The sequence below is a fragment of the Benincasa hispida genome, chromosome 10 (genome assembly GCF_009727055.1).
Source record: "Benincasa hispida cultivar B227 chromosome 10, ASM972705v1, whole genome shotgun sequence".
Lineage (NCBI taxonomy): Eukaryota > Viridiplantae > Streptophyta > Magnoliopsida > Cucurbitales > Cucurbitaceae > Benincasa > Benincasa hispida.
Window position 1 is genome coordinate 15463573 of NC_052358.1, and position 72089 is coordinate 15535661.

Consider the following 72089-nt stretch of genomic DNA (forward strand, 5'->3'; position numbering starts at 1 on the left):
CCTGGTTGCAATGGAAACACTTTCCCTTGTCAACCCTCATTGGTTGTCTACCCCTTGGAGCATCAACTCCTGGGTTATCAGTAACCTTCCTCTTTTCACCCTTCTTCTTCTTCCACTTTTTGGTGCCGGAGGAAGAAGGCGCAAACTTAGTTCCTGAGGTCGAACCTTTATGGAACTTTTTAGATGATGAAGCAACATTTGCTTCACCTTTCTTCTCCTTGATTTTTAACAAGGATTGGAAAATCTGTAGCTCGTTGAGCAGAGTAGTCATATTATAGTCAATCTTGTTCAGAACAACATTGCTACGAAAGTGCAGGAAACTTTCCGATAAAGATTCCAGAATGATGCTAACCTGACTGGCCTCATTGATGCTTGACCCGTTCATCTCCGCCACGTATGACATACTTTATGCACACATAATAAAACAATATTATACATCACATGCATAATACTTAAACAACATTAAAGTGGATCGATTTTGGCATTAAAAGGAAACAAACAACTAATTTATTACATAATTCAACAAACATCTCCCTCGAACCGGCTTCAAACTCTTTGAATCAACCTGAACCGTCCAAAAACCACTCGAACTGGCTCAGAAATTCCAAAAACCAGGTTGAACCGGTCAAACCGACTCAACCAAGTCATTGGACTGATCCAAACCATCTGGACCGACTAGTCAACGCGCAAAGTGAAGTCAACTATTGGAGCGCACGGGTTGGAAAAAGGTCGCAAAGCGGGTGTGCGGGTCGAAGCTCAGGTGGGTCGGGTGCGCGGACGGCAGGCGCAAGGGGAGTTTCACCGAACCGGGTTGGGTCGAGCGCGCAGACATGTCGGACCGTGGAGTCAGCTGGCGTGCAGGGGGAGGCTCACCAAAACAGGTCAGGTCGTCGGGTTCTCGGATCTGGAAGGCAGAACTCGGGTCTGAGAGTTAAAATCGGGTCTGTACTGATTTTCTTCTTCAAATTGAAGTTGTCCTCTTTATAGAAACCGAACAATTACAGCTTAAGAACAACTCTAATGACTCTAGAAAATTTACAGACCCTGCCACACATTAATGCTCATAAACATGTGAGCAATTATAAACTTCAACAAAAAATTAAAGGAAAACTAATGCCAAAATCGTAAAATATCCACTTTAGTTCACAAAGCTATCAATAAAGGAAAAACACCCACCAAATGCAATAGAACGCTATAAGCATGCTCTGATACCAATTGTTGGAATATAAAGAACAACATGCACAGTGGAAGCAAGGATTGATAATGTTCTAATTATATAAAACTAAGAATAAAAATGCATAAAGGGTTAGAAAATACAACCTTTGTAGAATCCACCACAATCTTCCTCTCCGTGCTCGATCGAAACCACCAACGGTAAATCCTCGCTATTTTCCGATTGAAGAACACAGTTATGGAATTGTTTTGTTAGTGAACTAAAGGGAATTTCACTCTAGTAAAGTGGAGAGTAAAGAGATTTTGGTGGAAGAGTAAAGTCAAAAGTCAAAGAAGCATTAGTTCCTATACATTTCAAAAACCAAACTATGTAAAGACAAAATTACATGCAAAATCCTATCTTACATGTCTTCCACCTCAAACTCTATTAGCATGTAATCTTTAAGTGTCAAGCTTTAGAAATGCCACTTCAAAGTTCACTTAGTTAGTAGGAAAATCCAACAATTGGATTTTTCCACTAACTAATTTAAAAAATAAATAAATCTTTTTTTATGAATTTTTTTTCTTCATAATTTAGATAATATTTTAAAAAATAAATTTAATATCACATATTAAATTGTCTTTGACATCTAATTTTGATTAATCACATTAATCAAGTTTAAAAAACACTTTCATGCTAATGTTCAAGAATACTCTAAAAAATAATTAATAAATAAATAAATTATTTAATTGTAAACTATATCTCATATAAAATACAATTTTTCCTAAAGCTCGAATTTAAACATTTCAAATTCTTACTTCACCTAGTTCTTCAATTTTGTCCGCAGTGAGCTAGCAAGGAGATCCGATAGACCTACAGATCATGAGCTACAACGATCTGAGACTTACTGGTTAAACTCTTTAACTTAGTTAATCAACATTCGTTAACTAACAGGATTGTCTACTGTAACTTGTAGCTGCACTCCCCTCACTGTAGATATATTATGTGTCCATTTGCTATAACCATGATAAGTAAGTAAACCCTTCGCTGGTTGTTCGTAATAACGGTTGGGTCATAATCTATTTTACCCCCGAGATTACATCTTGCTCCTTAAGTCCCACTGATCCTCTAATGAACAATTGGTTTGTGATCCAATCACTAAATCGAGTCCCTTTCGGGCCAATGAGAGGGTGGGCCTCCTTGTTCAAGACCCAGAGTTAGCACTTAAGGGAACAACCTCTTTACTATCCCTAGAAGTGAGTAGAAGTGAATTCTGTCTTGCACCCTATGTCCACAGTTATTTACCCGATTTTAACCCTAAAATGGGAGGTTTATTGAGCCGACGCTGTTGAGCCAACCCTCACCATGCAAATCTAAAGATAATTTCGAATAAACAGGAGTTCATAGTTAGCTCAGAATTAAGGTCAAGTTACCTAGGTCATTGCTTTGAAATAGTTAGTCTTAAACAGTAAACAGTGTTATAAAGTAAGAGTGACTTATTTGTTGGTCTGATCTTTTGCAAACTCATTGCATAGGATGTCCCCACTCCACATGTCAATACATGAACGAATCAGGATCACTTCATTTGCAGCTCTTTACAACAAATTATAACAACTACAGAGTGAGCCGCATCCAATATTGTTACCAGAATAAGGTACCCAGCCTTATTCTTATACTATAAACCATTTTGACAATTTACTGAACTTGATCCACTCTTATGTCTCCATGTAAAGTTCATGTATTCATATGATAGCCATGGATCTTTAGATTATTAGATTTAGTCTTTACAAGTAAGGTTGGCAACGAGGCCGGGCTGAGCCGGGGGGGGGGGGGGGTGTCCCCCGGCCCTGGTCCCGTGGGAGAAATTCACCTCCATCCCCACCATTTGAAGGCAAGGACGGGGGCATTGATTCCCCGTCGGGGAACGGGTTCCCGGGGGGCCCCATTCCCCATTTCCTCGCGGGGATTCCCCTACTAGTTCCGAGAATTCCCTACCATATTCAATTTAAAGGCATTTTTTTTTTAGTTTTTAAGTTTGGGCTTGCTTTTTGTGGCTTAGAGTTAGAAATTGGTATTTAATATTGGGCTTCAATCCAATACTATAATAAACATATATATAAATTAAATTATTTTTATATATTATAAATATATTTTATTAAAAATATAATAATATATCAAATCGGGGTCGGGGTCGGGATAGGGCCCCAAAAATTTTCCCCGGTTTGACCCTATCCCCGGTCAAACCAGGAATTCCCGGCCCTGATCGGGGCGGGTCCCCGCAGGGACCCGACCCATTGCGGGGGAATATTGCCAACTCTATTTACAAGTCCAACTCACAACAACAAGTTTATTGAATAAACGTCAATAATATCTTTATTGATAATAGAATATGTTTAACATTACAAACTGCAAGTTTTAGGACATACAACCCAACAGTTGGATGTCTAATTGTCCAGGCGGTAATGATAGTATCTTGTACCTGAACCGGTGACTCACTTTTTCTAAATAATGGGGAAGAGGATCGAAACATGCCACTGAAAGACTCTACTAAGACAAAGATGGGTTGTCAAGAATGTATAGAAGGTAGGATGGGTAGTTGGTCAGATCTAGTATGGATCATACATGGACGGTAATTGGAGTCGGCGATTCTCTTAGGGTTCCTTCATTTGGGATCCCTGGGGAAGAGGATCAGGTTGGCCCCATAGCTTGATGCACTGTCTCCCTTCAACCATTTGAACGAAATGTGGGAAAAGGAAGGAAAATCCATCGACCGACCCCATCGTCTCCACCTCATAGGAACTACGAGATCACCCCCAAGGACGCCTTCAGTATCCAGAGGTTACGGACCGACCATAGAACCCTGTTCAATAAGTGGGATGCATTAGCTGTCTGCTCTCTGGTTGGGTAGTAAAGGTCAGAGAAGGGCAATCACTCGTTCTTAAAACCAATATTCTTAAGACAAAAGAGGCGGGTAGAAAAGGGGGGAAAGCTCTCCGTTCCTGGTTCTCCTGTAGCTAGATTCTTCGGAACCACAAGAATCCTTAACTAGAATGAGATTCCAACTCAATACCTTTTTAGATTTTGAGAAGAGTTGCTCTTTATAGTATATTTTGAGAACACAATACAATGAAAGTTGGGATTATTGTCTATCATTGGCCTTTATGGTAGAATCAGTTGGGTGCCTAAGAGGCGATGGTTCGATCTATGATTTATCATTCATGGACGTTGATAAGATCCTTCCATTTAGTAGCACCTTAAGATGACATAACCTTAAAGTTAAGGGCGAGGTTCAAATGAAGAAAGGGGTATGGTGGATACCTAGCACCCAGAGACGAGGAAGGGCCTAGTAAGCGACGAAATGCTTCGGGGAGTTGAAAATAAGCGTAGATTCGGAGATTCCTGAATAGGTCAACCTTTTAAACTACTGTTGAATCCATGGGCAGGCAAGAGACAACCTGATAAACCGAAACATCTTAGTAGCCAGAAGAAAAGATAGCAAAAGAGATTCACGTAGTAGCAACGAGCGAAATGGGAGCAACCTAAGCCGTGAAAATGAGATTGTGGAAGATCAATACAAGCGTCGTGCTGCTAGGCGAAGCGGTGGATCTACACCCTAGATGGCGAGAGTCCAGTAGCTAGAAGCATCACTAGCTTATGCTTTGACCCGAGTAGCAGGAGGCACATGATTATAATTTATGAGTTATAACAATCTATGGGTGATAATAATCCGTGTTTGGGATGCAGATTATTTTAAGAGAGGGAGAGGATAGATAAGAAATAGCTAATACTGTAATAAAGAGAAAATCCAAATAGTATTACGGTAGATAATTGTAGGTTATAAATAGTTGTAAATACCACTATTATATTTGAATCCCTAAACATGACGTGGATTATGATAGTCCATTCCACCAACTTCAAGTTATGGGGCAAACTCTCCTTTTTAGAGATAATATCACAACTATTGAAAATACAGAATTATTGTTTTTAAATAAATGACTAAGTTAAAGTGTATTTCTTATACTTTAGTCTTTAAAAAATAGAAGCGGAAAATTTCTTGAGGGGCAAGCATGGGAAGAGCATAAGAAGAATGAGTAAAGGTCTAAGTTTTGAAGAATCAAAGCAGCAGACACGGATTACGATGACACTCCAAATGGTCCAAACAAAGATCTTCCAATTATATCACAACACATATGACTTTTAAACATTAAAAATTGACCTTTTTCCATATCACATATCAAAAAAGCAAATGGATTCAATGTATTTCATTTCATGCTGATTTTTTTTTTATAACCAACAACTTTTGACCTTTATTCTTTATCTTTTTTGTCTTGTCAATTCAATTATTTTGGTATATTTAAGCTTTATTAATTAGTCTTTATACTTTACATGGCTAGTTATGATTATTAAATCAATATAAACAATGAATTCTAATCAAATACGTCTCTAACTTAATTTTTCATATCCAATTTATTCCATCTTAAATTATTCAAAAACTTTTCCACTTTGGTCGTGTTCTCTTCAGCGTAGGCAAGTATTGAAGTTCGTAGCTAATCAAGTCTACAAAGTTTATAACATATTTAATAGGTCTCTAAACATTTTATTTTATATCCAATATATCAATAACAAATTCAAATTTTTTTATAAATTAATTGATCGACAATATATAATAATTTAAAATTTATGTAATAGAATGTTAAATTTTGAATTTTGTATATAGTAGATCCTTAAAATTTAGGTCCCATTTGATGACCATTTCGTTTTTAATTTTTTATTTTTAAAAATTAAATATATTTTGTCCTCATTTTTACAATGATTTGCATCTTTTTAAGTATAAGAGTTAAATACTTAGTCAAATTTCAAGAACAAAAGTAAAATTTTAAAAGTTACTTTTTTTAGTTTTTAAATTTTGGCTTTATTTTTAAACAATTGGTAAAAAATAGATATCAAATGAAGAAATTTGGAGGTGGAATTAGTATATATATAAGCTTAATTTAAAACAAAAAAAACAAAAAAACAAAAAACTAAATGATTACCTTAACTTTTGAATTTTTAAGAGCATTTTGAACCAAACAAATTTTATACTACTAATGCAAGTTAAACATCTTATGAATTAAGGGCAATATCAAACATCTAATGCAAGTTAACCACCACATTTGCAATTATAGCATGTATTTCAAAATTAATTGATACTTAGCAGATCAAATTGCAGCATGAAAAAACTACCAATAAACTAAAGCCAGTGCGACGGCATATGATTGAAAGAACCAGAAGTATATTTTAACTTATAACGTTCAAGCTATGAGAAAAATTATGCACCAAGATCATGATTACTAATTTGTAATAAAAATTGGCATAATCATAAGGAGATTCCATTGATAGACCAATCGTAATGTGCCGGAATTGCTAACATAATTAGATTACTTTTGATCATAATTACTTAGAATTATGAATCTATCACATTTATATTGTTACCATTACAGTTTTACTCTAGGGAAAATTGGAAAGGTCGAAATCAACTCTTCCATAAAAATAAGAAGATAAGATAAGGAGTGACAGATTCATACTTCTCATACCTATAGTGTTCTAATGGTAACAATAGTGGTAATAATAATGTAATTTCAAAATGCAAACAGATTGATCACACTATCTGTTTGTCAATCAGTATGCATTTTTTTATTACAAATTGAGTAGTGGGTCCCATGTATCAATGTAAGTACAGAACACAAGATAAACAATAATAAACGTAGTTTATTGAAGCCCACTTTTCAGATTACCATTCATTTATTACTTTCCTTCCTATTGCAAACATGACCCAAGTTCAATGGAACAATTACTAAGTGTTGGGCTGGATTGAGAACCCAAGAAACCTAAATAAAGTCTCTAACTCAACCCCACCCAACCCTTAAAATTCGGGTCAACCGGATTTTTATCTAGCCAATCCGAGACCTAATCCAATCCAGCAAAAATAAAAAAAGTTCAACCAAACCCAACCCAACCAAAAAAAAAAAAAAAAAAAAAAAAACTTACCTAACTCAACCCTTATAGTTTGGGTTGAGTAGTACAGGTTATTCGGATTGTCGAGTTTTTTGAACTCCTCTGATAGTTAGGTAGATAAAAGTGGAAAAAACTTATTGCAAAAAAAGATAAGAGTGGAAAAAATATACTCGAATATTAAAATATAGATCTAAATCCTACTTTGATTCCTATACAAATTGTACTTTTGGCTTTGGTTCATTTTTATTAATGTATTTTTAAAATATTCATTTTACTTTCAATTTTGATTCATGTATTTTAAAAATGTTTATTTTGGTATTGATACTTTTAACTTTGATAGAATTTGATCAATAAATTTTTAAGAAAGTGAAAAATGAACAAACAAAATGATCACATTTTAAAAATATAAAGACTAAAATCAAACATACAAGAGACCAAACGAGTATTCAAACATAAAATATAAAGCAGAATAAATGGAGGTGTGTTTCTTTATTTTAGTAAATTTCTATCCTTCCTGTTTCTTTTGGACAACAGAGACAGAGAGAAAGAAAGCGCCAAAATCCAATCGATGAATCTACGGCAAGGAAAAGGGAAAGACAATAAAGAACCTTGACCAATACCTTATCGCTTCGTCTCTCAGTCACTCTCAATCAGCCATTTCCAGGAAACAACTGAAGAAGACGATTATTTCAACTTTATAAACCTAAAAAACTCACTGCCTCATCAATTACCGCTCCTCCCCTTTCGTTTTACCTTCTTCTTCTTCTTCCCTCTTTTCAGCTCCTTCTCCATCGCTTGCTTTTCCCCTGTTTCTTAGCTTTTCTTACACCTGATCATTCTAATCTTGTGAATCTGTTGGTTGGTTGACCTTCTGTTTTTTCTCGCTTCAACTTCTCATTGCTTCTGTTCCTGGCTCGTCTTCCTCCTACTAATTTGATTTTGTTCAATTCTGTTTCAATTTGTAGGCGTAGATGACAATGGATCCAAACCTTAACGGTTTCCCACATCCTAGTGTTGATTATCAAACCCCTTTAACCCAATTCCATGATCAAACTTCTTTACCCACTTCATATCTATACCCAGAACTCGAAAACACTTTTGTATTCAACCACCCATCTCCAGATCTTGTTCCTATTTTCCCCAACGAACCAAACCCTAAAAATTTATCAGCGGCGGTGGAGTTGAAATTATCTGAAATTGGGCGAAGCCCAGGTGGCGATTCTTCCTCAGACGAGAGTGATTTCAAGGAAAGTGTTCTCAAGTACATAAGTCAAATGCTTATGGAAGAGAATTTGGAGGAGAAGCCTTGTATGTTTTATGATCCATTGGGGCTTGAAGTTACAGAGAAATCATTCTATGATGCTCTTGGTAAGAACTACCCTCCTTCACCTAATCAACCTCCTTTATTGGATTGTGACAGTGATCTTGGTAGTACTAATGTTAGTGTTGGCAATAGCAATTCCCCTGACCCACAATGGGTTGTTGATCCTGGTGAACATAAATCCTCTGTACTTCCAAGGCCTGTTCTTAGTAACTCGTATCAAAACAGTCATGAGCTGGTTAATGAGTTGCTGGCTCACAATATCTTTAGTGATAGCTCATCTATATTGCAATATCAAAAGGGGTTGGAGGAAGCAAGTAAGTTTCTTCCAGTTGGTACTCAGTTGAATATTGATCTTGGCACTGGGATGATGTCGGGAGTAGTTTCTAAGCTAATGGATACAACAGAGAAGGATAAAAGGGAGAATTCGCCGAATGGATCAAAGAGAAGGAAGAGTTATGAACTTGAAGATGTAGACCTGGATTCAGAAGAAGGGAGGAGAAACAAGCAACATGCTACCAATAATGTAGATGAGGAAGAATTATCTGATATGTTCGATAAGGTTTTACTTCATGATTGTGGAAATGAGACTGTTGCAAATGGCGGGTGTGAAAAATTTAATAGATCTATTACTCCGAAAGCTCGAGAAAAGAAACAGGAGAAGAGAAAAGACTCTGTGGATTTGAGAAACCTTTTGATATTATGTGCACAAGCTGTGTCTTCTGATGATCGTCGGATTGTGTATGAACTACTTAAGCAGATTAGGCAGCATTCTACAATCATTGGGGATGGTTCTCAAAGAATGGCTCATTTCTTTGCCAACGCTCTTGAGGCTCGCATGGTTGGGACTGGCACAGGAAGTAGAATCTACTATGAATCATTAGCTCAAAGCAAAATTTCAGCCGCTGATATGTTGAAAGCTTACCAAGCTCACTTATCATCCTGCCCTTTTAAGAAGCTCTCACTCTTTTTCATGATTAAAATGATTTTGAAGGTTGCTGAGAATGCAAAAAGTCTTCATGTTATTGATTTTGGCATTTGTTATGGTTTCTTGTGGCCAATGTTAATTCAGTTTCTTGCACAACTACCTGATGGTCCGCCTAAGCTACGCATTACTGGTATAGATCATCCTCTACCAGGATTTCGTCCAGCAGAAAAGATTGACGAGTCAGGCCGTCGTTTGGAAAAATACTGCGAGCGGTTTAAAGTTCCTTTTCAATATCAAGCCATAGCATCAAATAACTGGGAAACTATCCGAGTTGAAGACTTAAAGCTTGATAGCAATGACGTGCTCGTTGTGAACTGTTTCTACAGGTTTAACAACCTACTTGATGAAACAGTCGAAGAAAGTAGTCCACGGGATGCTGTTCTGCATTTAATAAGGAAGATAAATCCGAACATCTTTGTCCATTCTGTGGTTAATGGATCCTACCATGCGCCCTTCTTCATAACACGATTCAGGGAAGCACTCTTTCACTTCTCTGCATTATATGATGCTTTAGACGTTAATTTACCTCGCGACAGCGAAGAGAGGATGATGCTAGAGAGAGAGTTTATGGGTCGGCAAATTATGAACGTTGTCGCATGTGAGGGTGCTCAGAGGGTTGAGAGGCCGGAGACCTATAAGCAGTGGCAGGTTAGATGTATGAGGGCAGGTTTCAGGCAGCTTCCTTTAGACAAGGAGATCATGAACAAGTTTAGGATCAAATTAACATCCTATTACCACAAAGATTTTGTACTAGATGAAGATGAGGGCTGGATGCTTCAAGGATGGAAAGGTAGGATTGTCTATGCTTCTTGTTGCTGGGTGCCGGCATAGATGTATTGCTTGCCGTAACTTGGGACCGGAAAATGGGACTCAACATTGTCAAGAGATGCATTCAATTCCCTTGCCGCTGATAATGATCAAGGCAGACCTAGTTTGTGATATCTGTATTTCTCTCTACTGTGAGAAGTTTTGAAGGTAATGGAAGGATACAAGAAGGCCAAGTTCTGAAAAAAGAGGCTGTCCTTGTCTTAGTTTATTTCACTTGTTAGATCAGTGCAAAGCATTACCTTATAAGCTTAATAGGTACTAAGAGACCAGTGTACCTTTGCTTTGTATATAAAAACGGTAGATGATCAGTAGTTTGAGTCTATTCCTTATCAAAGAAAGGTCACGCAGGGCATCTCAAGAATTTTGTTTTCTGATGACCATAGGGTTGATGGGTATAGTACCTGGGAGAATCTTTTGATATGAATGTCAGATTCAAATTCTGTTGCCCATGAAATAATTAGAGATTTTTGTCAAAGATGGATAACATTCCATCTCGAATTCAAAATCTTTCACAGTTGTTGATGGATGTACTTGATGGACTTTATGATGATTAACTTTTCTTTTTTCTTACTATCGTTTCTATTCTATTATGTAGAACTTTTCAATGCTTCATAACTACAAAGAAGTGCTTGTGACATACCCTACACAATATTAAGTGTACCATCTACACAAACAAAAAGGCAAAAGTAAACACCCAAAATGGGCAAAAGAAAAGAATTAAGTTTTCTAAAAATATTATTTAGCTTATAATATATCATATTATATATTTTTAAATATTTAAAAAAAAAAAGTCTAAAACATAAAACTTGAAGTTTTTATCCATTTTCAATTTGCAATACAACAGAATCCTTCCAGAAATCTAGTTTCTTACAAAATCAGACAATATTTCAAATATTGAGCTTCATTCTTGATCAGAGTACAACAACGTATGAATTAAGGAACTCGAATGAAGTGGTATGTGTAACATAGGAGCCGTAAAATGACATGATACTTCCCATTAACTGATATCCTATATAACTACAGAATATGGGAGGAAAACAATACAAATTTCCCAAACTGGATTCTTCACCCATCTAATGACTCTCCTAGACAAGATTACCCACTCTTATTGGGAGCCTTAGGAGGGCCTAAGAACATTCCAGTCCAGCTTTTCACCCTTTGGTTTCTTGAAAGGTCCTCTTCTACCATTACTAGATGATGACGGCTGGTTGTCCCGACCACTTCTTGAAAACTTAGTTGGATGTTGTCCTTCAGACACTACTTCAGATTGTTTCCTCTTAAGGTCCCCGTTAGCCTCACAATTTTTTTCATCAATGTTTGAGCACATTGCTTCATTTCGTGAAGATCCATCTTCTCTAGAAAACAGAAATGTCTGATGATGAAAGGGTAAAAGAAAATAGAGACAGAGACAGAAGTACTTTGAAGTGAATTTCTTCGAGAATGAATGTTTTATTTCAAGAAAAAGGGAGGAACTGGAACACACAACATGAAAGTCTCATCTCATTACATTCTTTTCTCGATGAAAGTTCGATTTTTTTTTTTTAAAAAAAATAGTTCCATTACAGGGTTTAAGGCGACAGTTTTGTTAATGTTAATAATATTTTTTGTTCTCTAGTTGTTGGCAAAGCCTTTTTTTTTTTAAAAAAAAAAAATAAATAATATATACAAAGATTCACGCAGACATTACTCCCCTAACACATACCTAAATGTAGATACTACAACTAGCAATCACTATATTGTTACAGGACAGAGACCCAGAAAGCTAGCTCCATTTCGAAAAAATGATGCTTACGAAGAACGATAGTTTGATAGAACTCCTTAAAAGGCAAGCAATAATTTTCCCAGTGGAGGAGGAAAGAGATGTGAAAGTATAACCACTAACCTGTTTCCACTGTGATTACCAGATGAAGAGCCTCGAATTTCATGCTGCCCTAAGCTAGCTACTTCTTCCTTGAGTTTCTATCATGGCAAAGCTTTGATGTGAGACGAAAGCCAAAGTGAAACACAAACATTTAGGGCACTGAAAACATATACTCACGTCAATTGAAGGATTAAAGCTCTGAAATGACATTCTGCCTCCAAGAGCCCCTGGATGAGGATCACCTTCAACTAAAACCACACTACACCATAAGAAAAATAAATCAGTTTCTTGAAAAACGATTGAGAAGAGCTAAGTTGATATAAAGCCACTATGATGAGCATAAAGCAGAGATTGGTTTGACTTTTGAGACGCAAAAATGTCACACTAAAGGCAGATACAAAAGGTTCTCCTTCGATTCTAGACTTTCTGTAAGCAAGACAGGTACGAATGTGCAAATTACTTCCATCGGAACCATATATATTTCAATCTATCACATTCAGAGACCAAAATTCTAGCACTAATCATAAAGAAAAACAAAGAAATCCAAAAACACGTAATCCATCAAAATTATCCATAAAAATTTTCAAATGTATAGTCTGTTTTCAGGAAATAAATTGCTTCTGAAAAACAATGCGTTAGAACTGTGTACGTTTGTTACATTAAACTCATGTGCGAAAAAAAATCATAAACAACCAGTGAAGGTAGTGAAAAAAACATAAATCAGAAGTAACAAACAAACAATTGAAAATATAGATAGCCTACCACTTTCTGATTTTAGTACTCGAAGGAAAGAAATTCTCATCAGGTTTTACTTCTTCCTCTTTCTTAGGTTGTTCCTCTCTCTGAACCGCCCTTTGCATGAACTAATAACATTAAAAAACAAAAAGTATTAGTAACTCGCATAACAATTTAAATCGGTTCTTCATAAGTACAAAGCAAGAACAGAATCAAAATAACGAAATCTCGAACATCATTTGGCAGTTCCTGGCCAATTAACCGATAAACAGAAAGTTCAAGCCTAATTAAGCATGAGAAGGCAGTAAATCTGAAATATACACACACACACATATATACATATAACTGAAGCTTAGCTTACCTTCAAGTTTCTTAATGTATTGGAAATCTCGCGCTTCGCCATAATGGTTAGGATAAAAGAAAGCTCAAACAACGAACTTCTCACTCTAATCTATTTTCCGTCTCCTTCCCTTTTGCTTTCCGGAGTGCATGCACTTGAAACCCTTCCTGTGATCTGCACCTGCAAGCGTGGAAGAAGGGTTTCACTGAATAATTACCCAATATAACCTCGAAACACAGTAAATTGCACATATGCCATAGCTTGTTTTCAAGTGGCCGTCAGTGTGATGTGTACTTTTATTTAACAAAATTAACTAAAAACATACAGAATACTTTTAGTCGATTCTTAATCACATAATACATGTTTTCTAATAGGAAAACATTGAAAACATCCGAAACAATTTCAATCGGTTCAAAACATACTTTAAACCATGTATCAAATCGCAACAGTCGAAATATATTTTTATCAAAAACAAATTATATTGTGGAAGAAATGTGGAAACTACTCATCTCAATCGACATTTCTATAAATCTTAATCTGAAAATCTGCTTCCTTGAACAAACATCAACTTTTAGAAGCCTAAACAATTAAGTGTTAGAACTTAATTACGACAACCTCGACAACCTTAACCAACGCCAAGAGATTTTTCAACCAAAATATTCTTATCAAAATACACCATAACCCTTACTTAACCACTCTGGATTAACCCAAAACTACAATTGACACGTTAATCGAGTCCGAACTAGTCCGAAATATTTTCAACATTGCTTAACCTTTCCAACACTTAGACATTAATCTAAAACGAGTTCAGAATAACATTTGAACACCTAAATCAATTTCGAAAAGGAAAATGAAGCAATAATCCTTGCCAAGTCTTATTGAAAAGGCTCCAACCCTTCCTGGTTAGTAAACTGATTTGAGGCCAATCGAGCTATGAGTAACAACAGAAAGCTTACCCCCAAAGTAAAAAACGCTGTTGCAAGACACCCAGTCGTCGGAAGTGTGATGCACAACTTGTTGTTCACGTTGGAATCTGAAATGGAGAAGAAACGATGCTTCGAAAGCATAGGCGAAGCCGTTCGTACACGTGCTCACAATGCAAGTCAGATTCGCGAGTCAACGTAGACCATCGTCGTCTACAGAGCCGGGCGTTCGCGTGGGCGTGGGCTCCAGTCGTCGCTACCTTACGCCTGAAGCTGCTGGAGGGAATGGCCGCCGCCGGAGAAGAAGATTGAGCAGAAGGAGGGCGGTGGTCGGCGACTGCAAGGAGAAGAGGAAGAAGATGGAGAGACTAGGGCTTAGGGCTTAGGGCTTCGTTCTTTTCTTCCCTTTTTCCTTTTTTCTCTCTCTTTTTCCAATCCCTTCTTTTATGACCTCGTAAATAAGTTCATTTTATTTATTTTCTTTCTCCCACTAAATCTTTAATTCAAGAATCACAAATATAGAAATCTGATGAATTTTGGGTTTTTCAAACACATCTCAACTTGAAAATATATTTAAATTCTCAAAATTTATGAATTTGAATTTTGAAACTTCATTAAAATTTCTAATCCACAAAAATTAAAATTAAATATTTAGTTTATTTTAAATCTAATTTATCCAAATGAGATTGGAACAACTCTTCTGATAATTAACTCTAATTAAAATGTGAAACCTTCCGATTAATGTAAAAATAGCAGTAAATATGACATACATATTTTTTAGATCTAACTGGATTAAACACACATCCGATTAATGTAAAAATAGCAGTAAATATGACATACATATTTTTTAGATCTAACTGGATTAAACATCCTACGCTTGTCAATCAATATACAATTTTTTATTATATATTTGGAAGTAGGAACAGTACAAAATGTGGACAGATGAGATACTTAATTTTTCAAGTAATCATTGATTTACAACGATAGACTAATCGTAGTATCCCTTGCTTGTAAATTAATATTCTAATTGTAATTCCAAAGAAGGAATAATTAGGTAAGCAGGATTAGCCCAATCCAACTGAATATCAACTTTTCAAATATTTTGCCAGTAAACATTATAAAATGCTAAATCTATCAATTTTCAAAGTGAAGAACAAAAAGTAAAAAATAACTACAACTGCCAAAGTTTATGTAGGTACAACTTGTGGTTCTAAAGGTGTAGAACCATCATCCTCAGCTGCGTCAACTGGGGGGGTTTCCACACTTTTCTCATCTGCCTCTACAAAACCTTGCTTGAATCTATCATAGTTTGTTACTTCGCTCGGTTTAAATGGTCGTTCGCCCAATACCCGAACCAAGTCTTCTTGGTGAAGAACTTCCTTTTCAAGCAACAATTCTGCAATTTGAGCCACTTGTTCCTTGTGTTCCTCTATCAGCTTGACTGTCCGCTCATATGCCTTCCCGACCCATTCTCGCACTTCGCTGTCGATTATTGCAGCAGTCTTGCTACTGTAAGGTTTGGACATTTCAAAAGTGTCATCTCTTGGAGGAAAAGAAAGTAGCCCCACTTTATCGCTAAAACCGTAAACCGCTACTTGAGCATAGGTCATCTTTGTGACTTTCTCCAAGTCATTTTGAGCACCAGTTGAGATTTTGCCTATTAAGACCTGTATAAAAAAATATATATATCCTTCCTCAACAACACAGCCAAGCAGCGACAGATGAAACAAACACAAAGTTTGCCATTTATTATATTGAACCCAGTTTTGGAACTTCCTGTGGGGGTTGAGTCAACATTGGAGAGGGAAAAACAAAATTTAAAAGGAATTGCTAACTGTAAGAACACCCTTTAACTAAAGATTATTGGACATTCTTGCATTCCATTAACAAAGAGTAACAAAATCCCATGTGATAAATTATTCTTTATAGATCAAAATGAGCCACAACTAGCATAGTTCTTATACTATCAGCCTTGAAATTAAAGGTTCAATTCCCCCACCCCACATTGTCGAAAAGAAAAAAAAATTATTCTTTGTAGATGAAAAATGAGGTTCTCATTAAGGTGACCTTCGGTTTTCCTGATCTTTCCCCTTTTGTTTTTTTATCCCTTTTTGAATGACAATTAAGCAGTAAAACCAAACAAATTGTTAGTTTTCAACACCATTCAAACGCTTTCCAGCTCTCTCACATTAGTCAACCCAAACCATACACTTTCACAGGAACTTATTATACGCATCACTTTCAAACAAGTATTGTGTCGGGGACTTAAGTGTATATACACACACACATATATATTTTAACATCTGTGAGTGTCCGGGTCAGCTTACGCGCACCTCAACTATTCTCACAGGACACCTGCCCAATTCTAAAATTGAATGTCAAGGAAACTCATAGGAAATTAGTTCCTACGTAGGTGGCCACCATGAATTAAACACTCGATCTCTTAGCCATTTATTGAGACTATGTCTCCTTTTTACCATTTAACCGGCCCACAATGGTTATTAAGTAAAGATATCAGTAAACCTAAACTTAACTATAAGGGCTATATATAACTCTACCTGTTCGGCAGCACGGCCACCAAGGGTCATGCAAGTCATATCGAAAAGTTGCTCCTTGGTCATGAGAAGATTTTCATTGGGAACATACTGTGCAAACCCTAAAGCTGCCGTACCACGAGGCACAATTGTTACTTTCAACAAAGGTTCAGCATGCTCCAAGAACCAGCCAGAAACAGCATGACCTGATTCATGATAGGCAACAGTTCTGCGCTCCAGCTTGCTTATCACCTGCTAACAGAAACGTTTCACATATTACAAAGCAAACGTAATTCATATAGGCCACACACATTTGACTCCGTTATCCAGGAATATGCTAGAGCTTAATATCATCCCACTCATAATTTGATAGTAAAGAAAATGTCTCCAATCACAATATCACTCCTATGGGGTTTCCTAAGTCTAAAGCAACTTAATAGCAGATGGACGACCCGGATAGATGCTAGTTAAGAATACTTGTTCTAAAACCAGATATCTATTCTCTATAATGTCAAAAAGGTTTAAATCAGATGTCAGATAAGGTGTTTCTGACGTAGGGAGTTCAAATAAGCAACCACCCCCCCCCCCCCCAAAAACAAAAAAAAAAATTGTCAATTAGTTACTTTTCCCCCCCTACAACTCTATCAATAGCTGTTTAGGAAATCTTCCATCTTAAGCTGCATGACCTCACTTCTTGCAGCACCCACCTTTTCCCTCTAACTAATCTATCTAGCATTGACAAATCAAAACGAGATAAATTGTGTAGCAACGGATGTTACCTTGTTCTTCTTTTCCAAACCACCGATTACTCTATCAATAGCTGCTTCAAAATCTGCCATCTTCACCTGTGTGCCTTCACTCCTTGCAGCAATCAAGGCAGCTTCATTACAGACATTTGCAATGTCTGCTCCAGCAAATCCAGGAGTTAATGCTGCCAGCCTTTGAGAATAATATGATGGCTCATGGTCAAGTTTGATCTTTTTTAAGTAGATCTGAAAAATTTGCTCTCGGCCTTTGATATCAGGTTTGTCAATTGTAATTTGACGATCAAATCGACCAGGTCTCAATAATGCTTTGTCTAAAATATCAGGTCTGTTAGTTCCAGCAAGTACAACAACACCAGAAGTGGTCCCGAAGCCATCCATCTCAACCAACAACTGATTCAGAGTACTTTCACGCTCATCATTAGAACCAGAGAAACCTCCACGTCCTCTTGCTCGACCAATTGCATCAATCTCGTCAATAAAAATTATACTAGGAGCACACTGCCTGGCTTCGTGAAACAAATTTCTAACCCTTGATGGTCCAACGCCAACAAACATCTCCATGAAATCTGAACCAGATATAGACAGGAAAGGCACACCTGATTCACCAGCAGTTGCTTTTGCCAGTAAGGTCTTTCCAGTACCAGGAGGTCCAACCAAAAGTGCACCCTTTGGAATTTTAGCCCCCAATTCCTCATATTTTCTAGGATTCTTCAGGAAGTGTACGAACTCCATGATTTCTTGTTTTGCCTCATCACAACCAGCAACATCTTTGAAGTAGATCTGTAAGAGCGAGGGAAAAAATGGACAATGACATTATGATACAAAAGAGATATCAAGGAGGGAACCTATGTCGATCCCCAAATTATTTAAAGACAAATATTGAAGATTGATGTAAATGTATATACCTTATTCTTAGCATTTTTATCCACTTTTGTGATATGAGCTTTTCCTATATTGAATATTCCTCGACCACTCCTTCCACCACCTCCACCCCCAACACCTAGTCCTCCTTGCATTCGGCGGCCCATATAAAAGAGGGACCCTAAAAGCAAGAGTGTTGGGGCAAATCTAAGCAATTCTTGATACCAGACCATCTCAGAGACATATGTAACAGGAACAAAATCATGAGGGTCGATATTCAATGCCTCTTGAGCTTCCTCCAACTTCTCCTCAAATGACTCAATACTTCCAATATTGAAGAAGCATTTATATTGGCCCCTGTGTCCCTTAGTGGCAGCACCACTTGAAGAACCTTGGACAGCATCGCTTGTTTGATTGCTAGGAGAACTTCTCACAAATACTTTTGCAACAGATTTATTAGAAACAATGATATGGTCTACAAGACCCGGTTCCAGATACTTGTTTTTGAACTCCTGGAAACTTATCTGCAGAGACAAAAATTCCAAATACTCAAGGGATCATGAATCAAGTTTTCATTTTCAAAGATAAAAATGGGCGAAACAGCGCAAGGGAAGGAAGGGAAAGGAATTAATCAGTACATTACATTCCAATAAGGGAATTTGGAAGGAGGGGGACATGGGAACAAAAAGAGAAATAAATAACATTTCCCTAGCATTGAAAAGCCTTATAACATGTAAGCATTCATAAACCTTACACCATGCAAGAAACTTGTATTCATCTTTCATACACACATGTAAAATGATATATATTCATGCTTCATTTTTACCTAAAAAACAACACCATGACAATTATATCAGTAAGAGTTATAGTGGAAACTACCATCCAGAAAAAGTAATACCTGTTGTTGTTCACGAGGGCCAAAAGAAGAGGAAAACAGAAGACCCAAAACTACTAGAGGGGTGACTAAGTTCTGAAACTGCTTTATGAAGGCTTCCTGAAAACTCCCTTGATCTTCCGTATTTGAGTCGCCTGAGAAAAAGAAGAAAAAAATAAAATTGCGGAAAATTTCTGAACCAAACATTAAATGAATGGCAGTAAGTGACACATTCAGATCTGCCCCATTGGTAGTCTGACCTATTATAAATGTCCTAAGCTTATTGTGAGTGCTGCATGCGAGTGATCCTGACAATGTTTCCACTTTTTTGGAATTGTCCATCAAGAAAAGGAATAAAGAATAGTAAAGTTCTTATTCAAATTATTAATTGATAAACCAAAATACACGGTACAAAAGTAAACTAGCAAGCTGGGTTTCTCAATCCAAAATATGCTGAGGCAATGTGCCAGGGAAGCAATTCCCTGACAATCAGACAATCAGCTCGGGACAGTTTGTGTTTGAAGCAAATACCACTTACCAAAAACCATTTATACCAATATGAATATTCATCCTCATCTCAGCACCAGTTGCCCGATCAAACAAAAATGAAAATATGTGCACAAACTGAAACTGAGAAAAGAACGGCGTTCTGACAAACAAAATAAAACATAGAACCAATAACTAACAAAGAGAAACTAGTAAGACGGATGCAGGGGTAAAAAGAGTCCCCAAAATAAGACATGCTTAAGTACAAATATAACTTCTCCAATTGCTGCTTACATGGCCACATCCAAGTTCTACATCACAAGATTATGATCCAGAACATCGTAAAGATACCAACGCAGGTGGAAAAACAAGAAAATCAACCAGAATCTTAAACTTAAGATATCTCCAAACTAATCCATGGGAGGTAGACAAAATGGTCCAATTTGATTCATCGTACTCTAGCTAGCACTACTTGGATCTCGCGAAACCCAGGTTCCAGTCTAGAATCAATAAAAGAAGAAGGAATGCAAAGCATAGCTTTGATTGCAGCTAAAACAAGAAAAAAAAAAAAAAAATTAACCTTTAGACTCGGATTTTTGCCCATTCCCTTTTGGAATTTCTTTCTTTTCTTTGGGATAGAAGTTCTGGTAATCTGCAAAAACGTAGCAACAAATTTCACATTAAACCTAGAATTCACACCACGATCGAAAAATGCATGTACAATGAGGCCATTACAACAGCCGTGCAAATGATCGCAAAGCTTTATCAGAAGAAGGGTCAAAATTCCTTACTCTTCTTCTTCGGGGCTTCGCTCGAGAAGAATCGCCGGAGTTTAGGATTCGCGATGAGAAAATTCAAGTCGGACAAACTTTGTTTAGGGATAAATTTGGTAGGAGCCCCAACAAACCTAAAATAGCTTCTCAAAAACCCTAACATCCCGTTCTCTATCTCCCAGGCAAGAATCAACTCGCGGGACAGCCAAAATCGGTTCATTGATGTTCTTAACCGCCGACCGCCCTCCACCATACAACAAATTCTAAAAAAATCGAAATTTAAAAAAAAAAAAAAAAAAAAAAAAATCACAACTTCCCTCCAAAAACAACATCATCAAAAGGGGAAAAACACAAAAACGAGATTAAAAAAAAAAAAACTTACTGAGGCGCGAGAAGAACGCGGGAGAGAGCGGCTGAGCCTGGAAAATATCATAGTTGGAATGAAACGTAGAGGAAAACTAGTGGAATTTAATAAATAGGTTGATAATTGATGAAACTGGGGAGAAGAAGATGAGGAAATTGAATGAACCCAATGATTCTTGGGATGAATGCGGCAAATGAAGATCGATTAATGGGAAGAAGAGAGTCGAAATTGTGGGATGGTGAAGATAATTAGAGGAATTGATGAAGAAATTTGGGCTTTGTGAGTTGTTTTGGGGTTGAGATATTTTTAGGAGAAAAGTGTTTGGACTTTGGAGGAATTATAATGTCAAAGAGCGTCGGGTGGGTGGAGAGAGGCCAACAGCGTCTTCGCTCCGCTCCGCTCCTTTCGCTTTGCTTGCCAAACAAGACACGAGCCCAAATAATCTCTCTTTTTTTTCTTTTTCTTTTTTTCTTTTTTCCTTTCCTTCCTTTCCTTCCTTTCTTTTCTACTGTTTTTCATCCAAGTAAAAAAAAAATAATAATAAATAAATTATAGATGTTTTATATATTCATCCACCTTTAAATTAAATTCAAGGAAAAAAAACTTTTTTTTTTTTTGTTAAATTCTATCATAAACTTTCATTTTCATTCGGATCAAGTGTACCAATCTGTAATAAAAATTGGTATAATCGTAATATGATTCTATTAATAGATCGATCATAATGGGCATGAATTACAAACGTTATTGGATTGTTTTTTTATTGTTTTTACTTGAAATTACAGATTTGTCACATTATTATTACTGTTATTACTGTTTTGACCCTAACGATAATGATAATGGTAGAAGTAATTGTAATAGTAAATGAGATAGGTTCATAATTTTTATATACAGTAACAATATCTGTAACGGTAGAGGTAGTGGGTCCTGCATAATTTTCAAACACAGTCAGATTAAACACTCCTCGTTCCTGAATCAGATTGCACATTTTGATTATAAATGCGAAGACGGACCTCACAGTTCATTACGATTACATAACACAGGTAAAGGTAAACGACAAAAAACATGATAAATTAGGGCCCACTTTTCATATTAGCATTGTTGGATAAACATTTCATCTCGGGTAAATGTTGCCTAAATTGTAACTTTAACTATAAATAAATATTAGGGGTGTTTGGCCCACCAACTTCATAAGCCGGTGTTCACTATTAATATATGCGCATTTATTGTGGAATTTCATCTTCTGCTCTTTCTTTGTTTTGTACATTTATTGAGTAACTCTATCTTCACAACTCTGCACCCTAAACACAAACTTTCTAACTCCAACATATTAACTACAGACTTCATAACTCAATTCAACACCCCAAACACCCCATGTAATATTAATTTTAATATATATATATACACACACACACACACATAGAATCAATTAACAAATTCCAACTTTGAAATTTTCATCAATATAAATTGTATACTAATAATTATATCAATCTACATTCTCCTTCAAATTTAGTTCAAAAAGTATTGTGTGAAACATATCATTATAACTGTTATAAGTGAATTAAGTCAGACCATTTATTAAGATTATATTTGAATATTGTTCATATAATCAATTCTTACACATGTGTAGACTTATTCAAATGTTGGATTAATAAAATGGATGATTATAATTGATGCACATACAATTTTAAAGAGATATTAATCAACAAGAGTTTAAGTTGATTCTATTAGGGGGTATTTGGCTTACGATAAAAGCAGAGAGTTGAGTTGAGTTGAGTTGAGTTGGTAATTATTATCTAGAGAGTTAAATTGTCTGTGTTTGTAGTGTAGAGTTGAGTTGAGATGAGTTGGGAATTATTGTTTGTGTTTGGTGTACAGAGTTGAGTTAAGTTAAGTTGGGGTAGATGCAATTTTTGTAAATGAGATTGATTTTTTCTTCTTCTTACTTTTTTTTGCTTTGTTTGGTTGATTAATTTTCAACTATACACCTATTTTTACAACCCTTACATGACATAAGCTGGAAAAACTTTATTTTTTTTTCAATTTGTAAAACATAACTGATTATTTTCAACGTATTCTTTTCAAAAACTGTAAAAACTCCAATTCTTTTCAAATTATAAAACATGTTGGGATTGGTGTCTTAATTCTCCCGGAGTCTCGTTGTTTTGTAAAGATACACATTGTTTGATGAATAAAATAAGTGCTATTTAATTCTGACATTTACTCATATCCAATAAACAAAGCTCCTTGGTTATCTTATGTGAACTTAAGCATGTATATGTGATATACAAGTGGATCATGCCTTAAGTGATAACCTAAATAGGTCTGTAGTATAAGGATTAAGGTGAGATACCTGATCCTTGTGACACTATGGATACGGCTCCCTTTGTAGAGGTTTGCAAAAGTGTTGTAAACTACTACAGATGGTAGATCTTGACCATTCACGTGGAGATGTGCCAGCGGGGGTGTCCTATACAAAGAGTTTGTATAAGACCTAGACCACGAGATGATTAGACTTTGTATATAACGTCGTTGATACTAGAGATTTTCATCTCACCTAAATGACCATAGGTGACACGACCTCAATCCTGAATGTTTTGGGAACTCATGCCTTTTAGGGCGGTCCTTTGATTAATATGTGTGAGAGTGGTCAGATTGCCAACTCAACATACCTACCTTTTTGGGGACTTGTCTAATTTGGAAGTTGGGAACTCAATCCACAAGATGGAATTCACTCATTTCTTGAAGCAGAGATAAGTAGAGAGATTGCTCCCTTAAGGGCTGATTTCGGGGCTTGAACATAGTGGCCAAGACTCCTCTTTGGAAGAGAGGACTCGATCATAGTAGGACTATGACTTATGTTCATTAGAGGGATTAGTGGTACTTAAAGAGTTAGATGTAACTACAGGGGCATAACGGTTATTGGCCCAGTTGTACTTACAAGCGATCTGTGAAGGGTTATCACACTTCTGATTGGTTAAGATGGACACATAATATATATGTGGTAAGGAGAGTTCAGCTGTTGGTCTTTAGTGGAGTGCCTGATAGTTAACGGATGGTGGATCCCGTGACTAAAGAGTTTAGTTAGTTATTCACATATCATTGGAGCTTCGAGCTACAGGTCTATAAGGTCCCCTTGGTAGCTCAATGGATTCAGTTGAGGATTAGTTATGGTTTTGATTTGAAATGTTCAAATTGACAAGAGGTATTTTGATTATATATGATATAATCGGTATGATATATGAGATACATCTAGTGGAGGATTAATGTAAATGAGATTTACATTAAGTACCATGGAATAGAAAAAAAACTATGATTTATATGTTTCATGAGATGAAATATTAAAACTATAGGTTATAAATATAGTATAATAAGTTGGTTATCATTTATATTTATAATAATATTAATTATTTGATAATTAAATCTTTTTCTCTAATAACCAATTGAGTGAGAGGTTATTGGCGGTTCATGGTAACCATGAGATAAAAGGAAAATTGTTTTCCTAATTTTGGTAAGTATTGAAAAACTTTTGTCAAAAATTGTTTCGAGTTTTCTCTCTCAGAAAAAAGAAACTCACGGAAGCTTGTCAAGTAAATACAAATTTACTAAGTGACATCTTGAGCAAAGTAAACGATCGTGTAGTGTTTTGTAGGCGACAAACATTGAGCTAAACGATCGCTTAGCTTTAGTTAAACAATTGGGCATCGACCTATGCTATAGGTTTCTGTCTTCTTCCACTTGTCTAATCGTGTACATGATTGTTCATTCCTCTTTCTTCTGCCTCATTCCAAGTCCACATAGAGCCCACCTTCTAGATTTTCACACCGAGAATACCAAGGTAACCTTTTTGATGGTGTCATACTCAACTCGACACCATCGAGGTTCTGTGGAGGCCGTTCATGTTGCTGGGATGTTCGTGACTGAGGCGATCGCTGAGGACGAGTGCGAAGTGGCAGTGTTGGGTCGTGTTGTTCAAGCGTTCGGGGTTGTTGTGTTCGAGCGTTTGTGAGCAAGGAGCGTGGATACGAGTCGACAAACGTTTATAGCGTTTATCCTTGTTCATTTGAGTTTTCATGCTGTAATTTTTGTATTGATTGCATAACTATTTGTTTTGTTTACGACTGTAATTTGTAATGTTCATTCATGATTGTAATTTGGAATGATCTATTTTCCGCTGCTTATGAAAATCTCAAGTTCAATTTCCTTCAAAATATTCCACCAAAATACATGTCATATTGAGCTCAATTACTTATGAATTGGTATATTGTATGTATGTATATTGCATCTTGCTAACTTAACATTATTATAACAAAAAAAATAACATGTTGTACACATAAACGTTGAATAACTGGATAACTTAACGGTTTATGTTTATATAATATGCATCGTCTGTGTCGAACTAAAATTGTGCATAGAATAATTACCTTTCATTTCATAGTGATGTTGAGAATGTGATAATATAGTACAATTACATTCTTCTGAACATCACAAAAATAATATCAAACGACCGAACATGTGGTCGTTCCAAAAACAAAATTGACAAAATATATGTTTTTGAATTCAAATATTAGATGGTCAATCTAGTGGTTTCGAGCAAGTAGCCATGTACAATACCATAGCCTTTCTTTTTCGGTACAGTGAGGAAGAGGTCTGTCTTTTGTATGTTTGTGCCAATTATATCAATTAAGTCGCATCTATCATCCTCAGTAAGCCTTTCAATACCAAATATGGCCTGAACTACCTCGACGTCTAAATTCTAGCTCATTGTAAATCCTGAAACCTAATTTCCCTACTTATATATGTTCATTAATGAGATTTGTATGATAAGTTGGATTAATGTTTAATTCTAGGGGAAATGGGTGAAGAATAAGGAGGAAAAAAAAAGGAAGGGGGGGAGGGGGGAATATTTAAGTTATAAGTTTGACTCTCGGGTGATGAAGAGTGATTTTAGCAAAGGAAATTTGGCTAAGTGTTGGTGAAGTGTAACCTATGTGTTAACCTTGGGATGAGGCGATGGAGGTGAGCTTGTATGCGTTGGCCTTACCTTTTGAGGTTAGGTGAGCTCTTGAGGAAGCCAAGTGTGGCCGAGTGAGGGGGAGCTAGGCGTTGGAGTTGTGCACACCAAGGGAGTTATGTTAAGTGTTGGTAAAGTGTAGCCTATGCGTTAACTTTGTGATGGGCGATGGAGGTGAGCTCGTATGCGTTGGCCTTACCTTTTGAGGTTAGGTGAGCTCTTGAGGAAGCCAAGTGTGGCCGAGTGAGGGGGAGCTAGGCGTTGGAGTTGTGCATACCAAGGGAGTTATGTTAAGTGCAAGCAACCCTATGCGTGGACAAGGCATGCGGCAACCAAGAGGCTTGCGAAGTTAGTAGGCATGCGGCAAGTAAGTGTTGGGCGTTGTCAAAAGAAGATGCATGATAGGTTGGTGGCTTTGGCATTGGCGCAAGGCTAGGCGCTAAACTTAGCGCACATGGGTGAGGGAAGCGTTGACAGTGGTTGTGTGTTGAGACGTAGTGCGTGTTGACAAGGCCTTAGAGGTTAGCATGTGGTGGGGGCTGCGATAAGACAAGCCTCGAGCATTAAAGCAAGAAGTGGCTTGGGCGATGGCAGGGTGTGCGATGATCAAGCTTGGCATGTGATGAGTAAGGCTTGCATTGGTCAGGCCTTGCAAAGTTGGAAGGGTTGGAGTTGCAATGATGATTGAAGCCAAGAGGCCAAGGAACAAGTGTTGCTCTAAGCCATGCATTGAAGTTGACATGTGCAAGGGTTGAGATGCGTTGAAGTTAGCTGAAGGCAAGGCTTGCGTTGATAGCAAGGGAAGCTTATTAGAATTAATTATTATTAATGGATGCCATTTTTCCTAATCATGAAGGATAAACATGCTTAAGCTGGAGGTGGCAGCTTGCCAAGCATTGCATGACCGACAGACTTCAGTATAAATTGGGAGGCTCAGTTTCCGAGATCGGTTTTGGCAAACCACTCGAGCAATTAAAGGAATTCTAAGGCTATCTGAAAGCTGAAGGAATCTAATTGATGAAGTAGGGTTGCGGGAAGAAGAATCCACCAAGAACGAGCTAGAAAATTTTTTAAATTGAATAGAGGACTAGCTTTCGCGTGAATCCAGGGCCTTGTTAAATAATTGAGATTTCCAACTAAAACACGAATATTTCTAGGCTGAAATTTTAAGGTAAGCTTCCTAAGATATTTTTGAACAAGTTTGTAGAATAAAGTTTCGTGATTTAAGCTCTAGAAATTGAGTTATTTAGGGAGTAAGTCGAATTTGGAAATTTTTGAATAAGCAGCCAGCTGCTTGGATTGAATAAGCCAGTAGCTTAAATTGGCGCAAGGGCAGAAGCAAGGCTGAGCGTCGGTGTTAAACTCTATGCATTGAAGGAAAAGGCATGCGTTGAGGACTTGGACACATAGGTGGTTGTGTGGGCGATTAGGTGCGGCTTGAAGAAACAATTGGAGCATGCGATGATGCAATGGGGGATGCATTGATCAAGCATGTTGCCTGCATAGTAAGGACCTAAATATCCAAAGAATTTGCTAAGGTTTGAATGCATATTAAGGTATGTGTTGGTCTGATACCACTTAGGGAAAGGCTAAATGTAAGCTTGAATAGAAGAGTTAGTCTCATAAGGAAACCATTTCAAGAAGCTAACGCATGGTATTCTGTTTTTAGGAGTGACACCAATAGGGGAAGCCTATCGACCATAAAAGAGTTACCCAAAAACAGTGAGTGACAATGTGGATTTACCATATTTTAGAAAAGCATGCTTTATTAGAGTTTACTCTCATGCCAAGCTCTTTTAAGTAGTTCCCAAGTAACCTAGTTTTTATGAAAAAGCATGACTAATGCATGGTGAAGTGAAACATGTTTTTCTTATGCAAAGTACTAATGAATAACGCATGCTATTCTTTTAAGCTAGTTTACAACATGTTTTAATTAGCCTACTCCAAGAATAAAGCATGTGATCATGTTATACTTAAAGCAAACATATTGAAATTAAATGCTTTATGATTTAAATGTACATGCTTCAATAAAAAGGTTGGTGCTTGAAATGTGATAAAAGGATACTGAAGGACTTAGAGAAGGTATCCTAATAAAAGTACCTAAGGTATGATGGTACTTGATTATTATAGAAGGATACTAAAAGACTTAGAGAAGGTATCCTGATGAAAGTACCTAAGGTATGATGGTACTTGATTATAACCACGTGCATGTAGGAAGTTTGACGTCGAGAAATCAAGCAAAAGGGGTTCACTCTCAACTAAGGATTAGTTTAACTATGAATTCACATGTGATATGTTACTAATGATTCACCTGTATGGTTGCTTGGAAAGATTTTATGTTTTAGTATGCAGTTTTCTAGTACAGTTTCAAGCATGAGAACTATGTTTTATAACGTCACTCACTGGGCTAGTAGCTCACCCCGTTTTAATTGTTTTTCTTTCCCCAGGTAGCAATTAACTCCCTCGAAAATAACTTTACTTTTGCTCTGCCACGAAAAGACAAGGACTCTAGAAACTGATCAATTAGATGGTTGTCTGAATATTTGTACACATGTTTTCTTGCATATAGGGACTAGGTGAAGAGTTGGGACCCATAAGATCTTGTGTTGTAAATTCTGTACATGTGTTAATGTTATGTATGTAATTGGTTTGGCCATAGCTATTGGTTACTGTATGCTTATTTTCATATTGTAAGAGTATAACAACATGCAGCGGAAGTAACAAGGATCAATAAGCATTCAAATTCACTAATTTTGACCGAAACTAAAGCATGCTCATCTAAATAAGAGGGTTTTAGATCATACCTTTGTAGAACTCTTCAAGGTCTTGATCGATCAGCAATAGTCTTCTTTAAAGATCACCATGAACCACCTCAAGATCTTCCTCCACTATCCTCTTGGAGCTTTAGACCGAGTTATGGGACTCAAGAACAACTTGAAGCAATGTAAAACAGAATGAGAAGCTCACAACACCCAGTTTTAAAGAACTCTTCTTCAGCCGAAATTTTCTCTCAAAATTTTTGTAGAATGCATGCCTTTAAATTCACTCCATTCTCCTTTATTTATTGCAGATGAACATGCAAAATAAGAAATGTGCATGGCTTGCAGTTCATGCTTGGAGTTAATGAAGAAGAGAAAATGGTTTTTGTGTGAGCTGAAGAAGATGATAATGAAAAACCATTTTGTGCATGTTTTCCAATTTTTATCTCAAAATCAAAATTTTGATTTTAAAACCATTTTGATTTTAAAACTGAAAATCAATTTTCTAAAATTAATTTCATAAATTAATTTAAAAAAACATTAATTAATTTAATATCGAATATTAAATTAATTTTTGTACAAAACCCTCTTCATATATTTAAATCATATTTAAATATATATTATCCTATTCTGTTTAATTTTAATTTAAATGCTTCAAATTAATTTCTCAAGCTACTCTAAAGCTTAACCATTTATGAGCTAGTAGGGGGACCTCGCGGACCTACAGATCATGGGCTCCAACGATTCGAGATTAATTGGCTAAACTCATTAGACCGATTTAACCCCCATTCGTAACTAATGGGACACTTCACTATAGCCCATAGTTGAACTGCCCTCATTGTAGATATATTATGTCCACTTTATAACCATAATCAGTAAGTCGATCCTTCACAGGTGTTCGTAATCACAGCTGGATCAAAATAATCGTTTTACCCCTATGAATACATCTTGTTTCTTAAGTTCCCACTGACCCTCTAATGAACAATTTTGATTCATAATCCCTATGAATCAAATCCTTTCTCTATCATGAGAAGGCGGGGCCACGATTGTTCAAGACCTGGAATTAGTACTTAAGAGAACAACCTATCGGCTAATCCTAAATCGAGTAGGAGTAAATTCCATCTTGCAAGGCTATGTCCCCAACTATTCATCTGGTTTTATCCCCAAAATGAGGAGTTTATTGAGCAGTGCCGTTGGACTACTCTCACTGTTTGCAGATTAAAGGATAATCTCGAACAAATAGGAGTTCATAGCTAGCTCATAATTAAGATCGAGTTAACCTAGGTTATTTGATAAAGAAAATAGTCAGTTTTAACAGTAAACGGTTGTTATAAAGAAAAGTGACTATTTTCATGGTCCGGTCTATATGCAAACTCATTGCATATGATGCCCCCATCACATGTCTTAACACGAACGATTTGTGGATCACAACATTTGTAGCACTTTACAACTTCTTGTAACAACTACAGAGTGGGTCGCATCTAAAAGTGTTACCAGGATGAGATACCCAATTTCATCCGTATACTTATTAGACCATTTAAGCTATATACTATTAACTTGATCCCGTTTATGTCACTACATAAAGTTACAGTATTCAGACTATAGCCAAGGATATGTTTATTGGATTTTCATAATAAGATGAAAAATCAACAAGTTATTATTATTGATAAATTGAATGTTTAACACGAACTATGAGTTCGAGGACATTCCCAACACATATATTGCTATCAGGATGTATAAGCAAAATTATCAAGCAATAAGGACCACAAAAGGGTTGGTAACTGCTGCAGCCATACCTTTTTCCTAGGATATAAGAGTAGTTTGGGAAGGGGTGTGTCACTCATATTTCTCCGTTTATCACGCAACGAGTCTTCCCGTGTGCATTGACTGCATATCAGCGGTTGATTGCATGATGTCGATCATTTTGTTTTGGAATGTCAGTCGTTTTGATATGAAAACCCTAGGATTTAAAAATTAGAAACCCCAAATGTTGAACCCCTAATATCAAATTCTAAAACCCCCAATCAATTTTACAACAATCCCAAATGGAATAATTAGATTTGGATTACCTTTTGATCGAAGACCAAGAGGAAAATGCTTTTGAAACAACTAATCTTTTCTTGTGAATTTCAACATCTTAAAACTCATGAAAATTGAGTTACTTGCTTGATGTGCTTGCTTAAAAAAACCAAATTCCACTTCGATTTTCATGCTCCACATCTAGACCCACGGACTTCAAACTCAATTGATTTCAAGTTCAATTTTTTCCTTCTCACAATTTTCAATCTTCTTCTTGTTTTTTCGTCTCTCTTAGTATGACGACTTTCAATTTTTCATTTCAGCCTCAATTAATTTTTTTCAATTCACGATTTTCAATTTCAAATCTACACCAATATCGACCCTACCTTTTTTTTTTTTCTTCCTTTCAATTTGAAATCTGCAGCCACAACTTTTCCCCTTTTTTTCTTTTTCAAATTAACAATACCACGCTAACCCTAATTAGAAAATAAACTCAAAAGAGAAAGTAATAAAATAATACATATGGTCGATCTAGAGCCTATACCAAATGATATGAATACCCTAGGATTTGAAAATTAGGCACCCCAAATGTTGAAGCCCTAATATCAAATTCTTAAACTCTCAATCAATTTGACAATAATCCCAAAGGGAAAGATTAAATTTAGATTACCTTTTGATTGAAGACTAAGAGATAAGGAGAACTAGTTCCTTACTTCAAGTTTGAACACTCCATAAGCAATATGATTAAACTTACCTGAATGTTTTTGGCATGCAACCTTGAATCAAAAATTGCAAAAGTGGTGATGAAACTTTGTCATCTACTAGAGAATTTTCATTCAAAGAAAACCTTTAAAACTCAAACATCCAAAAAAAAACCAACGTATTGTCTTTTTCTCCCCTCCTTTAAACTCGTCTTACTTAACTAAAGGGACTTAAAAAATCCATTATATCCATAACTAAATAGAGCTAAAAACCCAAACAAAACATCTATGGGTCCAATAATGAAAATACCTAGGTGTGTTTTCAAATTAAAATAAATTTACAAAGTTCAATCGGTTTCATCTTGTAGCATCAACTGAAACCAATTATAAAGATTTTGGTCAGATGTTGTTGCTTGAATCCCCTCAATTGAGTTCATCTCTGCTTGAATGTGAGAATTCAATGTTAACTGTAGCTTCTTTGCTCTTGAGTGTGTGATTGGTCCTAAAGGTAACACAAGAGCGTCCTAGTTCATATCACATTTCCTTTTACTCCCTCTGGATGGCTCCGTTGATACACTTGCTCTGCCTGTGGAGTTATATGGTATACCTGCTCCCCAGTGGACATATATACTTGATCTTTTTCCATTGCATCCCTAGGCAATTGGTTTTGTTCATTATCTGGGGTATTTCTTGTTGAGGTTGATGCCCTAAAGTCTAGTGTCATGTATTTTATAAACAGTTTGTACGAACGCTTGTGTTGTATAATATATGATATTTACTTCACATCTTGATTTTGCTCAGTTGTTTGTTTTATTTACTTTACCATAAACCAATAAACATAAAATCCCTGGTTATCTGTATGTAACTTAAGCATATATGTGGTGACATACAAGTGGATTATGTCTTGAATGATAACCAAAATGGTCTGTAACATATGGATATAGGAGGGAAACCTTATCCTGGTAACGCTACAGATGCGACCTGCTTTATGGAATGGTCATAAGTATTGTGACTTGTCATAGATGGTTTGATCCTGATCATTCGTGTAGGGGACATGCAAGTGGGGGCGTCCTATACAAAGAGTTTGTATAAGACCTAACCACAAAGTGTTAACGTCTTGTTATATAACACCATTCATGACGAGACTTCACTTCACTAGGATGACCATAGGTAACATGACCTCAATCCTGAGTGAGTTGGGAACTCCTACCATTTAGGGTGGTTTTTTTATTTGTATGGGTGCGAGTGGCTAGGTCGCCGATTCAAACAAACCTACCATTTTGGGGATTCGTCTGATTTGGGAGTTGGGAACTCAGCTACACAAGATGGAATTCACTTTTTCCCTGAAGCAGGGGCAAGTAGATAGATAACTCCCTTAAAGGCTGATTCTAGGGCTTGAACGATGTGGCATCACACACCTTCTTTTGGCCCGAGAGGTGTTCACTCATAGTTGAATTATGTTGTATTGTTCATTAAAGGAATCCGTGTTACTTAAGAAGTGATATATAACTATAGGGGTAAAATAGTAAATTGGCCTAGCTGTACTGACGAGCATCTGTGAAGGATCATCGTACTCATGATTGGTTATATCCGATGGACACAAAAATATATCTGTGGTAAGAAGAGTTTAGCTGTTGCCCTTTAGTGGAATGTCTGGCAGTTAACGGATGGTGGATCTCATGGCTAAAGAGTTTAGTCAGCTATTCATGTACCATAGGAACTTCAAGTCACAGGTCCATATGGTCCCCTAGGTAGCTTGGATAAAGTCGAGAATCAGTTTTTGGGTTAGTTTGAAATGTTCAAATTGACAAGAGGGAGTTTGATTATATATGATATAATTGAACTGGTTAATTATATATGATATAATTGACTAAATGTTTGAGATACATTATTTTGGAGGAAATTAGATATAAATATGATTTATATCAAGTGGAGGAGAAATTACTATAGTAGATATATGATATCAAACTATAGGTTAAGAATATAATGTGATTATATTCATTTATTAATAAATTGGTTAATTATGAGATAATTGGCCGGAAACTTCTCCTCAATCATGCGTTAGTGGGGAAATATGTATTCAGTTATTGTAACTGATGAATAAAATAAAAATTGGTTTCATTTTGCAAAAAGTTCGAAAAATTCGCAAAAGGTGTGAAAACGTATTGATCACTTAGCTGAAAGCCTATACGATAGCGCATCATCGCTTAAACGATCGCACACATCGCGTCTAAACGATCGCACACAGTCTCTAAACGATCGCTTAGCTTTTCTAAACAATCGCTTAGCGTACCGAGTTTCCTAAACGATCGCTTAGTAAAACCTACGCAATCGTGTAGCTTTTTCTAAATGGTAAGCATCCGCTATACGATAACCATCTCCCACTTGCTTATCATTCTACACAATCAGCCCTTTCCTCTTCCCTTCTACCAAATTCAACAAAGACCACTCTTTGGATTCTCACTCCGAAAATACCAAGGGCTCTAAGTGGTGGTGTTGTCCCCGCTCGTGCTTGTTCGTCTGCTGTCGTTTGTGTAGACGATCGTGTTGCTGGTAGCCATTTGTTTAGTGGGCGATAAAGATCATAGAGGGTTGCTTTCGTTGGGCTGAGTTCATTGTAAAGACAGTCTTCAACTGGTATGTGAACTCAATCTCTTGTTTTATTTGTGAAAGCATGTCGTTAATTAGTGTAAAATTTGCATAGTGTTTGTTAGAATGTGTATATGGTAGTTCGGTCACAATAAAATAGGAAAGATTCGAACACACTCATGGATACTCTTCTTGTAGAGTTCCTTCATTTCTATGATCCTAACAAATCTCGTCTTCCATTTCCCATAATAAATTTGACGCCATCACCACCGGGGGTTTGCAAGATTGCCTAGTTGCCCTATTCTTCCCAAATATGTTTGATAGTTAATCGTAATAGGGGAATGACTTATTTCATAGTCCCTTCGCATTGAGATGACTCTACATTGGTACATAGAAACACTATTAGAATTTATATGAAAATAGGTGTGGTGTACATTGTTATTTTTTTTTTATAAAACTTACTCGAACCCAGACGTCAAAGATTTCCCTGTCCACCTGAATGCACTTGAACTCCTCGTTCCATCTGAACCCTGATTGATTTAACATATTTGTTACTGCCGAGTATTGTTTCTTTAAACTTCTAACCTTGTATTCGACGGTGTTCTAGTTTAGACCACAGTTTAGACCACACCTAGGTAACTTCTCCTCCATCATTTACTCCAAGTGTTGTAGATATTTTGGCCGAAAGGTCCCATTGTCGGACTTCCAACCAGGGTCCACCAAAGAGACTACAACATCCACTAACCCAACGTCCTCAGCTTTTGTCCATATATGTTTCGATATTTTTGAATCACCTGCCATTCTGATGCATGCATGTATACGTGACAAAGACATTATTCAAAATTAAATAGCTTCGTGCCACATTAAAAAAAAAAAAAGAAAAGAAAACCATGGAGTCAAATAGTCAAATTAAACATGTTTATGACGTAAATGATGAAAGGATCGGATAAGTGGTATCCAAATATTGGGAGAGCAAGAGGATAATAGGGTTTTGGAGAGTAGAAAGGCTTAAAGAAAATTCTACACAATAACATTAGGGTGTTATGTATTGTGTTCTATGTGTGTTCCCAAAGGACCATAGGGAGGTTTTTATATAAAGAAAGGACCAAACCATTTTCCTAATATTTTACTTTTCAATAATGAATGAAATAACACTTATTTAATTAATTAGTCTATATAATTAAATAACACTTAATTAATTAATTAGTCTAACTAAATAACACTTACTTAATTTTAATTTTAAATAACTATTTATACATTAAACCCAATTTAATGTGTATATATATATATATATATTTAATTATCATATACATTCCATGTATATGTACAAAGCCTCTCTATTAATTGATTTAAATCTTATTCAAATATTACTTTCCAAGTTAATCATAGATCATATTCACAATTGATATATATTAATCACATTAATATATAATTTCCTCAAATTAATCTGAACAATTCAAATTACCCCTCTTAAGTATCCTTTAGTAAGCTAACAAGGGGACCTATAAATCAGAAGCTCCAACGATATGAGATTAATTATCTAAACTCATTAACCAAACTAATCAATATTCGTTAACTGTGTGTACACTCCATTAAAGACCCACAACTACACTCTTCTTACTACAGATATATTTATGTGTCTACAGATATAGAGCAATACTAGCAAGTCAGTCCTTCACGAGTGTTTTTAACTCTAACTGGATCAAATTACCATTTTACCTTAGGTTACCTCTGACTTCTTAAGTACCAATGCTCCTCTAATGAACAACCTATTTATGGTCTAAACAATAAACAGAAATCCCTCTCGGGCCAATGAGAGGGTAGGGCTCTTTGCTCAAGTCCAGAGACACCACTTAAGGGAACACTCATCTACTTACCCTTAAAACGGGAAGAAGTGAATTTCATCTTGTATTATTAAGTTCTCAGCCCTCCATTCGGTCTTGTCCCCAAAATGGCAAGCTTATTGGGTCGGCGATATGGTCATCCTCAATCATGCAAATTAAAGGACAATCCCTCATGAACAAGAGTTCAAAATATACCTAGGATTAAGAAGTGGTGTAGCGTTGAACCGCTGCTTGCTTGTATAATGAGTGAGCTATCCTAATGAAATATGACCTAACTAGTCAACGGTATTACATCTAGTGGTTACTATTTTGCGGTTCAGTCTTATGCAAACTCATTGCATAGGATACCCCTACTCGTGTGTCACCTACATGAGTGCGTTGGATCATTATGTTTGTATGAAATACAAAGTGAGTTGTATCCATAGTGTTACCAGGATAAGGTACCCAACCTTATCCCTATACTACAGACCCTTTAGGTTGTATCTTGAACATTGATCTATGTATGTCTCCACATACAGTTTAAGACTCATAAGACAACATTGGATGTTAGTTTATTGGATTTAGGATTATTAAGACAAAATAGACAACAAAATACAAGTAATAACATTTATTAAATTAACATCTATAACTTTTTATTGATGACGGTCAATTAATAACATTTACTATGTATGAGTTTTAGGGCATAAAACCAAATAAATGAAGCATGGGGATATTGTTCACCAAGTAGATAAGATATTCAAATATGTTTTTTTTTTTTCAAAAACACAATCATGATCGTTGCCACTGGAAAAACATTCTAGTAGCCAAATCATTTCTAAATTGGGTCCATTTGTCTGATGTTTCAATGAATTCAATATTCTCCCCCTCCGTAATAGAAAATGCAAAATTCTCATTCAACGACTCATCAAGTAAAGCATCTATCCCCATCTCTCTTGTGATTAGGTTGTGAAGTAGGCAGCACACAGTTATCGTTCAACATTGGACTTGTATTGGGTAGAAGGATTTGCCCCTAAGAATTGTCCATTGCCCCTTCAACAGTCTGAATGACCGTTCGATAACATTTCTTGCTGAGAAATGCTTTACGTTGAAAAATTCTCTTGGTGTTGTCAGTAAGTTACCTGCACCACGCCAGTTTGAGAGATGGTAGCATTCCCCTCTATATGGAGCCAAAAATCATTTAGCATTGGGGTAGCCAACATCACACAAGTAGTAGTATCATGTACAAGCTTGAGATTATAATACATGTCTATTAATGCAATAACTCAATCTTGATTATGTACATGATTGAATTTTATACCCTTTGGAATCCTCAGTTTGTGTGGTCACGCAACTGCATCCCTCAGAACCCTAGAGTCGGTGACCGAGCCTTCCCATCCTAGCATAATAAAGATGAACTCTCCGTTTTGATCACAGACTGCAAGAATATTTATGGCAATTTCCCCCTTCCTCGTCCTATATCGTGGTCGATCCACGACACTGACATTTACTTTGACGTACGTCCCGTCTAATGCATCCAGGAAATTCTGTTGAAATTGTTTAATCATGATAATTCAAGACAAAGTCAACACAATTTATTTCAGATGCATTCATAGACTAGTATTGGAACTTTGTTGTACCTTAAACCATTTCCATCGTCCATCGGTAGATGCACTTGTAATCGATTCGAGGTTTTCAACAAGATTGTGTGTAGCTGTATTACTGCTCTGAGAATTACATTAAAGTATCTTGAAACTATCTCACCAAATCTTGAAAAATGTGTGCGTACTACTCGATTCTTCACATCGTGAGCAAGAATGTATAGGAACATTGCCACAATCTCTTTGATACCAACACATCTACATGGTTTCAAACATCTCGTCATCCTAATCATATTACACAAAATCATAAATGTCCTTCTATCCATTCGAGTACTCTCACAACACACCAATCACTTTCGTAAATGAGGCAGAAGAACGTCAACTATTGGATGCAGTGTTTAACATTTATTGGTGGTTATTCTATCCTTCTATTATTGTTAAGCAGCATTGCCAATCCCATGAGCAACTATCTTTGAGACTTTATAATACTTGTTATGATTGTAAATAGCTCCTAAATAGTCTCTATCATACTAGAATAAGGGGAAAGCATGTAGATCCTAAAAGAATGAATTGTACTTAGAATTAATGAACTTCGATTTAGTTACAAAATGACAAGTCTTGACAACTGAGTACATTACTCTTGTCCTACAATCTCAAGCCAAGTAGACATTACGATCATCCCACAAATGAAGCCTGTCATAGTTGCAATAGTTGTACTACATTGTCATTTATTAACTGGTCCGTTAGGGACAACCATAACTAGTACATTACGCTGCCACGATCATCCCACAAATGAAGCCTGTCATACTACATTGTCATGCTCTGCTTCATCAAATGTTTCATACGACTTGTGTAATGCCCCTTGTACTCACCGACTTGACTATGACATTCATGCCAGGATAGGTAGATCCCTAGGTTACGACCAATGAATACCACATAGAATTTGTCTTTTCCCATCTACCTATATTTTCAAAATAAGGTAGTCAATACCAGTGACAAGCGTTAAGGTGAAGGGTTTTTTGGGAGTTAGGATTCAGGAGTTCGAATGGTTATCATTTAAGAGGTTGTTTGAAACCCTTTACTACCTATAAAAAGCTAAATTGTGTAACTAGATATTTTAGTTGACAACATTGAATTTTTCTAAGATTTATTATTATAGTTGAGAACATATTAGCCTATAATTTAAGCATACTCTAAAGTTTCAATAAATGTTAGTTTCGAGACTTACATAATAAAATTAGCTAGAAAAGATGCAGACAACTTTGTGTACTTAATAAAATAAATATCATCTAAAAATGTCATATAAAGAGTTTGGAAAAATATATATATATATATATATATATATATATATATATATATATTAAAAAAAACCTACGTCCGCTATTATAGAAAACAATTTAGACAATGTAGTTTTAGTCAAAATTTGAGGATTAGAATTTTGGAAAAAGTTATAGAGTGAAAAAAGTTATATATGAAAATTTAGAACTAGTCAAAATAAGTTCTAAAAAGACGACCCTTTTTATCTCACACCCAAAAAGGAAAAAGACTATGGACAATTGAGCACAAATGGCAAAGACATTATTATCTAGAGCATATGGAATCATATTTAAAGCTTTAATCTACAAGGTGGTGACATATAAGAATATAATGATTGGAAATTCGCTTCTCGCTAAAAGCAATTCTAGGACTTGTTAAAAGTAATTTTAAGACCCTTTTTCATTTTATTCCTATACCTATGATGTTGAAAAGGTATTAACTTCCATTCCTATGCTTATTTCTATGGTTATGATGTCGAAAAGGTACCAGTTTTCGTTCCTATGCTTATACTTTCTTCGTCGTGGAATTTATGCCATATTAGAGCTATTCTTTGTATAAAGAAAAACATATATTTTTTATTCTATACCCATTTGCAATTTTCTTTATAATTTTACATAAAATTGTAAGACAAAATAAAATGAACTAAAAATTAAACCAATTTAAAATTATAAATGGAATTATAAATTAAAATTTATAAATTGAAAATTAGGGAATATTTTCTTTTTTATTTTCTATATTTACAACTATTTTTGTAAAGATTAATTTTTCATACTTACAACTATTGTTTGTATAAATAAAATATATTTTTTTATTCTATACCCATTTGCAATAATCTTTTTAATTTTACAAAAAATTGTAAGACAACATAAACTTAAAAAATTTAACCAATTTTAAATTATAAATGAAATTATAGATAGAAATTTATAAATATACAAGTCAAAGAATACAAAACCACAACACATTACAAATGTTCACCAAGTCAAGCAACAACAGTAGACTATAACAAAGATTACTCTGAACGTAAAATTACGAATTTCAAACTAGTTACGAAAAGTATGTTCAATTAGCTTAGGCCCTGCACGAAAGAAAAAAAGTATAGTTAGACCAGATGATAGGTCAATATGACTGAAGTAGAAATAAAATACACTAGAACATACCTTTTGATTATGTTCGGAGTGAATGGAGGTCGAGACAGTCCACACGTAATGGGGCATAAAATATATGTTGCCTAACAAAAACATGAAAATGTTAATGCCATATCTTACTTGTAACATAAGGAAGGAATGAAGCATACCTTGTGTAGGACAATCATCCATTTCTTAGCTACCTTATATGAATGGAATAATGTTGAAGTCAAATGTAGGATAATGAAATAAAATATATTACAACAACCAAACCACACATATGAGAATGTAAAACGGTTTAAGAAAAAGTTGAAAAAAAATTATAACACGGACGTACTAATACAGTATATCAGAGGAGGATGTGGAGAAGTCTAAATAAATATGTAGAGGAATTCGAGTATAAAGAAAAGATATATTAAGGATGGTTGATGAAGAGATTTAGGTGCACTTCTCAATAAGTTCACAGTGACTTCATTAAATCCATAATAAAGAGAGTCAACTCAAACATAAATAAAGTAATGGTTAGGTGAATATTAATTGGATGGTTGACCATAAAATAAATCTATTGAAAATGGACATAAATACAACATAATATCTCACACATAAATGGACATAAGAATAAAGATCAAAGGGCCTCAAGATTTGATATAGCTCTTTTATTAGAACAAATCCAACTCCAAACAAACAAAATAAACAGTTGCAAAACTTGTAAAATTGAAGTTCAATTTAAATGTACAAAAATTGAATATAGTTGAATACTGAAAAGGTTTTCAATGGAACAAAAAAAAAAAAAAAAAATCCATTGATAAGATGAAAAACACCAAACAAATTAACTATTTATGGATGAAGAAATTACAAAGTAATCCACGAAACATAAAGAAAAACAGAGATGCTGATATTTTGACTCCAATTATCGAAATGAAGTAAAATCAAATAAAAAATCATATTGAAAATTTAGAGTGCAGAATTTTGGAACGAAACATCATTGGTCTTAGGGGGAAAAAAAGATTTGCAGGTGGATTGGACCCCTCTACCAAGCTCCAATTACATGGTCAATATCTCCAATCAAGAATTTACTCGCCATCCAATTTTTATGAAAAAGCAAGAAAAAAAAGGCAAGAGAAGGACACATGGTTTATTATTGAAATGACAAGAGGAAATCTAGAAAAGAAGTAGGAAAGACAAAGCCGAAACAGAACGGATATCAGTAGGGGAAGAAAGAACAGAGACAAAGAAGTAAATACAATAGAAATGGAAAAAAAAATATAACAAGGACTTGGTTGTATAACATAACAAAAGTAGAAACAAATTATAAGATACAAAGAACAAATTATAAGAATAAACCCTAGTCATAAACATGCAAGCCAAAAAGATGCTCAAAATGAGGGAAGCTAAATCAAAACAAAAATGAATCTGATGAAGCATAGAGCCAACAACAACCGAAAAATCAAACATGTAAGGACGAATTGGTATATGAGGGAATACAAATGAGAGCGTACAAATCTTAAGCCAAAAATCAAATATTTGAAAAGATTTTAGATCTAAAAAAAGTTAGATCTACAAAAAAAATCGTTCATAAATACTAGATTTTAAAAAATAGGCATGCAAAGAAAACTGAAGAAGAAAAACACATAGTTCGGCAAGAAAATGTAAATATAGAATGAAGTCTGAGGAGAATACAACCCATACGAGTCAGAGGGAGAAAGAAGAGACGAGATGAAGGAAGACAAACCGAACGGCGAATGAAAAGAGAAGATGAGAAGAGCTCGGAGAGGTGAGTAATGAAAACTTGTGATGGAAAGAGAGGGAAAAAAGGGGGAGAGTAATTAAAACGCCTAGAAAAATGGGTTTGAAACGGGGAGAGAAACAGAGTAGAGTACAACAGTGAATTTATAACCCACTGTTTTCTTTTAAACGGACAACAAACACCGGGTGGACTTTTTAAACCTACCCAACCCAACTTTGTTGGGCTATCAAATAGTACTTTATAAACAAATTAGGGATTAATTTATAAAATTATAAATGTTTATTGAAAACATGAAATTTACATAGATTAATTATTTTATGTTAATTTAGTGAATTGGCAAAAATTGGATAGAGGGTAAATATTATTTGCATTCATGATCAAAATTGATCTAATGATAAAAAAAAAAAATTTGAATTGACCCCTTCAATTTATCGATAAGATAAAATGATTTAGATGAGACAAGTGTAAATAAATTAGAGATAATAAGTTTATTTGATTCATCAAATTTGTTTGTTAAGATAAAATTGCACGTAAAATTGAATTATTCCACTGATTTTTCTTAAAGAGAGGAATTATTCCTCTAATTCATTTGGTAATACATGATTCAATTGTTAAGTTACAAGATGAAGGTTTTCTTTCTTACAAGATAAAAGCTTTAAAAGTGATTATGGAATAATCTTTTAATAGGCTATCATAGATGAGTTTGACCTACTTTTTGAAACTTTAGTTATATAGTCTCCCCTCCTCCCTTTACTTCATATTTAGAAGTTTTCTCATACGGACCAAAACAAGTAAGAGCAGGGAACTAGAACAAGAACAAAAAGTGAGCAAGAGTAAAAAGTGAACGAAAGGTTACACAAATAGTTTGGATGAATAGACTCTTCATAATCGGGAGTTGGCCTCAACCTTTTTTTTGTGATCTTCGTGAAGGAAAGTTTGATTAACATTTAACTAAGACGAAAGTTGGGTTCGTGCTAATGTAAGTAGGTATGAATCAGGCACAATCGACTAGAACTAGTACATTATTCCTTCGAATCCTTCAGATAAAGCAAAGACCTCCTCTTTCCGTCAGTTCTTCCCAAAGTGCGCGAATTGCACGTAGAGATTCGCAAGAAACATGTTCGACGTATAACCCAATAACGAAGGTTTCGTAAAGAAACTAGAGCACGCTACCATAAAACATACAAAAGATCTTCTTTCTAAAGAGGTTTGATTCGTAACTATTATATGTCAAAGGTTCAATATTGAAAGAATTTCAGAGGTTTCATTGACTTTATATGCGTTGATAAATAATTTGAAATGTCGTAACTTTTTAGAACATGTCCGAGTCAAATAGTAATAATTTATTTACTAGGTTAGAAAAACTTGATTTTAAAAAATCGGGTAAATCTCATTTTCGCCCTTTTTTATTTTTTATTTTATTTTTATTTTTTAGAGAATCCATACGAAGAACTCACAAACGAGCTCAATGTTACTGTTTCTCTATTTCAAATGATCTTGGATGCTAAAGAAAATATGGGCCACGGCGAAATTTCATGGGACTTGGCTTCGATGGGCTTTGGCGATCTATTAGTCTACATTAACTATTTGGGCTTTTGTCCCTTCGGCCCACGAGAAAACTGGCCCATTTAATTTCATCCTTCAAGCGTTCGTCTAATATAATTGATAAATCTAAATTCGACGTAAATATATATTCATTTTTATGAGATTTTGTCGTTTAGGATTTAGGTTTAGTTTATAATGGATTATTAGGTTTCAAAAGGTTAAGCATATAGTCCTTAGATGTCAAATTTCTCTATGAGATGGGATGAAGAATACATTTCTTGTTCTCATCTCTGCTTTGGTTAGCTTCTATTTATTTATTTAATATAATTATTTAATGTTATATTATTATTATCATTATATAAATATTACATTTAAATTTAAAATTCGATTGTTTATTGGTCAAGATAATGAATATGTTTAAATTAAATATTTAAATTTAGATTATATATGTGAATAATTTGATTTATATTTATTTCTTTCTACTAAAAAAGTTGATTAGTTTTTTTAAGCCAAAATTTGAGTAATTGATCTTTAAATTCAAATTGTCATGTACAACTAATCATAATGAAAAATTTAGTGATAAGGTTAATTATTTAATTAAAATTTATTCACATTAGTGATTTAAATTGACTGATTTTTTCAAAAAAAAAAAAGGAAAAAAATTCTCCTTGGGGAATCCAATCCCTGCAATTCCCTATGGGAATCCTCGCCTCATTCCTTTGCGAAGATAGGGAAGAAATAGGGAGTGGGGTGGGGATGGGGAATGACATTCTCGGCCCCGCCCCGTAGACATCTCTAGTCCTTATGATTAGAATTTTATTTTTAATTTAATTCCTAAGTTTCAAACTGTTAAAGTTTTATATTGAAGTTTGAAATTTGTTTTAATTTGGTCATCGAGGTTTCAAAATTTATACTTTTTATCTTGATTTTTTTTTACTAAATATTCCCTTCTAGTCTTTGACATTAATGTCAGTTAATTGATCTTAAAAAAAAAATAGGGAGAGAAGTCTTAAAATTATTTTTAATAATAATTAAAAAAGGAAATTAATTAATTATATTATTTTAAAATTAATTAGTTAGACATTATCAATTGTTGTGCCTGAATTTTAGTTCAAGGGCAAAAGTGACATAACGAAAAAATAACATAGCGGAAGCATCCATGGAAAGATCGAAATTAGCCTAGCTCAAGCCAGCAATGTTGACCTTGGCCTAGCCAAAAACCTAATGGGGCATGCTTTATGCATGCCTTGACCCAAAATAACATTTTAGGCCCTATATATGGCCTAACGGAGAGGCTCGGCTTCGGTCCGAGGTCGAGGCCGAATCCCAGCCAAACACGAAATCGAGCACACCCCTTGATCCGTAGGTTATCTACTTATCCTAAAGCAACTCGGAAACCCTAGATAACACCCTAGGTCAATATTATCTGTAAATGCATCATCATAACTCCGAGGCATCTAAATCTTAAAACTTCTAACTTCTTCTCCATTCTTTAATTTTTTTTTACCAATTTAGGCATCAAAACCGTTTTTCTTGCAGGTAATCTATTCTCCGGATTACAAATTTATTATTGTTGGTATGTGGAAATCAGATGCGTTTTCTGTGGCTAAAATTTTACATCTAACATCAATAAAGACTTAAAAAGAGTATTTAGTGACAAATTAATATTAAAAGTGTAAATCTTGAAACCTATGGATCAAATTGAATAAAAAATCTAAAAGTGTAAATCTTTGAAATTCATAGACCAAATTGAAATAAGGCACAAATTTAAAAGGTAAAATTGTAATATTTTAAAATATAAGAATTAAATTGAAAAAAATTCCTTAACTTAAAAGATTCAAATGTATTTTTTTTCGTTAAAAAAATGGGTCACACGAAATACATAATTTCAATTCAAGTAATGTTTAAGTGACAATAATTGTATCATCAGAACCTATGAATTAATTAATATTAAACGGAAAAGAAGGCTTCATTATTTGTTTCGAATACTATCTAAATGATGAGAAGTTTAGAAGATAATTCAAATAAAATATGTGGCAATGATAATAATGTTCCAAACTATAGCAGTTAACTACAAATTTGTTGGACTCATACATTAGAATGAAATAACAGGAAAAGGTCGGAAGTTTGAGTTCTTCATATATATATTATATATATGACATTTAAAGTTTTTGTATTAGTATTAGTGTCATTATCCATCTATATCATTAATAAAATGTTGAGGGGACATGTTTATTAATCTATTTATATGTTTACTTCATCATACTAACTAAATAAAAAATAATCTAATACGTATCTCAAAACAAACAAGATAAATAATATTAGAACAAAAGACGAATAAGAAAAACGATTAAGAAATAAATAAAATCTTATTTAAAAAAGGCGTCTACTCAAAATTGCAGGTATCAACTAACCATAAAATAATTGCTAAAATTGTATGTGTTAAGCTACTATATGTATTTCAAAAAGAAAAAAAAAAAAGCTACTAACTTCAATTCATAATATGAGAAATTTATATTTTTATTCAATTTACAACATGAAAGGCTATAATCTTTACTTTTAAATCATACATTTAGATGAATAAAACAATAATAATACTAACTTCTATCCTAAAACTTTTACCGTTTCAATATAAATACCAAACTATAATTAAATACAAATAATTAAAAATAAAAAATAAAAATGGGAATTTTTTCCCGCGTGGACCCGATCTCTGAACGGGGATTTTCCAACCCCTACTCCGACTCCCCAAAACGAGGAATGGGGTGAGGACGGAGATGAAAATTTCCAACGAGGTTGGGGATGGGGAATGCATCCCCAGCCGTGCTCTGCCCCTTTACCCTCCCTTTGGTCTCTAAATTTGTACAAAAAAATAATATTTTGTTTCTAAACTTTAGTTAGTAATGATTCATTCTCTATACTTTTCAAATTGGTAGCAATTAAACCCATAAACTTTAAAAAGTAACAATTAATCTCTATAATTTTAAATTTTCAACATTTTAATTCATATCGTGAAAAATTTCATAAAAAACAAATGTCAATTTTTATATTATATAATGACTTATTCTTCATATTTTTATAAATTAAATTGGATTCCTTTAACAACATTTTTCACGTTATAGACTAAATCATTACAAATGGTAGAATATAAGGACCAAAATTGTTTCGGGTAAAAGTTCATATGATTAAATTGTTAAGGACTAAATTATTAGTTTCATGAAAGTTATAGGTCGGCCATAAGTATTTTTAACCAACAAAAAAGGAAAAAGGACTCTTCATACCTTGATAACAATTTTGGTTAAAATGAAAACTTACAAAATTTAGGGAGTAAAATATTAAGGTAACAATCTCATACATCCTCTTTTCTATACATAGTAAGTAAAAAATAATAATAATTAAATTTTAAAATTTGGAAAGTGGTTATTGTCACTCTATACGATTGTCTCACACGACTTCCTAATAAAACAAAAGACAATACTAAAACAACAAGGAGAAAAGATAAACACATCAAGATTGGTAACCTAGTTCGGTGATAAACTACCTAAGGTCTGGGGGCAGTGTGCCTAAGAAAGATATTCCACTAATATTTAAAGTCAAACGATTATAATATTGTACTTATCTGTAACTAACAACGATTATAGCGACACCCCTACAACCCGACTTAACTAATCACCTAGGCTCCCTCTAGATGTGAGACTCATTCTCTCTCGAACTTAGGCCCTGTAAGTATTTGAATATTAGTGTTGAAAGACTTAGACTCCCCCTAAGTGTGTGAGACTCCCTCTCACTTGAGGATATCTTTCCTTCAACTTGCGAACTCCCATCACATGAGAACTTAGGCTCCCTCTAAAGTCTTGAGAACTTCTTCTTAATGAATAACATCTTAGACTCCTCCTAAGGCTTGAGAAATCCTTCTCGATCAACAAAGTCTTAGGCTCCCCTAAAACTGAGCAACATTCATTGTTGCGTTATACTTACAGTAAAAGCAAGTGAAAAACACGCCGCCACGAACACAACACAAAACTTTCTTCTTGAAATCAATGCAATGCAATATGTATCCGATGGAATTCTCACGATGATCTTTCAAATAATATGTGTGGCAACCCTAGCATGAGAACTTATTAGGCATAAATAGCACAATGGAAAGATGAAAAATATTCCCACATAAAATCGTCAGCACACCAAAAAGGAAAACATTCCAAATAAAATAATCTGTGGAATAAATTAAATAAGGAAAGAAATATTCTGCAGATTTGGCAACTGAAAGAACAACATTTGAGACAAGATTCACCAGAAACAACAACAAAGACAACTCTTAAATGCCCAAGGAGATAATGCTAGGAATCTTAAACAAATATATTTAGCCAATATCATATTTCTAATAAACTCCCCCTTGGACTAAGATATATTTGTTTTGAAGACTGGACAAAATCAACACAACCGACCCAATTCAGAAATTAGCAAGCGTGGATATAAAATAATTGAACTATCGAGCCATAGTATAAACAAGGTTCACGTAGAAAGCTCAAGTCTGAAATCCAAAAGAAACAACAAACAACCAAATAACATAACAGTCCAATAACAAACTAAAACACCAATAGAACCAACAACAACCCAAACACCAAACCAAACGTTTGTAGCTATAGACATCCAACCAATACCAACTCCCCCTCTGACTTAAAGGCATGTTGGATTTTATGTCCTAAAACTCGTGGTTTGTAAATTTATAAACATATTCCATTTTATTTTTCGATAAAATTGTTATTGAAATTGTAATCTTGAATCCAATAAACTAAGGACCTGATGCTATTTAATGTAGTCTGAACTTTATGTAGTGACATAAATGTAGATCCAGTTCAAATAGATTCCAGGACTATATGATAGAACACAGAATCAAGTCACAACTCTCTGCACCTAATATGCCTCAACAAAAACGGTGTATCTAAAAGAAGAAACAGAACTTTGTTGGACATGGTTCGCTCAATGATGAGCTTTGTTAAGTTACCTGATTCCTTTTGGGGACATGCATTAGAAACTGCTGTCTATATCTTGAATAACGCCCCCTTTAAAAGTGTTTCAGAAATACCTTATGAGTTATGGAAAGGGTGTAAAGGCAGTTTACGTCACTTTAAGATTTGGGGATGACCGACACATGTGTTGGTGCAAAATCCTAAAAATTGGAACGTCGTTCAAAACTATACCTATTTGTAGGTTATCCAAAAGAAACAAAAGGTGGTCTATTTTACGATCCTCAAGAGAATAAGATATTTGTATCGACAAATGCCACATTCTTAAAGGAAGACCACATAAGAAGTTATCAACCTCGCAGTAGACTAGTATTGAATGAAATTTCCAAAGACGCTACAGATAGAACTAGTTCATCTACTAAAGTAGTAGATAAAACTAGTATATCTGGTTAGTCACATCCTTCTCAAGAGTTGAGAATGCCTCGACGTAGTGGGAAGGTTCATCAGCCTGGCCGTTACTTGGGTTTAACTGAAACACAAGTCGTAATACCTGATGACGACATAAAGGATCTATCGACCTATAAACTGGCGATGAAAGATATGGACCGTGATCAGTGGGTCAAAGCCATGGACCTCGAAATGGAGTCTATGTACTTCAGTTCTGTCTGAGAACTTTTAGATTAACCAAATTATATAAAATCAATTGGTTGTAAGTGGATCTACAAGAGAAAACGAGACCAAACTGGTAAAGTATAAACTTTTAAGGCTCGACTTGTGGCAAAGGGTTATACCTAGAGAGAGGGAGTGGACTATGAAGAAACTTTCTCTCCCGTTGCCATGCTTAAGTCGATTAGAATACTCTTATCCATTGCCACCTTTTATGACTATGAAATTTGGCAAATGGATATCAAGACAGCCTTTCTAAACGGCGATCTTCAGGAGAGTATTTATATGGCTCAACCAGAGGGGTTTATTGCACAGGGTAAAAAACAAAAGATTTGTAAGCTTCAAAAATTCATTTATGGGTTGAAACAAACTTCTAGATCTTGGAATATAAGATTTGATACTGCGAACAAATCTTATGGCTTTGAATAGAATGTTGACAAGACTTGTGTTTACAAAAAGATCGTCAACTCTACTATAGCGTTCTTAGTTTTATATATTGACGATATTCTACTCATTGGGAATGAAGTAGATTACCTAACTGACATCAAGAAATGTCTAGCAATGCAGTTCCAAATGAAAGATTTAGGAAATGCGTAGTATATTCTCGTGATTCAGATTATTCGAAACCGCAAGAACAGAACACTAGCCATGTCTCAAGAAACTTATATAGACAAAATGTTGTCTAGGTATAAGATGTAGAATTCCAAAAGAGGTCTGTTACCTTTCAGATGTGGAATTCATTTATCAAAGGATCAATGTCCTAAGACACCTCAAGAGGTTGAGGATATGAGACACATTTCCTATGCTTCCGCAGTAGGGAGCCCGATGTATGCAATGTTATGTACTAGACTTGACATATGCTATGCTGTAGGGATAGTCAGTAAGTATTAGTCCAATCCTGGATATGATCATTGGACTGTCGTTAAAAATAACCTCAAGTATCTTAGGAGAACGAGGAACTACATGCTCGTGTATGGTACTAAGGATTTGATCCTTACTGGATACACTAACTCTGATTTTCAAACCGATAAAGATGTAAGAAAATTTACATCGGGATCAATGTTCATTTTGAATGGAGGAGTAGTAGTGTAGAGAAGTGTGAAGCAAAACTGTATTGCGAACTCCACAATGGAAGCTAAATACGTAGCTGCATGTGAAGTAGCGAAAGAAGCAGTATGGTTGAGGAAATTCTTGACAGATTTGGAAGTCGTTCCAAATATGCATCTGCCTATCACCCTATATTGTGATAATAGTAGTGCAGTTGCAAATTCAAGAGAACCAAGAAGCCACAAGCGCGACAAGAATATTGAGCGCAAATACCATTTGATCCGGGAGATTGTACATCGTAGAGACGTTGTAGTAAGCCAGATATCTTCTGAGCAAAACATTGCTGATCCTTTTACAAAGGCCCTCACGGCTAAAGTGTTTGAAGATCACCTACAGAGTCTAGGTCTACGAAGTTTGTAAACTATGATAAGTGGGAGAACTTTTGGATATATGCCCTAGTTTATTATATTCATATGTTTATTATACTCATATGTTTCTCACTTAAATTCAACATTGTGATACTCCACTAGAAGTTGTAGTCCCAGTGGGAGTTTGTTGGATTTTATGTCCTAAAACTTGTAGTTTGTAAATTAATAAACATATTCTGTTTTGTTTTTCGATAAAATTGTTATTGAAATTGTAATCTTGAATCCAATAAACTAAGGTCCCGAGGCTATTTAATGTAGTTTGAACTTTATGTAGTGACACAAATGTAGATCAAGTTCAAATATATAGCCAAAATGGTCTATAGTATACGAATAAGGTTCAGAGCCTTATTCTGGGGACATTATGGATGCGGCCCATTTTGTAGTTAGTACAAACGATGTGATCCTAAATCGTTCATGTGGAGACATGAAAGTGGAGACATCCTATGTAAAGAGTTTACATAAGACTGAACCATGAAATAGTCACTTTTTACGTTCCAAATGCCGTTTTATGTATAAAACTGACTATTTCGTTAATTAATGACTTAGGTCACTTAATCTTAATCCTGAGCTAACTATGAACTCTTGTTCACTCGGAATTATCCTTAGATCTACATAGGTGAGGGCAGCTCAATATCGCTGGCCCAATAAGCCTCCCATTTCAGGGGTAAGATCAGGTGGATAGCTGGGAACATAGGGTACAAGACGGAGTTCACTCCTACCCATTATAGGGATAGTAGATAGGTTGTTCCCTTTAGTACTGAATCCAGGTCTGGAACAAGGGGTCTCACCCTCTCCTTGGCTCGAGAGGGGTTCGGTTTATAGGTTGGACCTTAAACCAATTGTTTATTAGAGAATCAATGGAACTTAAGGAATAAGATGTAGTCTCGGGGGAAAACAGTTTTTATGACCGAGTCGAGATTACGAACAACCTGTGAAGGATTAACTTACTAATCATGGTTATATCATATGGACACAAGTATATCTATAGTGAGGGGAGTGCAACTACGGGACTATAGTGGAATAACCCGTGAGTTAACGAATGTTGATTAGCTCCATCTAAAGAGTTTAGCCAGTTAATCTCGGATCGTTGGAGCCCATGATCTACAGATCCATTAGGTTCCCCTACTAGCTAATATGGAATAAACTTAGAACAGTATGATAGAATAATTCGAATTGTTCGAATTAGGTGAAGAGAGAGAAACCAACATGTATATGTGATATAATGGTCGGGTTCAGTTTAGAGATACAACTTTAATATTTAAATGTGATTTAAATATCAATAATATGAATACGTTCATATTTGGAAGCTCGAAAATAATGAAAATGGTCAAAGATGTCAAAAGTCAAAGAGTTGACTTTTGACTTTGAAAAGTAAAACTTTGACCGACCTTATATTCAAATGTGATTTGAATTTCGAGAAAATGAATACGGATTCATGCTCAGGAGGTCAAAATTAGTCAACACGGAAAAAATCATAAGTCAACATGTTGACTTTTTGGTCCAAGTTTGACTTTGACAAAATGACTATTTTGCCCTTTGATTAAAGTTAGTGGAAAAATCTAAACTTTTGTTGGATAATTCTATTAACAAAATAGTGGGCTAGGTGTTGGCTTATAGTGGAGACATTAAGCCCACTTAGATAGTGGATTCTAGGTGTTGGGTTTTTATGAATTGATTTCATGCAATTTTTGCATGGCTCTTTTCTATAAATATGGGCTTTGAATTTGGATTAAAAACTTTTGCCATTTTTTCCAAAATTAGTTTTCAAAATTGGGCTGAAAAATTAAAAACCCAACCCAAAAAATCTCCATCTTTTTTCCATCTCTTTCTCTTTCTCGGGTTCTTTATCCATCGGGTCCCACAACCCTGTTCTGAGTCCAGAAGATAGTAGGTCAACTCTAGTGGTGGTTCGAAAGAGTTCGGGTTGAGATTCAACGAGGAAAAGCGTTGTTCGGGAGCTACAAAGGTTGTTTTCTATCCATTTTAATTCACTGTTTTTCCTACTTTTTGCATGTTTTTTCCCTTTAAATTAAAGCAACTAGAGTGTAATTAGGTCCTTTTTCCGCTGCATATGTCTTGTGTTCCATCAAGACAATGTCAAGAAGAAAGTCCAGCAGATCTAGATCATCAACAACCTATCTCATCAAAGTTAGCAACATAGTAATCTCATGCTTCCAATTAGAGGTACGATTAATAACATCATTAAGCATTTTAAGCTCCTCAGAAGGGGCGTGCAGAAGTGGAGGCACAAGGAAGACGTGACAAAGCCAGCACTTGGAGCTTCCTCAATAATACTAAAAGAAGGGGGAACAATGTCTGGAATGTGATGGTCCTGAAAAAGCTTGTAGTTAAAATTCAGTAATCCTTGATTGGTACCAATGGGCTCAACAGCTTAGAGTAAATAAAGCTTCTGAGACAATAGACTTCCACAAACCGGTCGTGGATAAGGAATAGGTAAATGCAAAGTCTAAGAACCAATGTGCCTTTGTAACTGACCAATGAAAAAAGTCTCATAATTGGGGCAACCTTTTCAATTTGAAATAGCAAAGTAGCCAGACAAATGGATAAAGTAGAGTGGTGAGATGAAGGGCACTAATTTGCAATCCCAATGCAAAACAATATAGTATATTTACTACTGAGCTCAACAGAAGCAAGTTGCCCAGTTTTAGACCAAGCATTCTTCAAACCTCTGGTCAATTTATAAACCAATTCTTTCATATAAAGACGTAGGCCCATGAGCATTAGGGGGAACAATCCTATCAAGAAACTTATTAATAACACCAGTAGTAAACACAAAGCTGTGACCTTTGACATGAACTTTGCGAAAGCCAAGAGAATTGACATCAATAAAAGCAGGCAAGAGATTCACAAAAAATTATCTTACATGCTTAGGATAATAAGGACCAAGGTTTAATATAGTCTTTATCAAATCGGCTTTGACTATCAGTTTCATGATGTCAAGGAATTTTTTAGCCCTTTCGGACAACTCATTCTCAATAAAAAATTTCCTCTTGATCACAAACTTTCAAAAGAAGACACTTTCCTGAGAGTGAAAAGAAATACCATCAAGAGGGACAGAAGGAACAAAAGCAGGATTTGATTTTTTCTTTTGGCCTCGAATGGAAGCACGCGTGACAAGCCTTTAGACCTTTATAGACTAATCAGCGCTACTGCTTATCAACCCCCAGTCTCTGAAAGACTCAGACAAATTTTCAACATCCTCTCCATTAGAATTTTCTTTTGAAGACTCTGACCTAGTCTTTACATCCTCTGCAACATCATTCATCTTGGATAACATTTAGTTTAGAGGCATATCATCTTGACTAAAAAAATCTGACTCATGAGGATCAAAAGAGGTTTTTGCATAATTTTTCCCCTTTTCAAAATTAACATGATCAAAATTAACACCATATAGTTCTCCATAACGTCTTTTCCTTTTCCAACGCATAGGTATATGTTGGCCTAATTCTAACACCTCTACTTTAGTACCCCCAAAATTTAGAAATCCACAAGGTTGGTTTTTGAACAATCATTCAAAAGCATGCAAGGTAAACGAACATGAGACAAATTTAAAATTTCAATGTTAAACAAGAATTCAAACAGGAATCAGAAACAAACGCAGGGTATACATAAAGCAAAAAAAAAAAAAAAAAAAAAAAAGTAGGAGAGAGGAAGCGTCCCTGGAATATATGTATGTATACACGCAGGGACACTTCGATGCGAGCTTCAGGCAACCTGCTTAGCTCGAAGGATGTTTTGTTGCGTTCCATATTCCCTTTAAAGTATGGCTTTACCCTCTGCCCATTTACCTTGAAGACGTTAGTGCCATCCTCTCGGGTGAGCTCCACCGCTCTGTGAGGAAAGATTTCTTTGATAGAAAATGTCCCTGACCACCTGTGTTTAAGCTTTCCTGGAAATAGTCACAAACACGAGTTAAATAATAAAACCTTTTAACCAATGAAGAAATCTTTGTTCATTGGATTTAAGCTTTCCTGGAAACAGTTGCTAACGTGAGTTAAATAGTAAGACCTTTTGATCAATGAAGAACTCTTTCTTATGAATGGTTGGTCATGCCAATGCTTGGTATTTTCTTCATAAATATTTGTGTTTTTGTATGCGTTAAGCCACACTCATCTAATTCGTCGAGCTGCAACTTTCGATTTTCCCCCGTGACATCCAAATCTAAGTTCAACTTTTTCATTGCCAACAACACCTTGTGCTCCAACTCCAAGGGTAAGTGGTAGGCTTTTTCAAATACTAAAGCATAAGGAGACATACCTATAGGCATTTTAAATGCACACCTATATGCCCAAAGAGCTTTATCTAGCTTTTGTGCCTAGTCCGTTCTGGATGTGTTGACAACTTTCTCCAAAATCGACTTGATCTCTCTGTTAGAGACTTTTGCTTGCCCGTTCGTCTGTGGGTGGTATGCGGTAGCCACTTTTTGCCTGACATTATATTTAGCAAGTAATTTAGAAATGATGCGGTTAATGAAATGTGTACCTTCGTCACTTATCGACGCTCTTGGTATCCCAAAACGCATGAAAATGTACTTGGTTAGAAATTTGGAAATAGTTTTCGCATCATTTTAGCACAAGCCACTGCCTCGAACTACTTAGACAAATAATCCACTACTACTAAAATGTACTGTTGATCACAAGATGAAGGAAAAGACCCCATGAAGTCAATGCCCAAACATAAAAAAGTTCAACTTCGAAGTTGTTGAGTGACATTGCGTTCCTTGATGAGATGTTGCTCGTATGTTGGCATGGGTCACATTTAAGAACATATTCCCTTGCGTCTTTGAATAAAGTAGGCCAGAAGTACCCACTCTAGAGAACCTTTGCAACTGTCCTTTGCCCTCTTAAATTATCTCTATAAGGAGAGTCATGGCATTCAAATAAGATGCATTGTACTTTGACCTCGGGGACACATCGACGCATAATGGAATCTGGGCCTTGTTTGTAAAGAAACGACTCATCCAAAAAATATAACTTGCAATTATATACAAGTCGTTTCCTTTGCTAGGCATTGAAGTCTTCTAGAAATTGTTTTGTGGTCAGGTAGTTGACAATGTCAATGTACCATGGCTCCTTATCTTCAACATTGAGTAGGCGTTCATCAGAGAATACGTCTCCAATTTCAGCCTGGCTCAACTGCATCTCCTTATTCTCCAATGTCGATAGGTGGTTAGCCATCTAATTTTCACTTTTCTATCTTTAATTTCTAAATCAAATTTTTGTAGTAGTAACACCCAGCGAATGAGCCTGGGTTTCGCATCTTTTTTATCCATTAAGAACTTTATAGCAGATTGATCAGTGTAAATGGTTGCTGACGCACCCACCAAGTAAGCTTTAAAATTCTCAATAGCAAACATTATCGCTAACATTTCTTTTTCAGTAGTTGTGTAATGTTCTTGGGATTCTGTAAGTTTCTTTGACACGTAGGAAATATGATGTATCAGGTTTTCCTTCTTCTGGCCTAACATCGCTCCAACAGCTAGGTCACTTATGTCACACATTAATATGAAAGGTTGCGTCCAGTCCGGAGCTATCAATACTGGTGCTGTTGTTAACACATACCTTAAGGTTTCAACACTTGGTGGCAGTCTTCATCAAATATGTAAGGCCTGTTCAATTCTAGCAATATGCTCAATGGACGCACAATTTAGGAAAAACCTTTCACAAATCTTCTATTGAAACTTGCGTCGCCTAGAAAGTTCCTCAGGACCTTGACGTTCGCAAGCGCGGGCAATTTTGCAATGACATCAATTTTGGCTTGATCCACTTTTAACCCTGCTTTGGAAACTTTGTGCCCAAGAACAACACCTTCTATCACCATGAAGTGATATTTTTTTCCAGTTAAGTACCAAATTCATTTCCTCGCAACTAGCGAGGACGACTTCCAGGTTGTTGAGATAGGCAGGTAGGAATTTCCAAAAACTGAAAAATCATTCATAGAATCTTCAACAAAGTGTTCAAAAAAGTAAAAAAATATAGCCATCATGCATCTCTGAAACATTCAAGGTCTTGTGTTTTATGCCCTAAAACTCATAGAGAGTAAATATTATTAATTGACCGTCATCAATAAAGAATTATAGATGTTAAATCAATAAATGTTATTGTTTGTATTGTTGTCTATTTTGTCTTAATAACCCTAAATCCAATAAACTAACATCGAAGGCTATCTTAAGAGTCTTGAACTGTATGTGGAGACATACATGGATCGATATTCAAGATACAATCGCCAAAATCTTGACTTGATATTCGATGCAAAACTCTAAGAAGGGTTTGTTACCTTTCAGGCACGGGGTTGACTTGTCCAAGGAACAATGTCCTAAGACACCTCAAGAAGTTGAGGATATGAGACGTATTCCCTATGCGTCAATTGTGGGTAGCTCAATGTATGTTATGTTGTGCATTGGGCCAGACATTTATTTTGCAGTAGGAATTGTTAGTAGGTACCACAGGGTTAGACCACTGGACAATGGTTAAGAACATCTTCAAGTATCTTAGAAGAACGAGGGACTACAAGATGGTGTATGGAGCTAAGGATTTGATCCTTACAGGATATATCGACTCCGATTTCCAAGCTAATAAGGATTCTAGGAAATCCACATCAGGATAGTATTTACCCTAAATGGAAGAGCTATAGTATGGTGTAGTATCAAGCAAGAATGCATTGCAGATTCCACTATGGAAGCTGAGTATATAACTGCTTGTGAAACAGCAAAGGAAGCAGTTTAGTTCAGGAAGTTCCTAAGTGATTTGGAAGTGGTTTCAAATATGGATTTGCCCATCACCTTATATTGTGACAACAGTAAGGCAGTAGCCAACTCTAAAGAACCTCACAGTCATAAACAAGGAAAGCATATTGAGAGGAAGTATCACCTGATACGGGAGGCTGTGGAAAGAGGAGATGTGATCGTCACAAAGATTGCCTCAGAGCATAACATTATTGATCCATTTACGAAGGCTCTCTCGGCTAAAGTATTTGAAGGTCATCTAGAGAATCTAGGTCTATGAGACATGTACATTGTATAATTTAGGGCAAGTGGGAGATGTGTAATGGGTATATGGATACCCTAGTTTATTATATTTAGCATTATCTCACCTTTTGGATTGTGTACAACCCCACTGACTAGAGTTTTAGTTCAAGCGGGATTTTATTAGGTTTTATGCCCTAAAACTCGTAGATAGTAAATTTTATTAATTGGTCGTCATCAATAAAGAGTTATAGATGTTAAATCAATAAATGTTATTGTTTGTATTGTTGTCTATTTTGTCTTAATAACCTTAAATCCAATAAACTAACATCCAAGACTGTCTTATCAATCTTGAACTATATGTGGAGACATATAGGATCAATGTTTAAGATACAACCTAAAAGGTCTATAGTATAGGGATAAGGCTAGGTATCTTATCATAGTAACACTAGGGATACGACCCACTTTGTATTTGATACAAACGTAATGATCCAACTAATGGGATAAACATGTATAAAGCAGAAGCAAACAGAATCATTAAGCACTTTAATTACACTTAATTTAAGTTCAAAAGCATGCTTAAAACATATTTAACAGAAAGAGGGTTTCAATGTGTACACCTTTGTTGATTTCCTCTTGATCCTTACTGAATTCCACGAATTTGACCTTCAAATCACTAGTAGACCACCAAAAGTAGCTTCTCTATTATTCTCAGCCTTGGATTGAGTGGTGGAAACTCAGAATTGAAAGGGATAGAGGTTGGGATTGGAGAAGGTTTTAGAGAATTTCACAAATTCTCAAAATTTTCAATTAACTTAGCATGCATCCCCTTCAATTTCTAAAATTGAAATATTTAACAAGTTCTAGCATGCAAGCACTTAGTCTTTCAGCTAATTGACACTTCAATTAGCACTAAGTGGGCAAGGTGTTGAATTGTGGAAAAATCCACTCAAAATCCCATTTTTGGGATAAATCCCCTAATTCAATTTCATTTTTTCAAATTAATTTAATTTAATTTTAAGAATAAATTAAATCTTAATTCAATTTCTATAAAATTGATTTTTTTAAATGAAAAAGATGATTTTATTTTAATTAATTAATTAAAAATTTAATTAATTAATTAATTAATAATTTAATATCAAATATTAAATTAATAAAACACCCANTTTTATTTTAATTAATTAATTAAAAATTTAATTAATTAATTAATTAATAATTTAATATCAAATATTAAATTAATAAAACACCCAATTTAAACATAAATACCTATTCATGTAATCAATATTTAAATCAATATTTAAATATTTTAAACTCTCCAATTACGTTTAATTTTGATAAATTTAAACACTAATTATATCAAATATAATTATCCAAACCCTAAAATTGAAATTGAACATTTCAAATTCCAGACCCTAATTTCAAATTCGCTCAATTTTCTAATCCAAGGTTTAATCTTTTATAAGCTAGTAGAGAGACCTTATGAACTTATAGATCATGAGCTCTAATGATTTGAGATTAATCGGTTAAACTCTTTAACCTGAGTTAATCAATACTCGTTAACCACCGAGACATACCATTATAGCTCAATGGTTGCATTCTTCTAACTATAGATACATTTCTATCCATCTGATTTAACCATAATCAGTATGTCGATCCTTCACAGGTCGTTCGTATTTATAGCTAGGTAAAAATTTCTGTTTTACCCCATAAATACATCTTGTTCCTTAAGCTCCCACTTATCATCTATTGAACAATTAGTTTATAGTCCAATTGATAAACCATGTCCCTCTCGGTCATGAGAGGGCGGGGCCCCTTTGTTCAAGACCAGGAATTAGTACTTAAGGGAATAACCTATCTGCTAACCCTAAAATGAGTAGGAGCGAATTTCATCTTACAGGAATATGACCTCAATTATCTATCCAATCTATCCCCAAAATAGGAGGCTTGTTGAACAAGACTGTTGAACTACTCTCACCTTTGCAGATCAAAGGATAATCCTGAATAAACAAGAGTTCATAGTTAGCTCAGAATTAAGATCGAGTTACCCTAGGTCATCGAATTGAAATAGTCAGTTTTAACAGTAAAAAGTCATTATAAAGAAAAAGTGACTGTTTTGTGGTCTGGTCTTATGCAGAAACTCTTTTGCATGGGATGCCCCCATTCACATGTCTCCATATGAACGATTTCAGAATCACATCTTCTGTATCAGTATACAAAGTAGGTCGCATCCATAGTGTCCCCAGGACGAGATACCCAATCTCATTCATTTACTTATAAATCTTTTTGGCTACATACTATAGCTTGATCCTCTTTTATGTCTCTACATAAAGTTATAGTATTCATACTATAACCATGGATTCGTTTATTGGATTTTATAACATAATGTAATTTCAATTTCAATAACACTTTTATTGAATAAAATCTTTAACAATCTTTTCATTGATAAATAGAATATGTTTCCATGATTACGAATTGCGAGTTTTAGGACAGTCCAAACAATCTCCCACTTGGACTAAAACTCCAGTGGATTACAAATATATACAAATATATAATGTTGAGAAAAGAGAAAATACAATAAACTAGGGCTATACCCTTGACATTCTCTCACTTGCCCTAGATTTATGAAGCTCATAGTCTCAGTTCGACTAGGTAACGCTCAAACACTTTAGTTGTGAGGGCTTTCGTAAATGGATCGACAAGATTATCTTCAGAGGCTATTTTCGTGACTATCACCTTTCCTCTGTGTACGATCTTCTGATGAGATGGTACTTTCTCTCGATGTGTTTTTCGCGTTTGTGGTTCCTAGATTCCTTTGAGTTGGTTACTGCTCCACTGTTATCACAAAACAGGGTGATGGAAAGATGTATATTTGGAGCGATTTTTAAATCCATCAGGAACTTTCTGAGCCATATTGCTTCTTTAACTGCTTCACATGCAGCTACATATTATGCCTCCATCGTGGAATCAACAATACAACCCTGTTTAATGCTTCTCCATACTATTGCTCCTCTGTTGAGAGTGAATACTAATCTTGAGTAGATTTCCTAGAATCTACATAAATCTAAAAATCAGAATCAGTGTATCCCATAAGGATAAAATCCTTAGGATAATATATGAGCATATAGTCCCTCGTTCTTCGAATATACTTGAGAACATTCTTAACAACAGTCTGATGGCTATGTCTAGGGTTGGATCGAAACCTACTGACGATTCCAATTGTAAAGCACATGTCGAGATGTGTACATAACATAATGTACATCAAGCTCCCTGCTGATACATAAGGAATTCTTTTCATTTCCTCAACTTTTTGAGGTGTCTTAGTGCACTATTCCTTAGACAAATGAATTCTATGTCTAAAAATTAGTAAACCCTTTTTGGAATTTTGCATGTTATATCTTGATAACATCTTGTCAACAAAAAATGCTTGAGACAGTGCTATCATTCTGTTCTTGCGATTCCAAATAATTTGGATTCCAAGAACATATTGTGCATCTCCCAAATTTTTCATATGAAATTGCGATGCTAGACATCTCTTTATGTCAGCAAGGAATCCTGTCTCATTCCTAATTAGCAGGATATCATCAACATAAAGGACTAAAAAAGCTACAGTCTTAATGACTATCTTCGTGTAAACACAAGGTTCGTCAACATTCTGTTCATAGCCATAAGATTTGATCGCAGTGTCAAACCTTATATTCCAGGATCAAGATGCCTATTTCAATCCATAAATGGATCTATTAAGCTTGCAAAATTTTTGCTCCTGACCCTATTCAATAAACTGTTCTGGTTGAGACATGTAAATACTTTCGTCAAGATGACCATTCAAAAAGGTTCTCTTGACATTCATTTGCCAAATTTCATAATCAAAGAAAGTAGCAATGGATAAAAGTATTATTATTGATTTAATCATAGCAACATGAGAGAAGGTTTCTTCATAGTCTACCCTCTCTCTTTGAGTAAAACCCTTTGCCACAAGCCTGGCTTTATAGGTTTGCACCTTACCAGTTTGATCTCGTTTTCTCTTGTAGATCCATTTACAACCAATAGGTTTTACCTCATCTGGTTGATCTACAAGTTCCCAGACAGAATTGAAGTACATCAACTCCATTTCTAGGTCCATGGCTTCTATCCATCGATCTCTATTTACATCTTTCATTGCCTGTTTAAAAGTTAATGTATCCTCTAAGCCATCATCAGGTATGATGACATGAGTTTCTGTTAAACCCATATAGTGGTCAGGCTGTTGAACAACCTTCCCACTACATCGAGGCATTCTCATCTCATGAGAAGGATTTGATGGGGCAATAACTCTTGTTGAAGGACCAGCTTGATCAACAACTCTTGTTGATTTATCTGTATATTCTCTAGACATCTCATTTAATACTAGTTTACTATGAGGTTAATGATTTCTTATGTGATCTTCTTCTAAGAATGTCGCATTTGCCGATATAAATACCTTATCTTCTTGAGGATTATAAAATAAACCACCTTTTGTTTCTTTAGGGTATCCTATAAATTGGCATATCTTTGAACGTCGTTCCAACATCTAAGGGTTTTTGCACCAACACGTGTGACGGGCATCCCCAAATTATGAAGTGACGTAAACTACCTTTACGTCCTCTCCATAACTCATACGGTGTTTCTAAAACACTTTTTGAGGAAACTATTTTCAATATGTGTACAACATCTTATATCTCATACGCCCAAAAAGATTGAGGTAATTGGGCATAACTCATCATTAAATGAACTATGTCTAACAAGGTTCAATTTCTCCTTTCTTTTACACCATTTTGCTGTGGTGTACCAGGTGCTGTGAGTTAGGATTGAATTCCATGTTCTACTAAATAGTTCTGGAATTGTGAATCCATATACTCACCACCACGAAATGATCAAAGTGTTTTTATCCTTTTACTTAATAGGTTCTCAACCCCAGTCTTATATTTTTTGAACTTTTCAAGAGTTTCAGACTTATGATGCATTAGATAAACATAGCCATATCTGGAATAATCATCAATGAAACTGACATAATATTCAGATCCTCCTCAACTTTTAACATTCATCGGACCACAAAGTTCTGAATGTATAAGTTCTAGATGTTCTTTGGCTCTAATATCTTTTTTTGAAAAAGATCTTTTAGTCATTTTCCCCTCATATGATTCGCATGGAGATAAAGATTTGTCTTCTAACTGGTTTAAATGACCATTCTTTACCAATCTCTCAATCCTATTGAGATTTATGTGACCAAGTAATAAATGCCAGAGATAGGCGTTAGGAGAAATCTTTCTTTTCTTATTTTGAGTTTTTTTCATTTTAAACATCTCTATATTTAAAATGGCTTTTTCCTCAATTGGTTTTAACACATACAAGTTATTTTCAAGTTTAGCTGTACACATTTGAACACCTTTTGAACTAATGAACACTTCATTTATATCAAAAGTGACTTTACACATATGTTCTAGCAAATAAGATATAGAGATTAAGTTCCTTTTCATTTTAGGAACAAAATATACATTTTCAAGTAAAATGTAAGAATCTCCAAAAAAATAGCTTGATGTCTCCCACTGCTTCTACTGAAATGACTTCATATGTTCCCCATTTTCTGATAACTGCTTTTAGAAACTAGTTTCTTGTAAGAAAGTGCAAATATGATTAGCGGCGCTTGAATCCAATATCCAGGTTAAGTGAGAAATTTCTACTAAACATATTTCTATTACAAGTAAATTCAATTTACCTTGATTTTCCTTTTTAGCTTTCTTTTCCGCAAGATACTTAGGGCAATTGCATTTCCAATGCTCATCAATGTTGCAATAGAAACATTTTCCTTTTGTAACTTCCGTCTTGCTTTTAGTGGCTGGAGACTGTTTCTTCCTTTTTCCCTTTTTCCTCATCTAGATACTCTTATCCTTCGAAGATCTAGACTTCTTTTCAAAGGGTTTTATACTAGTTGAAGAACCCTTCTAAAATTTCCTTTGGGAAACAACATTTGGTTCCCCTTCTTTATTTTTCATTAAAGATTGGTAAGTCTGAAGTTCGTTGAGAAGAATGGTCAAGTTGTAATCAATCTTATTCATTACAGTATTCGTATGAAATGTTAGAAAACTCTTCGGAAGAGATTCCGTTATCATACTCACTTGGTTCTTCTTGTATATGACAGCCTATTTTGCCTCTACTATATTGAAGTGGACTATCATGTCCAGGAAATGTTCTCTAACAGAGGTTCCCTTCTTCATATGCAAATATAAATGTATTTAATTGCATCGTGTTGTACCAATGAGGACGGTTTTCCAAACATCTCCTACAATGACTCCTTGGTCTCTCTTGCAGTGACCATGGTTTCATGCTTTTTGGTAAGCACATCATATATGCTTGCCAAAATATAGGCTCTGACTTTTTCATTAGCTCGGACCCATCTGTCATAGAGATCCTGAACATTCCGGGTTGTGTTAGGATTGGGAAGAGGAGGACGTTCCTCCGTTAAAATGAAACTCAGATCATCAACTACTAGTATTATGTATATGTTTGATTTCCGATTTGAATAACCCTCTCCATTGAATTTATCTGAGGCTAAAAGTTGTATAATCGAGTTTGACATACCTAAACATAAAAAAAAATTCTATGAGTAAATTGCATCTAAATCCAATTTTAGCAAAAGTAATAAAGTACCTGTATTTCTTTATTTATTTGCAACACTACCTTACTGAGTTAGAATAGATGCTACCGAGGGGTAGTCAAATACTCTTTCACTAGAGCAAGACATTCTTGATCAAATACTATATCCAAAATAACTTTTATTCCTATAGTCATTTAGTTACCGTTTTCGATCAAGAACTTACTAACACTTGGTAACTCTTGTAAGTATGACCCTCCATTTTCAGATTTCATAGAACAGTATGAATATTTCCCTAAATAGGAAGGCAATGTTTAAGCCAAAACTAAGAAACCCTATTCATTTTTGAAGTTTGGGTTGTTCCAAATCCTATGTAACTAAATACCGAGGGGATTGTCGTAAAAACGACTAGCTAGTGCTATCTAAAAACAACAACAGATGCAACATAAAAATCTCACGGTTCAAACTAATGGAAGAGAGCGTAGGATATGTTGACACATTTCTTGCACCTACTTACTATGAACTACTTTCCCTATTCATCTTGATATTGACCCATGCAAATACTGTCCGAATGGAGTAGTCACGGTAAAAGCGACACGAAGTGGGATTTCATAGTGTGAACTCTTAGGGATGAAAGAGCTAAAAATAATATATCCCATATATTATTAGTCTCCCACTGAAGTGTTTTAATTATTTAGGTATCTGTTGTACTTAGGTATATTTCGGCTAAAAAACATCCAAAGTCTATATGGTTTATCCAAGTATAACGTTTATATTTGGATTTAACCTACGATGTCTAAGTGATAAAACCATTTCATTACCTCTCACTATTCACGTATCCTCATAAAATTGGTTAACAACACTCAGTAATTCGGCTAAAATCCCAAGGTAGGAGGTGTTACGTAAACAGTCAACTTAAGTACCTCTAGTCTTAGACATGATTATAGAGCGATTAAGTTTGTAACCGTGTTTTATAAGATAACGACTTATTTTAACTATTAAAACAAGTTGTTATTAAACCTAAGTGAGCATGCATCTTATCTTTGTTATAGATTTTAAATGTTTAATTCATTTTATAACTCTTATGAAAAAAAAGACATACTATAACATTCACATAAGCAGTTCATACATGAATATAACAATCATATTAAACTTATGAAACCTTAATCATGCATACTATATATTATAACTAATTTATAACATATGTTTATGTATGAAACATGCTTTCCTATGGTGGGATTTAAAATCTACATGACATACAATATGCACATACATGTTTAATTTAAATATAACATACATCACATGTATAAAATATTTAAACAACACTGATATGGAATAACTTTGGCATCCTAAGCAAGTAAATAAAAAAATCAATACAAAAACAGCTTTAAAGAGCCTCTGAATTGCTTGAACCGACCCGTCTCGACCCGTCCCGCCCGAATCAGCCCTCCAATGCTCCAAAATGGTCTAAACCGGACCAAAATGGGTTGAACTGGACCCAAGGAACCCAAAACTGGTTGAACCGGCCATCTTTCATTAACCGATCCTCGTGTGCATGCATTTCTAGGCTGGGATGAACAGCATTGCGACGCCCTATCTCAGCCTTGCAATTCTTCGGGCTTCAAGAAGAATAGCATTGCAGTGTTGTGTAGGTAGCGTTGCAATACACAACGTTGCAACGCTGCCCGGTAGTGGCTTCTCTTGCATTTTTTGTTTTTGACATTGCTTGTTTGAAGCTTCAATTACAACCTATTTTCGCCTCTATTGACTCCATAAAATTACAGACCCTTAAGCATAGATTAAGGCTCATCAACCAAGAGCCAATTCCAAATTTAACAACTAAATCAAAGAGAATTCTAATGCCAAAGTTCAATTAAAAACCATATCAATCACCAAAAATGCATTGCTAGAATTTCACCCAACAAACTCAAATTAACGTTAATTGAGTGCTTAAATCATGCTCTGATACCAATTGATGGGATAAACATGCATAAATCGAAAGTAAACAAAATTATTAAACACTCTAATTATACTTAATTTGAGTTCAAAAGCATGCTTAAAACATATTTTAATAAATAGAGGGTTTCAATGTGTATACCTTTGTTGATTTCCTCTTGATCCTTGCTGAACTCCACGAATTTGACCCTGAAATCACTAGTAGACCATCAAGAGGAGCTTCTCTCCTATTCTAGCCTTGGATTGAGTAGTGGAAATTTAGAATTGAGAGGGATAAAGGTTGGAATTGGAGAGGGTTTGAGAGAATTTCAAAAATTCTCAGAATTTTCAATTAACTCAGCATGCATCCCCTTCAATTTTTGAAATGGAAGTATTTAACAAGTTCAAGCCTGCAAGCACTTAGTCTTTCAGCTAATTGACACTTCAATTAGCATTAAGTGAGTGGGCAAGATGTTGAATTGTGGAGAAATCCACTCAAAATCCCATTTTTGGGATTAATCCACTAATTCAATTTCACTTTTTCAAATTAATTTAATTTAATTTTAAGAATAAATTAAATATTTATTCAATTTCTATAAATTTAATTTTTTAAAGTGAAAACAATATTTTATTTTAATTAATTAATTAATTAATTAATAATTTAATATCAAATATTAAATTAATAAAACACCCAATTTGAATATGAATCTCTATTTATGTAATTAATATTTAAATATTTTTAAACTCTCCAATTATGTTTAATTTCAATAAATTTAAACGTTAATTGTATCGAATATAATTATCCAAACCCTAAAATTGAAATTGAACATTTCAAATTCCAAATCCTTATTTCGAATTTGTACACTTCAAATTCGCTCAATTTTCTAATCCAAGGTTTAATCTTTTACGAGCTAGTAGAGGGACCTTATGGACCTACAGATCATAAGCTCCAACAATTTGAGATTAATCGATTAAACTCTTTAATAATCCGAGTTAATCAATATTCGTTATCCACTAAGTCACACCACTATAGCTCGATGGTTACACTCTTCTCACTATAGATATATTTTTGTCCACTTGATTTAAACATAATCAATAAGTCAATCCTGTACAGGTCGTGCGTATTTATAACTAGGTAAAATTACCATTTTACTCCTGACATCTTGCTCCTTAAGCTCCTACTGATTCTCTATTGAACAATTGGTTTATAGCCCAACTAATAAACCATGACCCTCTCGGTTGTTTATAAAGAAAAAGTGACTATTTCGTGCTTCGGTCTTATGCGAAACTCTTTTGCATGGGATGTCCCCACTCGCATGTCTCCACATGAACGATTTCAGGATCACATAGGTCACATCCATAGTGCTCCCAGGACGTGATACTCAATCTCATCCATATACTTGTAGACCTTTTTGGCTATATACTATAACTTGATCCTCTTTTATATCTCTACATAAAGTTACAATATTCATATTATTGTCATGGATTCATTTATTGGATTTTATAACATAAGGCAATTTTAATTTCAATAACACATTTATTGAATAAAATCTTACAAATAATTTTTTTTATTGATAAATAGAATATGTTTCCATGATTACGAACTGCGAGTTTTAGGTCATTCCCAACACCAACGCGTTCTTGTAGGTGATATGCGAGTGGAGGTATCCTATGCAATGAGTTTTCATAAGACTGGACTACGAAATAGTAACCCCTAGATGTAACACCGTTGACTAGTTAGGTTTCTATATCAATAGGATGACTTAGGCAACTTAGTCTTAATCCTATGTATATTGTGAATTCTTGTTCATGAGGGATTACCCTTTTATTTACATGGGTGAGGGTGGCCAGTTCTCCGACCCAATATGCCTACCATGTTGGGGACAAGACCAAGTAGGGAGCTAGGAACATAATAATACTGTTGGGGTTTGTGGCTTAAAGTCTTGTGTCCAGTAGTTTGTAGACAACTTTGTACGAACACTTGTGATATATAATATAAATGATATTTACTTCACTACTTGACTTTGCATATTTAGATTTTACCACAAACCAATAAATTTAATATCCCTGGTTATCTGTATGTAACTTAGCCTATATGTGGTGACATACAAGTGGACCATGTCTTGAGTGATAACCAAAATGGTTTGTAGTATATGGATATAAGAGGGAAACCTTATCCTCGTAACGCTGCTGATGCGGCCCGCTTTATGGAATGGTCATAAGTGTTGTGACTTGTCACAGATGGTCTGATCCTGATCATTTGTGTAGGGGACATGCAAGCAGGGGTGTCCTATAGAAAGAGTTTGTATAAGACCTGACCACGAAGTGTTAACGTCTCGTTATATAACACCGTTCATGACTGAGACTTCACTTCACTATGATGACCATAAGTAACATGACCTCAATCCTGAGTGAGTTGGGAACTCCTGCCATTGAGGGCGGTCCTTTGATTTGCATGGGTGCGAGTGGCCAGAACGCCGACCTAAACCTACCATTTTTCGGGATTTGCCTGTTTTGGGAGCTAGAAACTCAACTACACAAGATGGAATTCACTCCTTCCCCAAGGCAGGGGTAAGTAGATAGATAGCACTCTTAAAGGTTGATTCCAGGGCTTGAACGATGTGGCGCCACGCACCTTCTCATGGCCCGAGAGGTGTTCACATATAGTAGAACTATGTTATATCTGTCTCTTATACACATCTAGATGTGTATAAGAGACAGGTTCGAATAGTACAACTATCGGTCTTTAGTGGAATACCTGGCAGTTAACGGATGGTGGATATCGTGACTAAAGAGTTTAGTCAGCTATTCACGTACCATTGGAGCTTCGAGCCATAGGTCCATAAGGTCCCCTTGGTAGCTTGGATACAAGTTGAGAGTAAGTCTTTGGGTCAATTTGAAATGTTCAAATTGACAAGAGGGAGTTCGATTATATATGATATAATTGAAGAGTTAATTAAATATGATATAAGTAACTTTATGTATGAGATACATTAATTTGGAGGAAATTAGATATAAATATGATTTATATGTAGTAGAGGAAAGACATTATAATTAATATATGATATTAATTTATAAGTTATGAATGTGATAAGATCACATTCATCAGACGGTTATAAAGGAAATGGGAAGGCACCTCTTCGTTCTAAATAACGGATGAGTGTATTATAAATAGCAGACGGTGTGTTGATCTCGGTGTGCATGGATATTGTGAAAAAGATAGTGTCATCGTTTAGAAAATCAGTGCCTATATGATAGTGACTGCACGATCGTTTACATATACGATATTGCTAAGCGATCGCATACTGATTACACCGTCGCGCGCTATTATCAAAACTATCGTTTACCTTTTTCCTAAGCGATCGTTTAGATCCCGATATTTACTAAACGATCATATAGACGATCACTTACTTTTTCCTATGCGATCATTTGGACGATCGCTCACCCTTTTCCTACACAATCGTTTACCTTTTCTTATACGATCGTATAGACGATCGCATACTTCATCTAAATGATGAAGCATCATGTCTATGTGATAGATGACTTCTTCTCCCACTTACTCTATCGTTGTGTACGGTATCTCTTCCTCCTTCCCTCTACCAAATCAGAACAAATCCCACACTTTGGATTCTCACTCCAAGAATACTGAGGGCTCTGAGTGGTGTTGTCTTCTCCGTTTCCTTCTGTCCGAGTGGTGATTGTTCGAGGTAGACGGTTGGTTTTCAGACTCGCTGTGAAGGAGAAATCCTTATCTGGTATGATTTTTTGATCTCTTTAGCATTATGAATGCATATTAGTATGTTTTGAATGTATATGCAGTAATTCATTCACAATGAATTAGAAAGATCCACTTCCGCTCGTAGGTACTCTTGAATAAGAGTTCCTTCAAATACAAGATGGAATTCACTCCTTCTCGCCTTAAGGGTAATTAGATGAGTGTTCCCTTAAGTGGTGTCTCCGAGACTTAAACAAAGAGCCCTATCCTCTGATTGGCCTAAGAGGGGTTTCTATTGGTTGAACCATAAATAGGTTGTTCATTAGAGAAGCACTGATACTTAAGAAGTCAGAGGTAACCCAAGAGTAAAATAATAAAGCTTTACATTTCGCTAGGATGACCATAGGTGACATGACCTAAATCCTAAGTGAGTTGTGAAATTTTGCCTATGAAGGCGGTCCTTTGATTTGTATGGGTGAGAGTGGTCAGATCGCGACTTAATAAGCCTACCATTTTAGGGATTCGTCTGGTTGGGGAGTTGGGAACACAACTATACAAGATGGAATTCACTCTTTCTCTAATGTCGGGGTAAGTAGATAAATTGCTTCCTTAAGGGCTGATTCTGAGGCTTGAACAATGTAGCGCCACACCCTCTCTTGGTTCGAGAGGGGTTTGGTCATAGTTGGACTATGACTTATTGTTCATTAGAGGGATCAGTAGTACTTAAAGAGTTAGATGCAACCATTGGGGCAAAACGGTAATTTTGGCTCAATTGTACTTACGAGCAATTTATGAAGGGCCATCAGACTGTTGACTAGTTATATCTAATGGACACAGAAATATATCTATAATAGGAAGAATGTAGCTGTCGGTCTTTAGTGGAGTGATCGACAGTTAATGGATTTTGAATAATTTAATTAAAGGAGTTTAAATAATTGTTCAAGTACCATTGGAGCTTCAATCGACAAGTCCATAAGGTCACCTTTGTAGCTCAATAGGGACTATTGATAATTAATTTTGGATTAATTTGAATTGTTCAAATTAATTGAATGAATGAATTATATGTTATATAATTAAATTGAATTAATTATATGTGATGAAATCAATATAATGTATTTGGTACATTGTGATACAAAGTTTATTATGAGAGGAATTAAATACTTGAATTTGATTCAAATACTAATTATATGGATGAGATTCATATAATTAAATTTAGTATAAAACTATAGGTTATGTGAATAACGTGTGTGGAAGTGAGGGTAGTATTTCCACGAGATCATCTTCTTCACAAGAGATTTTTTTATAGAAGTCTCTCTGGTATTCTCCTAGGACTGACAGAAGAAAAATTCCTCTCTCAAACTCTTTCCTTCTTCACAAAAGAAACATAGAGTCTACACCTCCTGTAATTCTCATCCACTACAAAGAATACAAAGAAAATTCTTGTGATGGTGGCCATTGTGGTTTCTTATTTGTGATAGTTCGTGAAGAATAGGGATTACTTGAAGAACAGTTCTTCAAGAGTATGTACTTTCTAACCCTAATTCTTTTCATCTTGCATGCAGTAAAATTAGTTTGAATTACATAATTGTTGTTATGTAATTTTGTATTCTGTGAAAGTTGAGAAATGGGAATGATCCCACTTCCGCAGTGGATCTCACGATTCCTTCATTTGGTATTAGAGCAGAGGTTCTTGGTCTAAAATTGATTTTACAAAATTGTTAGGTTTTGCATTCTGTATTTTATTCATATTGATGAATGTATGGAATGAATTGTTTAGAAGTCCAATCCTGGTCCAATAATTATTTTAAATTATGCATATCATGTATGATTTAATTTATATATTTATATCTCATAATGTATGCCATATATTAAAATTCCAACATAGGTTATACATTAGTCATGCATCATTTATATTATAAATGTTATAATATGTAGTTGTATGATTTAATTTTATAGCATGCTCATGCATCATATAATATAAGTGTTATAATGTATGCTTGCATGCATTAATAACATAGTCCTGCATCATTTATATTATAAGGGTTATAATATACAGTTTGAATGTATGGATGTATGTATGTTATTAATTTTTTATTACTTTAGTATATAAGTGTTATGTATGTTTAGTAATGAAAAGGAAATTGCATGATGCATGACACTACTTTAGATAATCTTATAATTGTTATAAGTTTACTAAGTATGTCATACAATGCAAAGTATGGCTTTAATTTATTTTATTTACTTTATAATTCTTATAATTAAATGAAATTAGAAATTAAAATCAATAATTCAGAGTTGTATGCAAACTTAAGTTAAAATCAATTTTTAAAATAATTTTAAAATATGATTTACATAGACACACAATATTTCTAATGAGATTAGAAATTAGTTTAATTTTTTAATCAGTTTAATAAGATTAAATTGGTTTTAATTAAAAGATTAAATTTGTAGAAAACATATCTATAAGGGAACTTTTGTCTACGGCTAGTTCTGTCTAGGCTAGGGTATTTAAGTTGACCGAAACGAAACACTCTTACTTGGGAACTGACTTGGAAAGGTGAAATAGATAGATTTGCTACAAGCATCCAATTATTGAACGTTTATTGAAAATTTTAATGAACATTAATCAAAGTTGTTTAACTACCCAAAGTAAATGTTACTTTTGGGAAAATTTAAACAATCACTTAGTAAAATAATTAGTTGT

At 35.0% G+C, this 72089-nt stretch overlaps 3 protein-coding genes across 3 annotated transcripts; 1 reads left to right on the plus strand and 2 right to left on the minus strand.

The window, feature by feature from the left end:
* The first annotated feature begins 7719 nt into the window (after window positions 1–7719).
* LOC120088123 (scarecrow-like protein 14) lies at window positions 7720–10823 on the plus strand. Its single transcript, XM_039045197.1, has 2 exons — window positions 7720–8005; window positions 8113–10823. The coding sequence occupies exon 2, from the start codon at window positions 8119–8121 to the stop codon at window positions 10285–10287; it is 2169 nt and encodes a 722-aa protein (XP_038901125.1). The 5' UTR covers window positions 7720–8005; window positions 8113–8118; the 3' UTR covers window positions 10288–10823.
* Window positions 10824–11133: 310 nt separating this feature from the next.
* LOC120087689 lies at window positions 11134–14612 on the minus strand. The gene is made up of 6 exons (XM_039044549.1): window positions 14177–14612; window positions 13242–13400; window positions 12908–13008; window positions 12323–12404; window positions 12167–12243; window positions 11134–11639 (listed from the first exon to the last, which is right to left on the minus strand). The coding sequence occupies exons 2-6, from the start codon at window positions 13281–13283 to the stop codon at window positions 11402–11404; spliced, it is 540 nt and encodes a 179-aa protein (XP_038900477.1). The 5' UTR covers window positions 13284–13400; window positions 14177–14612; the 3' UTR covers window positions 11134–11401.
* A 539-nt stretch (window positions 14613–15151) lies between these two features.
* On the minus strand, window positions 15152–21208 carry LOC120088122 (ATP-dependent zinc metalloprotease FTSH 10, mitochondrial-like). The gene is given in 9 exon segments (XM_039045196.1): window positions 15152–15810; window positions 16702–16929; window positions 17457–18224; window positions 18350–18829; window positions 19204–19334; window positions 20246–20317; window positions 20457–20604; window positions 20606–20701; window positions 20821–21208. Coding segments are annotated over 9 exon segments (2454 nt in total). The 5' UTR covers window positions 20872–21208; the 3' UTR covers window positions 15152–15330.
* Between the last annotated feature and the right edge of the window lie 50881 nt (window positions 21209–72089).

What these genes read in the sequence shown, in the direction of transcription:
- LOC120087689 (XM_039044549.1), bottom strand. Translation starts at nt 13,283, where the DNA reads ATGGCGAAGCGCGAGATTTCCAATACATTAAGAAACTTGAAG. An exon ending in GCTTTAATCCTTCAATTGAC is followed by an intron (nt 12,244 to 12,322) that starts GTGAGTATATGT and finishes TTGCCATGATAG; the next exon opens with AAACTCAAGGAAGAAGTAGC. An exon ending in GGTAATCACAGTGGAAACAG is followed by an intron (nt 11,640 to 12,166) that starts GTTAGTGGTTAT and finishes TCTGTTTTCTAG; the next exon opens with AGAAGATGGATCTTCACGAA.
- LOC120088123 (XM_039045197.1), top strand. Translation starts at nt 8,119, where the DNA reads ATGACAATGGATCCAAACCTTAACGGTTTCCCACATCCTAGTGTTGAT.